The 72,089-nt window shown below is 46.9% G+C and overlaps 2 protein-coding genes across 2 annotated transcripts; both read left to right on the top strand.

The window, feature by feature from the left end:
- The first annotated feature begins 20,347 nt into the window (after positions 1–20,347).
- On the top strand, positions 20,348–21,352 carry LOC142570707 (uncharacterized). Its single transcript, XM_075679056.1, has one exon. The coding sequence runs from the start codon at positions 20,348–20,350 to the stop codon at positions 21,350–21,352; it is 1,005 nt and encodes a 334-aa protein (XP_075535171.1).
- Positions 21,353–39,581: 18,229 nt separating this feature from the next.
- LOC142571197 (uncharacterized) lies at positions 39,582–65,878 on the top strand. The gene is made up of 4 exons (XM_075679467.1): positions 39,582–40,017; positions 46,918–47,207; positions 49,842–49,961; positions 65,358–65,878. Exons 1-4 carry the CDS (start codon positions 39,681–39,683, stop codon positions 65,547–65,549), a joined length of 939 nt encoding a protein of 312 aa, XP_075535582.1. The 5' UTR covers positions 39,582–39,680; the 3' UTR covers positions 65,550–65,878.
- Positions 65,879–72,089: the final 6,211 nt, after the last annotated feature.

Below are 72,089 nucleotides of genomic sequence, written 5' to 3'. Positions count from 1 at the left end.
ATGTAATGTTCACCACTTAAGGTAACCCTGTTTAAGAAGCGGAACACGCTGGTATCTGCGACAAAAGGCATTAAAAAAATCTACATAAGAAAAAGCACTCCGTATACGGGACTTGAAAAAGAAAAAGAAGAAAACCTAAAAATTAATGCTAGCAAAAGAACGCTTGCCGCGGACAAGCCATGCTGTTGCCGGCGTGGGGAAGTCGCCGGCCCCTGTGTCGGCCGAACGCGGTCACGGCGATTTAACCAGCGGTCATGGCGCCGGTGTGGTGTCGACTGCCGACCGCCGGTAGGCGGTCGGCAAATGATGGGCTGGCCACGTGCAACAACCAAGCTCGGCCCGACCCAGATGGCCGAACTCTACTTCTTAACTGGCTATGGGCGTTGGCGCTATCTTCTGCCGAGCTCATTTTCTTGCTCGTGTTTTCCTATTCTCCTCTCCAATCTTAGTCTTTCTCTCTAGCCTTGTCATCTTTCCTGTCCTCTCTTAACTCCTCACTTCCGAGTTTCCCGGCGGCAAGGGTTAACCTTGTATGGTTAGCCAGTCTTGGTTATGCTGTATTTGGTTATAACAGCGATGTACGGCTGGCGTTGGCAGGGCTTCCCTTGCAAGAACTTTTGTCGCGTCCCCCTGTTGTGCTCCATGGTGGGTGATTGGCATCGCTGCCGAAGACCCCATCTGTGCTTATGGATAATGCTTTCCCTAAACTCCCTGACCGCCCTCAGAAACGAGGGCGCACCGAAGATGTCGTCCAATTTTTCGGACGCCAAGTCCAGAACATCCCCCGTTTCCATGTAATTCACTCTGAAAAGCCAGACAAACCAGTGCGAACCATTTCACCGTTCCTTGTTTCAATGTGTTTGACTGAAGTTTTTGGTCCAGGTCCAGGTCCAGGTTTTTGATCCAGGCGTCGAGGATGGCAAGCGGTGATCTCCTCTTGGAGTTCCGCGATCAGACGCAATATGCAAAACTGCCGAAACTAGTATCATTTGAGGAGGCCCAAGTAGTAACCCCGCACCACACTATAAACACCAACCGCGGCATTTTCTCGGACGATGACTTGCTGGAGCTCACTGAGGCTGAAATTTTGGAGGGCTTAAGTAAACAGAATGTTGTCAATGTCAAAATAATTAAGATGAGGCGGGATGGCAGAGAACTCCAAACCAAGCACCTGATAATCACCTTCGGTTCAAGTGTCCCGCCCGAGTCAATCAAGGCCGGGTACATCAAGCTCTGTGTTAGGACATACGTGCCAAATCCCTTCAGATGTTTCAAATGGCAGCGTTTCGGCCACAGTTCGCAGAGCTGCCGAGGCCTGTCAAACTCGTGCGAAATGAAATTATGAGATTTTACGTTCCAAACCACTTTCTGATTATGAAGCACGCCGTAGTGGAGGACTCCGGAAATTTTAACCACCTGAGGTTCTTTAACGTGTACCTAAATCAAAGTACACGGGTGTTTTTACATTTTGCCCCCATCGAAATGCAGCCGCCGTGGCCGAGATTCGATCCCGCGACCTCATGCTCAGCAGTCCAACACCACAGCCACTGAGCAACCACGGCAGGTAACTAGTGCGAAATGCAGTGCCCATGAACACACCTCTGAAGCTTGCGAGAACACTCTCCACTGCGAAAACTGTGATGGGAGCACGCCGCATACTCGCGGCCGTGCCCATCCTGGCAAGAAAGAAAGGAAATTGCAACAATTAAAGTAAAGAAAAACATAGGTTTCAAGGAGGCACGCAGGCAGTTATCCTACCTGCCCAAGAACAAGGGGCAGCTACACAACGGCTTCCGGCGGCTGTCCGGCCCACACGCAGTGAGCTTGTGTGCAGCGCCTCGCAATAGGCGATGGACACAACCACCAGCTAGACGGCGCCACCAGCGCCCAAGGATAATACCCCTTAAACTTCGTAAAGTAATGCCACGCTTTAAAGAATGCCGCCTCCTCCTCGCGCGCTTTGGCCGAGGCTGACGCCGCGTCGCTGTTGGCCTATTAGCATCACATGGGCCATGGAGGAAGGAAACTCAGGAGAAGCCCTGACGTCACTCTTTGTGAAGCTAAAGTGAAGCCGAAAGTTGGCGTTGCTCATGGCGTTGCTCCGCCTAACGGGCCAGCTCTCCTCTCTTGTTTAGATTTCTCGCGAAACCACGCCGCGCTGCGCGTAACCGGGCTGCTTGGACGCGCGCGCTCCGCAGCAATACTAAACAATCGCGATGTCTCATTGCATTACCGTTGCCGAAGTGATCTTAAAAGAAGTTCATAATGAACTTCGCAAATTGGGCCGTGAGGTCGAATCGGCTGCTTTTACCGGCTTTTCTGAAAATAAACAAGCCTTATAAGGCCAGCCAACTGAACTGTTCTCATCAACCGCAGGTACCGGCCGTTGCCCAGTTCCTGCGTGTTTTTTTTAAAGGCTACCTTTATCGCTGCCTCCTACCTGCTTTTCTCTGCTTGGGTCTCCTGGGGCTCTCAGACGGTTTTGCGAACTAGACGTCTGGAGATACGAAAAAAAATGTACGCATTCTCATTGCGCTGCAAGAAAGCACTGGAGACACGTATGACACACCGACCCATTTGCGATCAATTTGGAGTTTATGAGCACAAACACATTCTAGCTTGAGGAATCTTCGTGCTTTATTGAACAAGCTTTAGGTGACCGCGCATCACTGCGACAGCGCGCCGGCGAGGAGGCAGAATGTCATTTCTGACTCCGCGTTTAGATTTATTGACTGCGGCCTGAGGTGCCTTCTTATGCCACAGTAAGTGAAGCATCATGGAACCAAAGTTTTTCGATAGCCAGGCGCACGGTGCAGAACAGTACGCGCGTAGAACCGGCCTACATGCGACCATGGAACAGCCGTTTGATGTGTTCGCAGGAGTACGTTCTGTGGAGCCTTGCCGACTCTTGCAGCGCTAACCTTCACTTCCCTGCGTTTCTCGCGCGCACAGATAAGATACGTCTGCGGTAGGGAGGATTCGTCCCTTTAGTCAAAGCAGCCGCTTCTTTCCCATCTTCCAGGATGAAGCGTAGGCTGGCAGGCGCACGGTGCCGATGGCATAAAATACACATATTCTGCGCAACGCTCCATCAGCACATACATTGAGGTACACCTGTGCAGGTGTGCATCAACCTCGAACGCGCTCTGCTTAAAAGACTTCGTGCTGTCGCGAGTACTGCGAGAAGAAGCAACAGTTAAGCAACATGTGTTTAATATGCACAAAAGTAAGTTGTTACTGAACAGGAACTATGAATTCATAACGTACGTTCTACGTGCCGCAAATGCACCGTATGCGCTGTCAAAAGCAGGAATCACTGACCTGCAAGGCGTTCGTGGTACACATTCTTAAACGCATCGGTTTCGGCTTGCGATGGCACGTTAGCATGATTTCTCCATAGAGGGCAAGATTTTCCTACAATATTCCGTCGTCCGTTGCCATTGCCGTGGCGTGGTACATTGCGTACTGCTTTGCATGCGCGTTCATTTCACGAACTTCCTCATGTCCCACCTGGCCACAGTAACATCCGGGAGAGCACGGTACAGATAACGCAGCGCAACAAAATACGGAGACCAACGCAAACCTGCCCGCAAGGCGCCTTTGCCACGGTACGAAACTTACGGAGCAACGCGTGTGAGCGCACAAAACCAGAACAAAGCCGCCATTGTGGCCCGAAAGGCGTGGCCGCTACAGCAAAGAAATAAAAAAAAACAGCAAGAAAAAGGAGAACCTACTACGTCAGTTCCTTCACACTTTTCTCCCAGCGTGCGGAGGGGGTAAGGCCTCTTCTCAGTTTCCTTCCTCCATGGCATGGGCCCTCGCGCCGTGCATCAGCGCCATTTTTGCTCGAGAAGCGTCTACGGAGTGGCAAGGAGCGCACGTTGGCGCCGTTGCTACGCTCGAGCAGTGTAGACGGCGCAATGGTCGAGGAGGGAGCGTGAAAGAGAGGAGAAACGGGGAGGAGTGAAGGCGGAGGAGGAGAGTGTCGCTACTTCACAAAGTTTAAGGGGTTTTACGAAGGGGCTTGTAACTGCACGCCAGCGTTAGATGAATGCGCAATATTGTACAGGCATAAGATGAAGATACGCGTCTTATGGTAGAGGCATGGCATATCTATAATGGCGGAAGCGCATGCGTGAGTCAGCCTTCGATTACCTTACATAAGGAAGAGATTAAGTGCCTTAACAGTTGTCTCTCGCGTAGACCGGCACATGTACCCGACTGACACGTGGTGATACCATTCCTGAGCTTGCGCAGGTGAATTTTGTGTCTTTCTTTTTTCGCCTCAGTGCTCCCTTCAGTTGATAGTCAGCGTTCATGTTGTCCACTTCTCTACTCTTGTGTCCTGTCTGCACGCCTCACCGCTTTTTTGCATTATGAATCCTTACCAACTAGCTCAGATTTCTGTCGTTCTAAGCTTCATTTCTAGTACTCTGAGCTCTTTTCGATGTTCCCCTACTTATCTGCACAATCCTGCTTCGTTAGTCTCCTTAATTGCGATATGTATGTTCCGCGTTAGAACCATGTCGTGGTTTAGTCGTAATCGTGTCGTCCCATTGGAAGTTCAAATGATGTGCGGCTTCCTTCAACCATCAACTGGGCATGCCAGGAGGATTGGAGCTATACTTTCCGCTGAATCATGGCGCCAAGTTAGGTTCTATCAGGAGTGTCTAAAGGTCCGCTGCGTGGCCCTGGGAGATGGTCGCCATTGGAACCGCCCCTACGCCGATTGGAATAGGGTAGCCGTGCAGCACGTGGACTTCCTATGGAGGATGAAATTACCGGAGGTTCAACTAAGTAAGAGGAAACACCTTTCTAATAATAAACCGTCAAATAACGTACTTGGTTCTTGGAGACGCCATCGTAAGTGATACCCATAGAAAAACCCTAGCTTTAGGTCCTAAGCACTTTTTTAAGCCTAACGTAAAGCCCGTTGACGTTTTAAAGGGACACTAAAGGTATACCAGAAAGTCAAGTTAAAGTGGTAGAGCAATGTTCTAGAACGTCTAAGGCGTCAATATAATCGCGAACAGAGCTTTAGTAACCGAGAAATTGAGGTAAATGCATGACACGATTTGAGACCCCCCAGCGACATTCCGGTACTAGCCCGACGACGAAAGCACTCCTCATAATTTGTGTTACTAATACTCAACTACTCTTATTGAAAATATCATTTCATTCGATTATAAGACGGAAGAAAATGCTACTTGTCTACGTCTATTCGATTCTAAGAAAAAGTAACATTTTGACGTTACCCTTCTGTAGTATGGGTGGTAGAAAGGTTTCGTTTTCGCTCGACTCTGCCCGCTCGACTCTGCGCCGCGCACGCTTTGGAGTTTCAGTAGTTTCGTTATCGCGTCGTGCTGTGCGGGTTCTGCTGGCTCGCGAAACTTTCATTTCGAACAAGCAGTGAGAATGCCACGTCCTTGTGATGTCGTAATGGGAAGCCCTCGTTGCTTTCCCGCTCCGGAGAGCCGGTGTCGAGGCCGCCGTCGTAGTACGCAACGACGCCGGCAGCGCGAGCCCTCAGCAGCACGTCGCGCTCGTCAGTGCTCAAATCGCTGAAGTTGAGCCCAGCATCGCGAGCCAATCTGTCGTTGTCAGGGTCCATTGCGACGAGCGTCGAAGTTCGCGTCGTAGAATAAAGTGCCAGCTTATGGTCGCGCGTTTCTCCTTCCGCTAGCCACCATACTCCCGCTTTCGTTCTGCTGTCGGCTCTGTCTTGGCTCTGTTTCTGGCCGCGCGTTTGCGTTTTGCGCTGAAAAGCCGTAGCGCCGTCTGCGGACGCTGTTCTACTCACCGATGGCGCAACGTCACTATGATACCATGATGTCAGTACTCCTCGATGGGAGGGCGGGCGATTTGAACTGCGCTAGAGGTACGCGGGTGCTTCAGAACGCATTTTCTCTTAAAATAAGTCTCTCCTTGGCACGAAACAAGCGTTTCGAGGTTTCTGGGATGGTATTTCAACAGTCCACGCTCACTTAATAGTAACCTTTAGTGTCCCTTTAAGCATACCGCGCTGCATAACCAGGTTCGTCCCGGAAGAAGAACACTCGCGCTGTATTTCAGATTGCATTGCTAGCATTAAACAATCAAATTCTCATTTTAAGACGTCTGACCCTGTCCGACCGTTAGTTAATTACCTTGTGGAGCATAAACTTAGACCAGTAATATCTGACAAGGAAGGTTATTTCGTAATTATGCCAGATGACATGTTTTCAGAAAAAGCGATTTCAGCCATAGAAAAGAATTTACAGCCAGTAAAACTCAAGCCGTCGGCAGTAAAGCAACGTGCGGTTGACCTCCTGTCAAGACATAATCTTGATAGGGTTGTCTCTAATGTCAAGAAAGCGAAGTCCTTCACCTCAGAACTGTTTTTCTCGGCGGAGACCCATAAGCAAGAAATTCCTTTTCGTGCTATAGTGTCAAAGAAAGGGACGTGGGAGATCTGTGTAGCTAGTTACCTACGGAACTGTTTAGCTTCACTAGTTTTTTCAGACCCCTTTTGCTTGCGTAATTCTCGGGCACTAGTTCAGTATATGAGAGAGGAAAATCCTGGTTATAGTACAGCTTTTAGTATGGATAACGAAGACCTGTATTATTCCTTGCCGCATGACGGGTTCCTAAATCCGTAAATGAGTGCATTAAAGAACAAGCGCAAGAGTTGGCTTTTATTGACAGATTCGGTGTTTCCACGGGAGCTTTTCTAGAAATTCTTTTAATGTACTTGAAGTCGACATTGATTGGGTGGAGAGATGGCGTTTTTCTGCAGAAATCAGGCATTTGTATCGGCTCAAAGGTTGCCCCTATTCTTATCAATACTTACCTGACTAAGGTTGACAGCTGCTTAGAGAAAGCCTTAGGTGACAGCGTTATCAAGATATTTCGTTACGTTGATGATTACCTGATTTTTTGCAATAGGGAAGAATTCGATTCCGCTGCTACCTCAGTAAGTGAGCGATTTAAACTTTATGGAGGAGGATCAAAGTTTACCAAGGAATTTCCTCAGCGACGCGTAATTCAGTTTCTTGACATTTTCTTGGTCTTCGAAAAAAATCACGTTTGTTGACAGTACTCCCCAAGATCTTCGAAGCCGTTGCCAAACTTTCAATCCAAGCATTCCAAAGTAGCAAAAAACGGAATTGCCATGTCGTGCCTTAAGTCTTCTCTCACCAGATCTTGCATGCACAAAATGAGCGCCAGTTTTAATGCGCAGGTCCGGCGCCTATTAGAAGCAGGTTATCCTAGTGTAGCAGTGGCCACTGTGGCTGAGCGCCTAAAGAAGTCGGTTTCGAGGGGGCGGACGTGATTGCAGAAAACAGTAATGGCGAAAAAAGAGTAGTGGCTATTCCGTACATTCATTCAGGGTCGCACAGGCTTAAAAAAGTTGCAAGTAGATATGATGCTAATCTTGCTTTCTCTGCTCCCAATAAGCTAGGTAAGATATGCGCTGCCGTACAGAGGAAAAAAGAGCAGGTAAAAGGCAAAAAAAAAAAGAACAGATATATTTGCCCAGTGAAGCACAATAAGAACAACAGTTTTACTGACGGTCGTATAAGTGTGGTTTATAAAGTTCCCATTAGCTGTGGCCAGTTCTACGTAGGGCAAACGGGACGGTGTATCAATCAGAGGCTAATGGAGCATAAAAGGTCGTTAACCGGTGGATCGCCTTCTAATCTTTCCCTACATTGCCAAGATTGTAAATGCACGCCAGAGTTAGATGAATGCGCAATATTGTACAGACATAAGAATGAAGATACGCGTTTTATGGTAGAGGCGTGGCATATCTATAATTGTGGAAGCGCATGCGTGAGTCGGCCTTCGATTACTTTACATAAGGAAGAGATTAAGTGGCTTAACAGTTGTCTCTCGCGTAGACCGGCACATGTACCCGACTGAAACGTGGTGATACCATTCCTGAGCTTGCGCCGATGAGTTTTGTGTCTTCTTTCTTTTTTCTTCTCAGTGCTCCCTTCAGTTGATAGTCAGCGTTCATGTTGCCCACTTCTCTACTCTTGTGTCCTGTCTGCACGCCTCACCTCTTTTTTGCATTATGAATCCTTACCAACTAGCTCAACTTTCTGTCGTTCTTTACCAAGAAGCGGCGAGACTCTCGCGATCGCTCCAACAAAGAGAAAGCCTGCGTCACGGCGCCTGGAAAGGACCCGAGAGCTAATCTTCGTCTTTTAAACTCAAAACACAAAACATATTTATCATAATGGATAATGGATATCATATCATAATGGATCATAATAATAAGTGTTAGAGGACTTCTCTATAACCTTGATGATATTAGAGAACTACTCAACAAACACAATCCAAAGTTGCTGTTTGTTCATGAGACACATCTGAAACCTACAAACACTAACGTCCTTCGTAACTACACCATCTTTCGAAAAGACCGCGACGAGGTGAACGCCTCCAGGAGCGTAGCAATAGTTGCCCACAAGTCTGTAGCTTGTCAACACGTCGCCCTTCAGACGCCCCTTCAGGCAATGTCAGTTCGGGCAATTCTGTTTAATAAATTGGTTACTGTAGGTTGCATATGCATACCCCGAAATTATCATCTCGGGAAAAGCGATTTTTAAAACTTGATTGATCAGCTTCCAGACCCTTACATACTCATAGGCGATGTGACGCGAGAGGTCGTTTTATTTAAAATATTAAACTCCGGTGCCTGTCTCTTCAATAAGAAGGAGCCGACCAATTATAATATTCATTATAATTCATATTCATCAATAGACCTGTCGATTGGCTCTGATTCTGTTTTCCTTGACTTGCAATGACATGTAACCAAAAATTTTTATGGAAGTGACCACTTCCCTGTAATGTTAAATTTAGTACATCAACACGAATGCGCTCCACACGCCCCTTGGTGAAAACTAGCCTCCGCCGAATGGAATCATTTTGAAGGATACACTAACTCATCCCATCTTATTACCGATTTTAGCATATATGAAGCAGTAGCGTATTTTACTTGTTTTATAGTCGACGCAGCTGAAAAATTCATTCCACAACCACAAGGTCTCTCATGTAAAAGACGGGTTCTCTGGTGGAATGATCAGTGCAGAGTGGCACGAAATAAACAAAACAAAGCGTGGGGTTTGCTGCGTCGCTTCCCGACTGCAGAAAACCTCATAGAATTTAAAGTGGCAAAATCACAAGGAAGGCTCATGCGGAGACAGCAAGGACGGCTAGCTGGGAGAGGTTTATCTCGGGTATCACATCCTGCACTAAGAGTCTAAAGTATGGAATGGCCTAAGAAAGCTAAAGGGGCAGCAAATCCACCCATTGCCCTTAGTTGACGACCAAGGGAGCACGTTAAAGAACCCCAGGTGGTCCAGATTTCTGGAGTCCCCCACTACGACATGCCTCATAATCAGATCGTGGTTTTGGCACGGAAAACCGCCTAATTTATGGCCACGAGATTACCTTGAAAGACGAGGCCAACGCTCCGGGCGAACACTTCGGGCATGTATCAAGCTCCACACATTACACAAACCGATTCCTTAAATATAAACGAGTATCTGAACTTAAGTCACTGGATCGTAAATACCGTACGTTCGAATGAACCATACAACTATCCTTTTATAATTGCCGAACTTAAAACTACCTTGAGCGCATGTAGAAGCTCTGCAGCGGGAGCTGATAAAATCATGTATGACATGATTAAAAACCTTCACACCGACACACAGATGACATTTCTGGCACTTTTCAACTCTATCTGGTCTGCTGGATACCTTCCATCCTCATGGAAGGAAGCTATTGTTATTCCCGTCTTGAAGCTGGGTAAGGACCCTTCCTTGGCGGCAAGTTATCGCGCGATAGCTCTTACAAGTTGTCTGTGTAAGCTTTTTGAAAAAAAAATGATTAATCGTAGACTAATACATTTCCTTGAACTGAACAATATGCTTGATCTCTACTGGTGGCATCAGTGAAAGGCGGTCCACAACTGATCATCTTGTGCGCATTGAAGGAAATATCCGTGATGCATTTGTACATAAACAGTTTTCTTATCGATATTCCTCGATATATGGAGAAGGTGTATGATACAGCGCAGAGTTACCGGATCTTGCGTGATTTGTCGGGAGTGGGCATCCGTGCAAATATGTTAAACATACTAGAAAGCTATTAGTCCAATCGTACCTTCCGCGTGAAAATCGGCAACGTATTGCGGCAGACTTTTATACAAGAAACTGGTGTACCCCAAGGAGGCATGCTTAGCTGCGCGCTCTTTATCGTGAAGATGAACATGCTTCCTGGTTTCTTACCGCCAGCCATTTTTTATTTCGTCTACGTAGACAAAATGAAAATAGGTTTCAAATCCTGCAACCTTGCAGTGTGCGAGAGGCAAGAACAAGATGGCTTGAAAAAAAGTGTCCAAATGGGCAAACGAAAACGAATTTAATGTGAACCCCAACAAAAGTTCTTGTGTGCTATTAACAAGAAAGAAAGGGCTCATTGCAGATCCCAATATCGAAATTCATGGGAAACAAATATCTGTAAATAGAGAACATAAGTTCTTAGTGATTATACTTGACTCTAAACTAACTTTTATTCCACACATAAAATATCTCAAGTAGTATGGAAGATGGCTAAGGTGCTTCCGTTGCATAAGTTAGGTAGTAAGCAACATCTTTCTAACTATCGGCCAATATCTTTAACACCATATTCATGCAACATACTAGAGAATATAATATAGAAACACATTATGGAATTTCTTCAATCAAATAACATTCTCTCTAATGTATAGGATGGATTCAGACGCGGATTAGCACAATAACACAACTTGTCGAGTTCACCCTTGACAGCTTCTAACCTGGATAAGGGATTTCAAACTGATGCTATATTCATAGATTTTTACAAAGCTTTCGATACCGTAATTCAATCAAAACTACTGTCCAAACTAAATGCCATTCTCAACAACCCTCAATTAGTGAATTGGATACAGAGTTTTTTGTCTCACCGCTCTCAATTTGTAAGCTTTAACTCGGTCAATTCCTCGGTGGTGGATGTGCGACCCTCAAGGATCGGTCCTCGGTCCTCTTCTTTTCTTACTAAATATTAAGGATTTAACACGTTTATACCAAGTTTATACGAAGAATCAAATGAGTGATCATCCATCTGCAGAGAGCATACTTCAGCCCAGCATCTTTTCTGAAATTTTGCTCCCAATCATCAACATCCTTGTGCTAATACCGTTAACGATATGACATGCGCTACACTATTTCGTAATCGTCCCTCTGTAAGACAGCCTTTTTCACGGCATGTCAGGGAGCTTAGGGTTGAAATGGATGTCGAACTCCTCGAACAACGCCTAATGCCACCAGGTAAGCTGCTACCGCCTTAGGAGTGATAGCTGATAGAATGTGATATACATTTTCTACAAGTTACAAAGCAGGCTCCAGAGATTGAAATCCGAATGCATTTAGTAGAACTCCAGTAGAAACACTCCTGCACAAAGTTCTACACAGACGCTTCGAAGTCACATGCAGGGGTGTCCTATGCATCCGTCAGTCCATCTTTCTCGGAATCCGATGTACTACATCCGGAAACAAGTATCTTTACCGCTGTACAGCATATAAGCAAAGGAAAACTCCAAAAAGCAGTCATATATACAGACTCCCTAAGGTGGTGAAAGCCTTGATGTCACTCTGCAAGCACAGAAACCCAGTACTTATTGAGTTCTATTCCGTCCTGTGTAAAGCGTATATATCTAACCAGCATGTCATGACATGCTGGGTGCCTGGACATAGAGGCATCGAGGGTAACGTTCTGGAAGACCAGATGGCCACGTCAATTGCGTCGCATGCTGTTAATACTACCGCAGCAGTCCCTGTCATAGATCTGAAAACTTTCTTACGAAAGAAACTGGGAGACCACTGGCAACGCACGTGAGGCGCAGAAACAAATAATAAGCAACACGTGATAAAGCCACAGTTAGGTTTCTGGCCCTCCGCAGCAAAATCACGGCGAACAGATTTCCTATTCTGTAGTCTCAGAGTAGGACACACATTTGGCACCCATAATTTTCTACTTCTGGAAATGAACCTCCAACCTGTGGCAGATGTGGCGAGAGGCTGACCGCCATCCACGTCCTCCTGGACTGTCGGGAAGCCGAAGCTGAGAGGAAGAAAAATTTCCTCTGGCACACCGCTATTGCGTCCCTCTTCACACGGCTACCTCACACGGCTACCCCACATTCGTCTATTAGCCGTCTACAAGACGTCTTGGCAAGATCACCAAAACGTCTTGCCATTCATAGGATCGTGAGCCCACGAGATTGAGCAGATTTAGATTCATGACTTGCCGTACGAACGCCGATGCCAATTAACGTAGGCCAACCACAATTACTGGGTCAAATGGGTGGCGCCAATGAAAATCATGCGCAGAGTGGCGTGTTCTCATTTTCCTCCCGAGAATGCAACCATGAGCAGTGAGCCACGAAGATCGCAATATTTTAGTAGTGCCGACCAGCAGTCAGACGGTTCGAAGCGTGAGTGTAGGTCGACCGAATGTGCAGTACACAGACAAAATAAAACAGGTGTGTCACACGCAACCAGCACAAGTCGAAACGAAACACGTTGCCGTAACAGCAAGCCTGAGAACTGGCGCGAGCACAATGGGGTATTACATTAGATGCGGGAATATTTCTGAACGGCACTGCCGCGCCACCCAGATATTGATGAATAATAAACGTGCCAAACAAATTATTTCGGCTATGCGAATTTGCCTGATCGCGTACGTGATACTAAATGCGCGAATAGCGGGCCAGTGGAAGAAGTGCAAGCAAAGCAATTTTATGTCGCGAAATGACCGACATTGGTTGAGTCCTTGAAGTTTCGGGATCCGTACAGCACCCTCTGTGAAAAGCCTGTTATAAATAATTAACTCTCCCTAATGTCCCTCTATATACAGGGGTACTAACTCTCCCGTACGTATTCCACGAACCATGGATTTATTTTATATTATTTTATTTGTACATACTGCCGCTCGATCGGGCTATTGGAAGAGTGGGTTTGAAAGGCAGAGAAATCAAAATAGTAAGTAATACAGGCAATACGAACAATACAAACCAACTGAAACCAAAACTATTCAATGGCCGCCAAGAATAAGTTTAAAGGAAGAGAACGAGTAGGACCAGGCAAATATTTCCAGTACTCGATTACACGGCGAAATACACTGTATTTAAATGTGTCCGTACGGGCGAAATAAGGTGCGTTGTTTAGGTGAAGGTGACTTCTAGTATTAGATGGTTTTGCAGGAGTTAGGTAGTTATCTGAAGATATGCGGCAAAAAGAATTAATGAGAGCAGCATTCCGGGCAAGTTGGTACACAAAATATGGACATCAGCGCTCGCGCTCGCGCATCGTCCGTCTGCAAGATCGCTTTGCGAACACCTGCACGACGATGCCATATCATATCAAAAACTGCTGTACCATTTCATTTTTGGGTAGCTCATTGCACAGCCAACTATGTAAGAATTAGGCGTGCAAAGTAACACTGAAAAAATCTGTGTTGGGAATATTGCCACGTAGTAGTGACGGTAAATGAATAGTGCAGACTCAATCGCAACGATAGCGGCGAGCAATGTCGGCAATCGTCGAAAATCTCATGTGCGGGTCAAGCGCTGTTAGGAATGGCCTGCCGAGGTGCCAATATGCAAAGTTTCTCAGCCAGCTGCAGCAGCAGGGTTGGTGATTTCTAGGAAACGACCGTCCTTCTCCAGCCCCTTGGCGTCACGATGTCTGCTGCGGCGACCGACTGTGTAAGGAGGACAATGTGCCGCGTCAACACCTCTTCGTTGCCGGAATGCCGAGACGCGATCGACGAACCAGGCTTTGTTACTGAACTCGCCACCGCCGACCTGGTCTGCCGTGAGCGGGGGAGTTCCCGAGGGAAGGTGTTTGGTGGCACCTTCCCACGCGCCCTTCAAGACGTAAGCTCCGAGCTCTGCGTGCTCGTGAGCAGTGTGCTCGTGATCGTGCTCGTGAGCTGTGTGCTCGTCATTGTGCTCGTACGCTGTATGCTTCGTCTTGAGTGCTTCATTTGGGAGCCACGCTAGACTGTCGAATGTATATTTTCTTCTAATGTAAATATCTTTAAATAAACCCTGTACGCCTAGTTCTTCCCTACGACCTACAACCCCTACAGCGCGTCGGTTTGGATACATCAGTCGTCGAAAGTTAGAGCCTATTCGCTTGTGCCCGCGTGCCTTCCAAAAACTACTACGCAATTCGTGTCGCGTATGCAATCAGATCAACAAGTTTCGTCGACAACAGACAGAACCATCGATAATATTCGCGAAACTTCCGATACGTTCAGGCGCATCTGGCACCGAGCGATAACGTTTAACATTTTTTAACCGGTGAAATACGGTAACCGGATACAGATAAAGCATCCGTGGCAATATAATTATGCTTGTTGGTGCATGAAAGAAATGTGAAAAAGTGGGTTCTGAGAAAATCAGCAAAGAAGAATTGAAACACATGTAGCACTCACAAAAAAAACTAGAATAGCTAAAATGTGTGTAATTCGTATCTTGTTTCCCCTAATTCTTCATTCTGTCAAATCTAGCCCATGGAGCACCTCTATTATTCTAGGTTGTTTTGATGCATCAACAACGCATCCAGAGGCCTTCACATTGAGTGTATTGCTACAAAACATTTTCACAGTGCAAGGGCCATGTTCTATTGTAACTGGTTTCCACATGTCAAGTTTGTCTTTCTTTACATTAATGAAATGTCATACCGTCAGATAATACAAGTTTGAGAACTGGAGGGTTGTAATAGGGGTCTTTCGTTGCCCTTTGCCAAGTCGTACTATTGAAGCGCTTATTCGAATGTACGGGCGCAGCTCATTTGCATAGTATAAGAAATATATAAACAGCTTATTTTCACAATTTATACACTTCGTCACCACAAAAAAATGCAGTTTATTGTTTTCAGCCTGCTATGATGTTTTGACTGAGAAAGATATACTCAATTTGTTCTGCGAGGCACGCAATAATTGCTGTGGCATATTATTTTATTGCACAACACTGGATACAGTAGCCAGCCATTATTAAAGCTCAGCAGAAATTAATAGCACAAGGCATATGATCAGGCACATAGCATATTATTATTGCACTTTCTTAATGCATGCCCTTTTTTTAATTGCATAAAAGCTACTGCACTGAAATGGTATACTAGTACATACTTAAAAAGCACTATTTTATACTACGATAATAATCAATCATTCAAATGTTTATTGTAGTGCCCAGCAACAGCTAGAGAGCCTTTGTACTGGTGCACTTAACGAGCACTGTGAGATAAAATGTACAGAAAACATGAATTTAGTAGACAAATAAATGCAAGATAGAGAAACAAATAGGAAAGAAAGGAAACGAGGAAAAGTAAAAGGGAGTTAATCCTACGTGATTATCTACAGATACACAAAACACAGGAAATGAACTCTGAAGTATGTTTTGGAATCTAGTCTAATATAGCACAATCTTGCAACGGCCTTGTTGCAAGATTGTGCAGGCAATGAATGTGGAATGCTACCTGGTATACTGTTGCGGCACGAACAAATGCATATGATCAAGAAGCTTTAGAGAATGTATAATGTCATGGACCACCTTATACAGGGACAAAAGGTGTGATTAATTAAGTCTTGAATCTAAAGGTGCGAGTTGAAGTATATTTGAGAAGGCTCAACTGTGGTCGCCAGAATGGCAAAAGTGGGGCTTTAAGATAGACATCAATTTATTCTGGATGCGTTAAATGAGGTCAAAATTAGATTTGGTTGTTGCACCCCCTCCTACAGGGGCATACTCTAGGAGTTGGAGGCACACAGCTGAATTTCAGAAACACAACAGGTGAGTGGAAATCATGCAATATTCGGCATAGAATTCCAGCAGCGTGAAGGGCATGTTGTTTAATTATCTATTTGAAGAGAAGCTTAGCATTTTGTCGAAGTACACACCAAGATCTTTCATTTCATCGACCCTAAGGAGTGGAGCATCACGTAGGGTGTATCAAAATTTCGCATGGCGCGTTTTCTGCATATAACTTAATGCCATAGTGTTGGAAGCATTTAAGAGTACTTATTGTTTCTGCACCAGTTCGAGAGTGAAAAAATGTCTTTTTGGAAGTCGATGCAATGGTGAACACTGTTGACAGTCTCAAATAGTTTTAAGTTGTAGGCACACAAAGTCATGCTTTTCTTTTATTAAAATGCTCTTAGCACTAACAGAAAGCGACGAATCCAATATCGATTCAAACACTTGATGCACTGCAGAGGATAGATATAGGTCGGCACTTAGTAAGTGCACATCTAGCACCTCATCTGTGCATGGGCAATGTCCATGCTACCTTCCGTGTGCTAGAAAAGGTACTAGACTTTAGGGAACTATTGAGGACGCTTGTGAGGACAGGGAACAAGTATGCTTCCATACGTCTTAAGCTCTGCGGAAGAAATACCATCAACACCACAAGAAAGGGAAGGTTTAAGGCACTTCATACACTTGAAGGTTTTCATTGACTGATAGCGTACACACTGTGCCAGACTGAGAAGGAAGGTTACTTGAAGCATATTTCACACCCTATAGCAAACTGAAATGTTCCGCAAAGGCATCAGCAGTGTTCGAGACAACAGCGCTATTTTCATGAAGAAGACGTAGATCTTTGGCACTCTTTATATAAGAGTGAGAGCGCACAAAGCTCCAGAAATATTTTGAATTATGTGTCACGCTGGCTTCAACACAATCAATGTGGTCGTAGTGATAATAATAATAATAATAATAATAATAATAATAATAATAATAATAATAATAATAATAATAATAATAATAATAATAATAATAATAATTTAGTGGTAACTTGGCACTCTTGACTAAAAAAAGGCTGATGCCTGTATGTTAGAGCATCTGATAACCAGCCATCTAGAGCAGGAATTTGCAGGATGCAGAAGACACCTCCTTCCCCTCCACGTGCACACGCACACACTTGCTCAATAACACAGCACAGCACACGCACACATTCGACGGGTGCACAACACACAGGAGTGCCAATTCAGTCTGGCTCCAAGGAAGGAGAATCCAAATGGCCAAGGGGGGTGGAGAGAAAACTCTGTATTCCAGATATATTCATGAAGTTGTGGTGTCGGGCCATAGAGAGGTGCGATGAGGGCTCAGGCTGTGCTGACCACTTATTAAGACGAACTGAAGAAAGATTAGTGCTGTTCAGAGAACCGTCAAGTACCCTGCAGTATAGACTAGTGCAATGTTGCGCTGGTATTGCAGGGTGTGCTACTGGAGGGGTTTGAGGCAATTCTCCTGGGTTGGCATGAGCTTGCGACAACCAAAAAGACGGGAGTAGAGGGTGCGTGTTGTCCGGCGCTGAACAAGCTTAAGTTTGTTAGCGTCGCGAGTTTGGCACAGGAACTATACAGATGAGCAGTGCTCAAGTCGTTGTTGTATATCCTCCATTCTGGAGCCAAAGTCCCCCCCCCCCCTCAGAGGCGCCGGACATTTGATACACCCCCGCGCTGCGGGCCGCCGACGAGGTGGCAAAGAGGACTCAGTCTCAGAGGCGCCGGACACTTGATACCCCTCAAACTACGTGCCTTATTGACGGGCGCGATCTACGAAAAGCAACCGGCGGTGCGGTGGTGCCTTCCAAGTGTGAAGCGGGTTCTTGAACGTGCGTGGTGCAAGAATGCCTGTTTGGCCCGGTGTATTATGACTTTCTCCCTCTCTCTACTCTCTCCCTTTCCCATACCTTCTAGTGAAAAATAAAGGGCGTCTTCTTGATGCGCTCGAAGCGAACGAGCGTCTGTCGTTTTTCCATAAGTTCAAAGTTCTCCGTCTCTTATTCCACAACAATTTTTGGTGCCGAAACCCGGGAATAGGGACGTCAAAAGATGGACATCGACAGAATCAAGTGAAAAAGGGCCGTGGCGCGAACATCTACAACAAAGCTGCTCAACGAAGTATCCACCATGGATGGCAGCGCATCAATCGGTGAGCTGGAAGAAAAGATAAATCTTCTTACTCGTAAAGAAGACTCACTGAAAGAGCTAGATCGGGAGATAGAAAAAGGCGTTGAAGATGGAGCTTTCGAAGAGGAAATTGCATGCTCTTAAATGTACAGCGAAAGGATCAGCGTGGCGAAAACAAAGGTACAACGCATGCTACATGACTTTAGCAGCCCCATTGTTTCATCAGATCGCACACTAAACTCCTCAAAGAGAATCTAGCGCAAACGATTCGCAAATACGCCCAACCGTAAAGCTGCCAAAGCTCGAAATAAACAAATTCAACGGAGAGCTTCGAGAGTGGCAAGGGTTCTGGAGTCAGTTTGAGTCGACTATCAACGCTAACCAGAATCTCTCAAACCTAGACAAATTCAAATACCTCAACAGCTACTTGACAGGAAAGGCGGCGGCTGCGGTAGCAGGACTTGACTGGATGCCACTCTCTCGCTATAGAAGGAGAGGTTCGGCAGAAAGGAGGTTATTATAGAAGATCACATGCCACGGCTGCTTAACATCAAGCCAGCGCGTGACTCACGGAATCTCGGTCAACTGCGCAGCCTCGTCGACGAAGTAGAGACAGGTGCACGCAGGCTCACTTCTTTAGGCGTGAGTGTTGGCACTTATGGAACTTTGTTACTGACCGTAATAAAGAAAGCGGTGCCTGCTGACCTTCGTCTGGAATACCAACGAAAAAACGAGGCTACGAACGAGGGAAGTGAGCTGGAGGAGTTCCTGCGTTTTTTGAGAAAAGAGGTTGCGACGCGGGAGATCATACAGCGGGCAGAAGCTCCGAGAGGCAACAGTGCCGAATTGGTAAGGGAAAGGCGCAACAGCAACATTAAAGTGGCGAACATGCCTACTGCAGCGGCACTGCACACCACGATCAAGGACAGCACAGGATGTCTATTTGTAATTCGAACGGCCATGAGACCGGCAACTGCAATGCAAAGATGTCTGTGGCGGCTAAGAGAGAGGTGCTGAAGCGTGACAAAGGGTGCTTCCGGTGAACAACAAAAGGGCACGAGGCAAGAGAGTGCCGTAAAGCTAAGTGGGCTCAGGTGTGCGCATTGCAAGGGCAGACATTTAACGACAATGTGCGACCATGACTTTAGGAGACGCCGCAACACTGATGAAGGGGACGCATCTTCGTCACCGGTGATTGAGCAAACCACGTGTTGAAGTCCTCATTAGGCACGGGAGATGACTTGATGTGCACTGGAGAGCAGCAGCTTCTCCTACAGACAGCGCGAACATGGACAGAGGGTCCACATGAATGTACACTTGTCAGGCTTCTCCTGGATGGTGGCAGTCAGCGAACCTTCATCCATCGCACCCTATCCGAAAAGCTGCAGTGAAAAGGGCTGGGAGAAGAGGAGCTTAAAATATTTGCCTTTGGTGAGCAATCAGCCATAACACGCACAAAAGCGCGTCGAGTGGAGCTGTGGCTCACAAGCCAGTACGACGGAAAAGGGGTGCAAGTGGAAGCGCTGGAGGTTCCTTGCTTCTGTGCAGATATCATGGCTACTCCATCAAATTCTGTTCTACTTCAACTTTCAAGATTTCACTTCCAAGTCGCAGACGCCTCGCGGGGCGGCGAAAGTGAAAATATTGACCTTTTGATAGTGTTACGTTTCGCCTACAACGCGCGGTATAGCCGGCGCGGATGCAACGGACGCCGGGGCTTCGTTCAAAGCGGCGGACATTTTGGCCCGTTCAGCGCCGCCGATACGCCTCCCCGCTAAGCGCGTCCAGGCATGTTTCAATGCCACGTGTCTTCAAGTGTGCGTGTGTGTGTGTGTGTGTGCATGTTGGTGCCCACGCTTGTCAAAGCGCGGCAGCCGGGGAGAGGAGCTCCCCAAGTGTGAAGCGAGGAGGTCTGATCGGCGCCGGCCCGGCGGATGCGTCACTACACTCGTCCCAACGTGTCTCTCAGCCTGTCCGTGCCGCGCATCACGTGCGCCTCTGACGAGGCGTTCCTTCTTCCCCTCGACTCCGAGAGTATAAGAGCAGCTGCTCCCGGACGCCGAGAGAGGCTCCGATTTCTTCAGTTGAGTTACGTGCTCTCCCGTCTCTCCACTTCGGTCGCCCTCACCGCCCGCTCTTTTGCGATGCTAGAATAAACAAGTTGTTCTGTTACCAGTCGACTCATGCTTTGCCGGGACCTTCGGATGCTTCCAGTTGAGCCCCAGGCCGCCAGGCCAACGCTACCCTTGGGGCTTGCAACCCATTTGTAACAACGGGTGTCAGCGCTGAGATTCCAACAATAGGCGCTGATCATTACTGGGAAATTGTCACGGGATCCACTAAGCGTCTCAGCTCCAAATTGATGGCAGTGGAGACTGTATTCGGATGGACACTCCAGGGCCACGTCGGCACAAGGAAGTCAACAGGAGTCTGCTCCTCGGCTGCTGGCGTGATGCGGATAGGAGTGAGTGAACAAATTTACAAGAAAATATCAGCACAGCTAAAGTCTTTCTGGGAGCTCGAGCACATCGGTATGAAGGAACATGAGCCAGTTCGTCACGAGGACGCGGCCCTTCAGCACTATAAAAAAACCGTCAACTTTGAGAATGGCCGCTATAAGGTGTCGTTCCCTTGGAATTCGATGGTTTACGAGCTTGGCGACAACTACGAGTGCGCAGCAAGGCGTCTTAAAGCACAGACAAAGCACCTCTTGGAAGGAGATTCGCTGATTAGGGAATACGACGCCTGCATAAAAGACTACATAGAAAAGGGCTATGCAGAGCCAGCCAAGAAGGATTACGGCACGTCGGAAGGTCCGGTGTACTATATGCCACATCAAGCAGTTGTTTGTCGCGAAAGCCAGACGACAAAACTGAGGATAGTATTTGATGCATCATCATGTGCCAAAAATCGACTCTCACGGAACAATGTTTTGGAAAGTGGCCCAAACCTAAACCCAGAGCTCATTGATCTGCTGATCAATTTCCGCACTTACAACATTGCCATCGTTGCGGATATTGAAAAGGCCTTTCTCCAAATATCTCTATCAGAGGGCGATCGGAGCGCTGTGCAGTTCCTCTGGTACGCTATGACGCCAAAGAAAGGGGAAGAACTTACAGCTGTGGTGACCTATCGCAAGACTCCCGTGCCGTTCGGTGTCAGGTCGAGCCCATTTCTCTTGGCTGCCACGTTGCAGCACCATCTTGAAGGCCTGCCGGAACGGTATGCTGAAACTGCGGGTATTCTGCGCACGCATCTTTACGTGGATGACCTTGTAACTGGGGTTGACAGCCTTGACAAGGGTAAAGTCTTGTGCCAGGAATCCAAAGATATATTGTCTCAAGCAGGGATGCGGCTACACAAGTGAATGTCGAACGACCGCGATCTCGTCAACTTCTTGGAGAATGGCAATGTGGAGAGAACGAACGCTGATGCTGGACATGCTGCAGCTATAAAGGTATTGGGAGTAGGTCGGAATGCTCAGACTGACCACTTTGAATACAACCTAACTAGCCGACAACCTAGACGACAAAGCCTAGCCGACAACAAGAGATTTGTGCTGCAGGTCTCGGCAAGAATTTTAGACCCTTTTGGATTTATTGCTCCCACAACATTATGCGTAAAGGTAATGTTCCAGAAGTTGTGGGAGCTGGGAAGTGGTTGGGACGATCCCTTGCCTGAAACATTGCAGCCTGAGTGGGACTGCTGGTGTAGGGAGCTTCCATGCATTGAAGGGGTGTCTATTCCAAGACTGATAGCGGCAGACTTTAGAAACGATGATACGGAGAAAGTGGTGCATGTTTTCTGTGACGCAAGCCCGAAGGCCTATGGTACTTTCGCATATATCGTGACCAAGTCTCCGTTCGGACTAACAAATGTCAGCTTGGTCATGGCTAAATCAAGAGTGGCCCCTTTGAAACGCCTCTCGCTACCCCGATTGGAGCTGATGGGAGCCGTTATTGGCGCGCGACTATGCCACTACGTTGCCAAGGCGTTGGATCTGAAGAACGTTGCTACCATCATCTGGACTGACTCTACAGTAGCTATGTACTGGATCAAGGGAAACTCTGCCAGATGGAAGCCCTTCGTGGCAAATCGAGTCTCAGAGTTACAAGCGCTGACAGATCCCAGGGATTGGAGACACTGCCCAGGCTCCGACAACCCCGCTGACCTAATCACCCGCGGCATTCTCCCATCGGCCCTGCGGGAAAGCCAACTGTGGTGGAAAGGACCCCGTTGGCTTCAAAAGGATGACACGTGTTGGCCAACGATAAGTGAGCCGAGCTCGAAAGTTGGGGACTGCCAAATGGAAGAGCGAAAGGTGACGGTGATGCCCATAGTATCATCGTCATCCATGGCAATTTTCAACGTTGAGAATTATAGTTCATTCAGCAGAGTTGTGTGAGTAACCGCGTGGGTCCGCCGCTTTGTCGACAACTGCCACAACAAAGAAGGAAGGACGATCGGCCCATTACGAGCTGAAGAAGTAATCAGCGCCGAAAGATGCTGGTTGGCTAAAGCTCAAGAAGATGCGTTCAGCGACGACATTTCAAACCTGAAGAATCAAAGACCGCTGCACAAGAGATCTCCTGTTTTGCCTTTCAACCCGTACTTCGACAAAGAAGGCCTCATGCGAGTTGGTGGACGCTTGCAATTCAGTGATAACAACGAAGAGACTAAGCATCCCATCTTTCTCCCTGGCAATCACCCCCTCACGTCACTGCTCATACGGAAGGAACATTTGAGAATTCTGCGCACGGGCGAGCGCGATACTTTAGCACAGCTGCGAGAATCGTACTGGATTATCCGAGGACGTCAGGCTGTAAAGAAAATTATCAAGCAGTGCCTCGTCTGTCACAAGCAAAGTTGCCCTCCAGCTACGGAACCAGTAGCACCACTTCCAGCTGACAGAGTGACAAAGGGAAACCCGTTCGACATCGTTGGCGTCGATTTTGCAGGGCCATTGATTTGTCAACAGTCACGCGACAGCAAAATATGCTACATCGCTATTTTCACCTGTGCTGTGACACGTGCCGTCCACCTTGAGCTCGTCAGCGACCTGTCGGCTACAGCCTTGCTCTTGGCCTTTAAACGCTTTGTAGCACGCCGTGGAATTTGCTCGACGGTCTATTCGGACAACGCGCTCACATTCAAGCGTGCAGCCAGGGATCTAAAGGCAATGTTCATGCTGTTGCAAGTCGAAGAATTGCAGTCATACTTCCCCGGAAACCAGATCAGATGGAAGTTTATTGTTGAACGGGCAGCTTGGTGGGGTGGATTCTGGGAACGGATGGTGCGATCTGTGAAAGTAGCATTGCGAAAGGTGTTAGGTCGGAGCAGCTTGAGTTTCGAAGAACTGAACACCGTTCTTTATGAGATGGAGGCCGTGATCAACTCACGCCCTTTGACTTTCATATATGATGATGCTCAAGAGCCGGAACCACGGTCACCGGCTCACTTCCTTGTCGGAAGAAAGTTGATGACTCTTCCTCCACACCTGCTGCCGGACGAAATTCCTGGCGGTGGCATGCATCTCTCACGACGCTGGAAGTACCGGACTGCCATGGCCGATGGTCTCTGCAGACGGTGGCGGAAAGAGTACTCATTGGAGCTCAGATCGGCACATATGTGCCGACCAACGACTTGGAGTGATCTGAAGAAAGGCGCCTTGGTACTCCTGAGGGAAGACCGCTTGAAACACCACATGTGGAAGACCGCCAGAATTAAGGAAACATTTAAGGGTAGAGACGGCAGGGTGCGGTCCTGCAAACTGGTATTAACTGGGGGAACTGAGGTAAAGCGACCGATACAGCTGCTGTATCCATTGGAGATTATGGAGCAGTGAGCTCAATAATAGTTCGCTCATCCGGGGGAGGTTGTTATATATCCTCCATTCTAGAGCCAAAACACTGATGACACCTTTTCACCTTCCCCACAATGCACTCACACCATCAACACTTTCCATACTTTCCATAAACAAGAAGTGAGATAGAAAAATCAATTACATTTTCATTGACTCAGTACTTGCTGCTTCTGAAGCAGGCATCGAAGCAATCATGCTATACGCTGCTACATGCATAGGTCTTGCGTGATGCAGGTCCTGCTATGCACTGTACACGGGGCACACGTTGCAAACAGATTTATTTTTGCAGTGCTCAGGTATAAGGACACACTGACTCAAACATGACTGCGTTGTCACGTATGCTTCAGTGCGTCAGTGTTCTTGATTGCTACACGAGCGATTTATCCCCAACTTGCCCAAAAGACGGATGCACTTGAAAGAAGCGAGTGAAGGAGTACAGTGAACTTGTACTGAACTGAATTCACATGCCGAATAGAAGAGCGCAGTGTCAGCTGAAACGGGCGGCACGGCTGATTATGTAAGTACTTCCCATAGTTCGGCTACTAGTGCCTTTCGCTTTCGGAACTTATCTTTGCCACTGGAAACAGCGCAGAGCTTGCCCGTTCAACTTGAGTCACCCGACACCACACGAAACACGCCGCGGTTGACCAACCCAAGTTGCACACGGTTCATTCACCACATCACACGAAGTCAGGAGTGCCAAATTTTAAATCACTGCAGCAACAATCGGGCCTGAAAATTCATTTCCTTCGACAGAGTTTCTCAGCTGAGTTCGTTCACTCGCCAGTTACGAATTCGATGGACGCGCGAGGCCTACGCGCGACGTAAACATCGACGGTAGGTGAGTGCTGATTATCCAGACTTCGGAGCTCGTAAACATGTTTCCTTTCGTTTTGAGCACGACAAAATACACATACAACAAGCACAGGCGTTGCGACAATCGCGATTCGGTTGGCTGTTTTAGCAGACGATCGCATTGAGCCTGGTGGAACCCAGTGGGCAGGTTGGATTAGTCGGCGTTGTTCGTAGTGGCTTCGGATCCACGTCGCACTGCCACAACCCACGGTCGTCGGTCGGTGGTGTCGTTGTCGGCCTACTATTACAGCACTGTCTTTCAGGAACACTGTCGCGCGCGTCGTGCGTCCAAAGAACTCGGACGATCGTTGGTTCCGGCACCTTCGCATGGGCGGCCATCATAGGCGTAGCAGCCGGAGGCTACGCATCCTCCGATTGGTTGACGCCTGCGACGCGTCACAGCCTCTCATTGATGCACGCCGGCGCAGCTTCGCCTCGCGTCGGCCAACTTCTAGCATCGATACTAGACATAATCGCTGCGCGTAGTCACGCATCGCCGTGTTACCGTCCGACGCTTTTGATGCTTCGGCGCGTGCCGAAGCTTTCCGACGCGTGCCAGTGGTTGTGGCATAAGCCACAAAATGTGTCGCCGTCATAAGATACGTGATAGTCAAGTTCTGTGCGACCAGCCCGTGATAATTAATTTTTGCATTGGTATGAATTTTTTGGAACCTATTACGCTGTCAACAAATAAGGCGAACGTGGAAGAGGCATGCAAAGAAGGAGTTACCTGTACCATTGAGAACCTTATTACAAGTGTACTGGAATCATCTAAGTACACGTTTACATGAGCACAATAAGCGTACGGATTTCGACATGGAACTTGAGCGACTTCGAACGATTCGCAGAAGGGCCGAGAGACGATACAGGTTGTTGGATACGGAAGGCTTTCCTGGCATCACTCAAGTTCCCCGACCACATCCAATCGCCGTCGCATTCCAATTATGGTGCGCCGGGGCGCGTCTACCACGTTACCGGACACGTCAGACAGGTTGGCGACCCCCACCTCATGCGTCACACGTCGAGCTGTTCTCTCCCCCCTGCTTGACTCTTCCTGAAAGTGCAAGGGGAGGCTGGCATGGTGCGAGGTAGTTGATCATGGACCCGAACAAAGATGTTTTGCGGCTCTGGAAGGTCGTTCGAGAACAGCCCGTCTCCTCCAGCTGAGCGCTTCCAGGCGAGGAGGCGACGCCCGAGGCAAGTCAACCCTCGGACAATGGAGCCCTTGGAGCGTCCCCATTGGCCGAATGTGACGGCAGTGGCACAGGCGCCAACCATTGGAGGAAAATGATGACACCTGAGCTGGCTCGACGATTGGCCGAAAATGACGTGAACCCGAGAGACCGAAGGGGTTAAAAGTGAGAGACCGGGAGAAGAGTTCTTTATCATTCTTGCCACAGGCCGCAGCGTCTGATTTACTGCCGGCCGTCAATTACTTTATGACTGTTCATTACTTTATGTTATTACTGTAAATAATGTAAATAAACCATCAGTTCTCTAAATTCTTCTCAACGTCGGCCAACTCTAGCATTCAACAGCAAGATCTAATAACTGGTGGCATCGGTAAAGATGAACCTTCGTCCAAAGAAGTCCTGAAGAACTGGGAATAGCGAAGAAAGAGCTTTTGACCAAGGGGGTCCTGAGGAACCGGGAACAGCGGACCGATGGACTGGATGCCGTGGTGCTGCATCCGTGGGTGAGTGCGTGGTTTCTTACTTTTGATCCGCCAGACTTGAAATTTCGCGTGTTTATTTTGATGGTTCTAAGAATCGGTAATTTGTTGCATATTTTATGTTTGCACAAATTATTTAAGGAAAACAGTTCTAACCACTAGTCGGGGGCCGCTGCCATGGATCTTAGAAGGTTGACGAAGTCCGACCATTACCGTCCATTACTTTATGACTGTTCATTTCTTTATGTTATTATTGTAAGTAATGTAAATAAACCTTCAGTTCTTTAAATTCTTCTCAACGTCGGCCAACTCCCGCACTCAACGGCAAGGTCTAATAAGGTGCACCAAGTCAATTCATGACTTTAGAGTCACTCGACGTATACAGAATAAAATCTAACGCCGTATTGAGAGACTGGAGGAACAACGGTGGAAGAGGTCTGCGAATCACTTGATCCCCGCAAGCCACTGTCTATCATATGGAGGACGGTGCGCGGCCTTGGGTCGTCTCCACAGCAACGACGCCCATTTTGTGCGCTAGCACTCCATCAAGGCCACTCGCAGGTTGATATAGCCGAAGATTTCTGTGTGAAGATTGATGGCAGTCTGGTCACCATCAATAGCAAAATTCTGGGTGAGGTTCCTGCGACACGCTTCCCAGAATTGAATGTGTCCTTCTCACTTGAGGAATTGGACGCTGCTCTGGCCACATGCAGGCGCTCATCGTCGTCACGGCAAGACGGCATCACCTAGGCTGCTTTATGCCACCTAGGTGAAGATGGCTGAGGTTGACTTCTGGATTGTTACTACCGGTCATGGAATGACGGCGTCGTTCCAGAGCGGTGGAAGTCCAGTCCATTGATACCACTCCTGAAGCCTGGAAAGTCGCCACTTGACCTTGTCCTGCCGACCCATTGCGCTGTCCGGCTGCGTTGGGGAGGTCATCTAAAGAATGATTCTTACACGCCTGGAGTGGTATCTTGAGCGCCACAACGTATACCGCGACGCCATGGCTGGGCTTAGAAGAGGCCGTTCATCTATTGACATCGTCATCGACCTCTTGACGTCTATACAACAAGAAAAACACCGCAAGCGTATATCGGTTGAACTTTTCCTCGATGTGAAAAGCGCCTATGACAATTTAACGCATGAAGCCATTGTTGATCCCCTCGAAAATAAGGCAATTGGTGGACGCGTATTTCGGTGGATTCGGAGCGATCTGTTCAAAAGATCCCTCTTTGTACACAGTGCAGCTGGCCGAACCGCTGACCATTACACTTGCTGTGGCGTCCCACAGGGTGAGACTCTTAGTCCCACTTTATTCAACCTTGCAATCCTTGGACTTGCCGACGTTCTACCACATACAGTAAACCTTTCCATATATCCTGACGACATATTCATATGGGACTCGGCAGTTACACGTCTCCAGGTGCATGTACGGCTCCAAAAACCAGTGACCCTAACATCATCATACCTGCATGCTCAAGGCCTCGGCATTTCAACTGAGAAGTGCGCCTTAGTCGCTTTTACCCACAAGCCCATGACCTGGTACCCCATTTCTATAGACCACCAAACAATTTCATGCGCAAAATCTCACCGATTCCTAGGCGTTATTATCGACAGAGACCTTTCATGGAGCCCCCACATCTCATACTTGAAGAAGATGCTTACTTCTATCGCCCATATACTAAGGTTTCTTGCCGGTAAAACGTGGGCCACATCCGTGGCATCTATGCTTCAACTATATAGGACGCTCTTCCTAGTATTCTTTCGATATAGCACACCATACCAGTGCTGTATGGCTGTCGACCCGCTCCGGGCGCATGTTCGCCATATATCCAGAGTCCCTGACCACTATCTCGCTCGCTTGCCTGAGAAAAGACCCAAAACAGCGTTCTCCAGATCAGTTGCGGATAACCGGCACTCATTGTCGTTGAGGCACTCACCCGCAACAAGAACGCCGTCCCCGCTGTGGTGCTTGAAAAAGCCCCCTGTGTACCTTTGTGTTCTAGGAATAGCGAAGAAAGCTGGCCTGACCACCACGGCTTTCAAGCAGATCACATTGGAACTTGTGCATTGTTCATACGCTAACCGGATCCATGTTTACGCGGACGGTTCCGTCTCGGAAACTCGACGGGCGCCACTGTTATACGATCTCAATTAGTCGTCACCAAGTATACGTTGTTACACGTAATGACATCTACAGGTTCCGAACAAGCCGCTCTTAGCGCTGCTGTAGAATACATTGAAAAAGAACCGCCTAACAAATGTTCAATATTTTGTGATTCGAAAGCAGCCCTCCAGAGCTTGCGAGGTTTGCGAGCTTGCGTGCCCCAGTGTTTATCACTGGGTCAATCACCATGGCTTATTACACGAAACATTGGTAGACTGCTGGATCCTCGGTACGCAATTGCCACTTGCGCTCGCCTGCACGAGCCTGTTCTTGTGCCCGGGTTGCCGCATCGGCACGGCATAGATGAGCTCGTTTCCGGTTCTGCTCGCGGCATTGCTGATCGAAAGCAGCCTGCTCCTCAGGAGTACGTATGACGCGTTGCTTACCCATGTTGCAACCGTAGAGAAACTGTTGCGCACGCGCTCGGCTGCGACGGAGAACAACGACGTCACTGCTGGTGCAGTCAATCGCGAGCCTCTTTTTTTCGCGCATGTGCATTGGGTTGCGCTGGTGGAGTTTTTGGCGTACGGGAAACAGACGGATAGACGGGAAGACGGACGGATGAATCGGCTCTCTATATACAGCGCGGCTGAAAAAATGGTGAGGAAAAGACCTCTGTAATGCTGTCTTTACAGATTGCTTGTTCGCTCCATACACTACACACAGAATGTGCTTGCTTGCTAAGATCAACGGGTCGTTTACTGCTGCTTTAATGCATTAAAATAGCAGGAGCCTCATTATATTTTTCAGTGTCATATGCTTATATAGTTGGCGGCGGAGAAAGGTAAAACAAATGCTGACTTGTGCGTATTAATCTATACAGGAACGCATTGACAAGCATTCCAGTCACATGCGAAATAAAGGTGCCACTACAGCAGAATTCCGGCAGACTACAGCATATTACAGTAAACTCCAGTGTATTCCATCCCAACCAAAGGTTCCGGCTGAAACCCATACTGGCTGTGGGCCCAAGTTCTTTGCTATTTCGATCATTAAGTCTCTTTTTTCAGAGAATTCAAACTTGGCTGGTCATCGTACACGTGTTTGACCCTGATGGTGGCTGCACTGGTTGCATAAAACCTAATAAAGAGACCAGAGCTCTTCAATTAAACACATTGCATAGTAACCTTATGGTAAGCTTATAGGTTGAAGGTAGCTCCAGTCGAGGTGAAGCAGCACGATCCTCTTCACCATGGGAAGCTTTATTGCCAAGATAGAATGTTTATGCATGAACATTTTTGAGCCACTATACATTAAATCAAGAATTCAGCAAGTTGCAAGCAAAAGGTACAGTCATGAAAGAAAAACAGGCTGTTTCAGTACCATGAAGATCCAACAAAAGGGGAAATAAAAGATACAGCGTCCTTGAAAAAAAAATATTCTGCGCTAGAAGAAAACTAAGAGAACAGGCTCGCTTCATTCAGGAAGGGATATTCTACAATGGATCATATCCATGCCATCAATCAAGTAACCGAGAATCTGTAGAATACAATCAACCTCTCTATATCCTTTTATTGATAATGAAATGGCATTTGATTCAATAGACATACCGGCAGTCACAGAGCCATTACGTAATAAAGGAGTACAGGAGGCATCCGTGAATGCCTTGGAAAATATCTGCAATGATTCCACAAATACCTTGATTCTCAACAAGAAAAGTAAAAATATACCTATAACGAAAGGGGTCAGGCAAGGAGATAATCTCTCCAATGCTATTCACTGCATGCTTGGAAGACGTATTCAAGCTATTAAAGTGGGAAGGCATAGGATTTAGGGTTAACGGTGAAAATGTGAGAAACCTTCGGTTTGCAGAAGACATTGTCCTGTTCGACAATACTGGGGGCAAATTGCAACAGGTTATTGAGGACCCCAAAACGGAAAGCATAAGAATGGAGTTGAAGATCAATATGCAAAAGACAAAGATAATGCACAACACCCTGGTAATGGAACATGAGTTCAAGATCGCCAGTCCGTCTCCAGAGTCTATGAAGGAGTACGTTTACCTAGGTCAATTACTCACAGGGGATCCTGACCCTGAGATGGAAATCTACGGAAGAAAAAGGGGTTAGAGTGCATGCGGCAGATATTGCCAGACACTGACTGGAAACTTACTGTAAAACACGTTGCGGGGCTAGTTGGGGCATAGCTTTCAAAAGATGAAGCGCCAACATTGACAGCGCACTAAGAAGGAAAAAGAAACTTACCACCATCATTAAAAGAAAGGTGTACAAACAATACACTCTACCGGCGCTAACATACGGGGCAGAAACTTAGAGGTTGACAAAGTTCGAGAACAAATTAAGGACGGCGCAAAGAGCGATGGAACGAAGAATGTTAGGAGTAACGTTAAGCGACAGGAAGATAGCGCTGTGTATGAGAGAGAAAATAGGGATACCCGATATTCTAATTGACACTAAGAGAAAAAAGAATTTGAGGAAGATTAAGCTTCGCCTTTAAGAGTGGAACGCGATAGCATTCGAAGATTCCTGACTGCCATCTCACGCTTCCTGGCAACTGCAGCTTATGTAACTGTAATGGTTACCGGGAAATGCTGTCGGCGAACGCTATGCACGAAGGCGAGCTTTCTAGTAGAAACGCGGCCTCTTGCGTGGGCGATGATGCGGCGGAGGCGAGCGCCATCTAAAAAAGCTGCAAGGAACCGGGCGCACCGCTCTGTGGTCTCCGAGATTTGCACGCACCGGCGCGCAAATCTCGGACGCCGTGGCCGGTCAATGTATGGTAGAAACGCTGGAAAGTTGTTTGTGTTTGAGTTTTCGGGTAAGAGAATTGTGTTTTCTCCGTATACTCAAATTGCAATCCGATGCTGTAATATCTGCAAGTTGTGTGTAAGTCGTTCTTAACGATTGTTCAGACGTTTTTTGCTTTGATAAAGTCTATTAGTCAAGTAACTTCTTCGCCTTAGACGGAGGGCCTGCGTGGTCGAGTATGCGCGCTTGGATTTGCAGAGTTCGGAATGATTTTTGCTATAACAACGGTTAGTGCTGGACGCCGACGCCGCATTTTCTACGATACGGGGCCCTTAACGCTTTCGCGTTAAAATGGGGATGGGCAGGCCATATAATGCGCAGGATAGATAACAGATGGAGCATTAGAGTTACAGAACGGGTGTCAAGAGAAGGAAAGCGCAGTTGCGGATGGCAAAAAAGTAGAGGGGGGGGGTTATGAAATTAGGAAATTCGCAGACGCAAGTTGGAATCAGTTGGCACAGGACAGGGGTAATTGAAGATCGTCGGGAGAGGCCCCCACGTTAAGTGGACATAAAGTACGCTGACGTTGGTGATGATGATGAACTTAACTTGGGAGCGGGCCAACTGCAAATTTCGACGTTGGCTAAGTTAAATGTGGGAATGTGCCAACATGAAATTTCAGGTGTCTACATCAATTTGGGATGGCGCAACTTGAAATATGGGGTGGGTGAACTTAATTGTGAGAGTGGGCCAGCCTAAGTTTGGACATGGGCCAAGTTGAAAAATGGGGGTGGGCCAGGCTGAAATTTGGGGCTGGCCCATCTGAAATTTAATGGGGGTGGGCAAACTAAAATTTACGAGTGGGCCAACTCGAAACTTAGTGGTGAGCCGACTCAAATTTGGGGATGGCGAAATTAAAGTTTGATTGTGGGCCAGCTCAAATTTAGGGGTGGGGCAACTTGAGTTGCGAGGTGCACCTACTTGAAATTTGGGATTGGCACTATACTGAAGCGTGAGGTTGGATCAACTTGAAATTTGGCGGTGGACGTACGTAATTTGGGTGTGGGCCAATTCGAGATTTCGGGTGGCCTAATGTCCAATTGAACGCTGCTCAGCGTCCTTCGACTTATGAACACCTCGTGGGCAAGCGAGCGTGCTGAGACGCTTGGTGTGCTTTCATTGGGCCTCACCGAAGCGCAGTCTGAACGCAGGCGAGAGTGCAGGGAACTAGAAGCAATTCAGCGCAACGAGCGGCAGGGGCCGCGCCTTGCGGCGCGTGTCACCCGCAGTGGCACCCGAAGCGGTGGAGCTGCCGTCAACCACTCTTGAAGGCGATCGGTCTGGGCACGCTCGACCATTGCATTTCAGCGGTGTGATTCGGTTGCGGCTTTTTGCTATGCGGCTACTTGCATCAATGAGTGCAAAGCAACTTCTCAACCACTGCTACGCTCCAGGGTACGCCCGAAATAACAGTGCGAAGAAGCTGTCGCTATCCAAGGCGCCTGCAGACCCGGAACGGAAGTGCACGTGGGAGAGAAACCTAGATAGAGCTGGCAAGCCGCTAATAACAGACTGCATGGTATGTTAACTGATGTGAAAAGTGAAATGATGAAGGAGGTTTGCTTTACCCCTCGGTGGAACTGTTCCGTTTTATCGCAAAGCTTGAAGACATTTTCATAAATTGCTTTAGCGCACAAAAAGTTCATCGGGAAAGTGTAATGAACACCCTGCACATGATTCAGTGTGCCGCTCCCTTGAAGGTGGGATACAGAGCTCATGCAGAGAGCCTGACTCCTCGCATAGTCAGCTTTTATGTCACCGTACGGCTACGCTTTTTATCAGAGGTTTGAACAAAGCACATATTCTGTCAAAATGAAAGGCAGCCCAGCACCTGAAGCTAAGCAGACTGACTAAGCTCAATTTCTACACTGCTTGTTAATGTTAAGTGCATTAAAGCTCTGAGGATTATTCTTGTGCTATTGCAGAGCGCCTGCAATAAAATTGTATGGGACAGAGAAAGCAGTTTCGAAGTTCCTTCTTTCTTTCTGCTCGTCATATTCCGTCTTCTGTAGCACGTGCTTTAAAATGAAGTGCTTTCTCGTGTAAACATTAAATCCGCCTTAATCGGCCGCATTTCTGTGCATGTGCACCCTAGCAGATACTGTAAACAAGGTGTCTTTTGCGATCGCGAACATCATGCGAATGTTTGATCCCGCGAATAAGTATTGCTTCGTAAAATTTAGTACTGGCAAATTCTTCCGGTATTGCCATCTAGCCCACGGTGATCTAGCCCGAGTTGGTGACTAAGCGTGAAAAATAAAAAAAATTGCAGCGCATCGACTGTACTTTGTCTGCTACTGGTTTCGCTTGTAAGACACGCCCGGAATCATACGGTCAGCTCAAACACCTCTGCGCACATAAAGTACCCAAAAAATAATTGCAAACCCAAGCTGAATTGCGTTAAAACAGCAGCTGTACATAACCAAACACGCTTTCTATTTTTGTGTGCCACGTACGCTGCAGAGGCGAACCAGGGCAAAGCCACCTAGAAAGATATGTAAGGCCACCACATCACCTCCTCTCCCCTGTCAATACGTCACGAGAGTCTGATGGTAGCGGTGGATGAGGGAGCGCTGCGTTTCTAGAACGCGGCGCGTGTTCTGAAAACAAATTTTCTCCGTGGCTGCAACGCTAGAGCGGCAACGCGTGGAGCATTTGCTTGGTGGCTTTGGTGGGGCATGCTGCACCGTAAACGCGATTGCTTTTCTTCGATTGTGCGTGGTTCGTCGTACACGGAAGTGCAACGATGCCTGGCTGTTGTTGCGCACCCAACTGCAAGTCCAATTATGACGGAGGACAAAGTGTCCGAGTGCACAAGTTCCCATCTGACCGAGCCACTCGGGAAGCATGGACGAGAGCAGTTCCTCGGAAGGACTTCTCGCCAACGAAGTACACAGTGGTAAGTATTTCTTCCCTCTATTGTTATTCTGGGTTTCCAGACGAATAGGTTCCGTCAGCATAGTGCGCAATGCATTCGTGCACGCGTGCACAATAGATGGGTCTCTGCACCTGTCGACGCACTTGTAAATTCAACATTTTCGTCGAGCTTCATACCTGTAACGGCTTGCTTATTTTTTATTTCAGCTCTGTGAAAAGCATTTCTTGCCATCGGATTACTTGAAGACGACATCTTACACGGACGTCAAGACAGGAAAAGTGGTCGAAGTTGCCATGAAAAACATCCGTCTGAAGAAAACTGCAGTTCTGAGCTTGTTTCCCAATTGCCCTGTCTATTTATCGCGTCCGCAAGTGTGCGTTCGAGAAGCGCCGGCTGCCAAAAGAGCGCGCTTGGAAGCCACACATTTGCAAAAAGCAACAATGCTTTCTCAGCAAACCCAAGCAGAAGAGGACGCCAAAAATCTGGTTGGTAGCTTTGCGGACTTGCTGATGGCCTTGCCAAGCTTTCAGTGTTCGAACTTCTGGACAGTTTTGAACAAGGGCTCCAAGGTTTTCTTTTTGGACTTGTCACTTCAATCTGCTCCTGCAGTCCGTACTTCGGTGATCGTGTCCACAGACCTGCGCGTCGAAGTATTTTTTGGTGAAACGGGTGTGAGGAAGTGTGGTGATGTTTTAGTTCCTGAAAAGCTGTGCGACTTGAGAGATTTGAAAAGTGTGTTACACATGATCGAACAGACACATAAGAATATCAGTACTGAGCGTTCTGAAAGGCCCGTCATCTACTGACATTGTTTTCGACATTGCTAGAGGAAGTAAGTGGAAAACATTTCGCATGCGAGTTGCAAGAATAGCATTTGGAAGTGCTTAAATTCTTGAAGAGTCAAGTTGATCTTGTTTTGAATGATGCTGGCCGATATCCCCCCGATTTATTGGTTTTTGCTAGCCTTTTGTTCACAATTTCACCTCATGCATATAGATTCCTGAGAAGTTCGATGAAGCTTAAGATGCCGCATCCTGATACGATAAGAAGACTGTGTTCATCGTACGATGTACGCCCTGAAACGGAGCAGCAAGAATGTAGCTTTCTTTCCTATGCAAAGCGTATTGTAAGCACATATAAAGAGCATGAAAAGACTGTAACGTTAATGATTGATGAGATTCACCTTCAATCATTTTTTGATTACAAGACTGGGTTGGTTACTGGTGCTGCGGTAAATTCATCGACTGCAGCAAAAACTGCCCACGTATTTATGATACAGAGCCTGCTTTCTTCAAACAAGGATGTTGTACACATCCTTCCTGTGGCACAAATCGATGCTAAGGCGCTGCACGACTTCCTTCAGAAGATTGTTCTTGATCTAGAGGCATCTGGTTTTATAATAATCGCAGTGATCTCGGACAATAACTCCATAAACAGAAAAGCCATGTCCTACTTGGCTAAGCCTGCAAGTGTCAGCATTGTTTACCAGCATCCTGCTGACCCATCACAACCCCTGTTTTTTGTGGTGGACCCAGTTCACATACTAAAGTGTATAAGAAATAACTGGCTGAATCAAAGAAACATTGGCAAATGCATGTACTTTCCTGAACCGAAGAGTGATGAGGCTGAACCAAAGATACTTACAGCATCTTTCAAGGTATTATGCCAGCTGCACGAAGCTGAAAAGCATGAGCTCTTGAAGCTAGCACCAACGCTCACTTTGAAGGCACTGAACCCCTCAAACATGGAACGGCAGAACGTTAAACTGGCCTTAAAGATTTTTAACTCATCTACTGTTGCTGCTCTCAGTGTTGCAACGTTCCAGCATGCAGAGGAAACCTCTCAATATGTCGACACCAATTTGACTTGGTGGAACATTGTTAACGTCAATACGCCAAGAAAAGGACAGCGGTTGCGAGATCAATTGCAAGGTCCAATAGTTTCATCGTCATGTCCTCAACTAGAATTCTTAGAGAGAATAGTTCAATGGCTTGATCACTGGAGAAGCCTCGAACATGACAATGGCCGCTTGACACGTGAAACGCACATAGCTTTCAGCCACACTACCCATGCCTTGCACGAACTTGCCATATACTGTCTCAAAGAGCTTCATTTCGAGTATGTTCTTTTGGGCAAATTTCAAACTGATAGCTTAGAGGATCGCTTTGGAAAGTACCGGCAATTGTCTGGTGCCAATTACCACGTGTCTATAAGGCAGATATATGAATCTGAAAACAAATTGCGTTTGCAGAAGGTTCTGGACCTGCCAGATTTGGACATTCTACTACCACCGAGCGCGAACACGTTGGAGACAAGTGTACATTCAGGAAACGGCCAGTTTCAAGTCACTGTGACCGACTCCGACATTGAGAAAAAAACGTCAAGGCTACCGGCACTAACCTATGTTGCCGGCTATTGTGCCATGCAGCTCTAAAAAAGCTGACATGCGCATCTTGCAGTGAAAGCCTTGTGATGCAAGACGTCGATCTAGATGACCCTGAGAATGCATTAATCACGAAAATGACAAGGGGTGGCCTGAAGTTTCCACGAGCAGTTGTAGTTAATGCTGTACTCTTTACTGAAATTATATTGGACAAGCTCAGGACACCAGAATATGCCGTACGATTTTTCAGCCTTCCTAGGCAGAAAGATACTCTTGTCGGCCTTGTGTTCGCTACCCTTCATGACTTTGAGGATGTCGATGTGTGTGAATTCGGTCATCCTGCACAGGAGGTAATGGGGCATGTTGTAAGTGCTGCAGCGAATACACTGCTGAACAACTTGTGCCGCACAGAAAACGACAAATTGCGCAACGCCAAGAACGACCGAAAATTGCAGACCTTTAAGGCCTGAGATGTTTCTCATTATTTATTTTTTATTCATGAAGCTCTGTTTTGTTGAACATCTACGTATGTTTGTGTTGACAGAACCTTTGTAAAAAGAAACCTGTGGCGTAGCTAGGACTTATTTGCCTACATTATCAAAATTTAAACCCTGCATTTTGGCCAATTCAAATGTTATTTGAGTGTGTTGTGCTACCTGTTTATGATTCGAACTCTCCATGCTACCGCAATCCATTAATTGCATATTTTTCTTTAGGACTGAGAGTAGGCCTCTCGTTTTTTACTTACTTTTCACCATTATCTCAGTATTTTATGAAGACCAATAAGGCCTGCAAACAAGGCGGGTGGAAATAAAATAACCACAAGAAATGGTACAACAAAAACGGAAGCTTATTCTATTTGAGAATTAGTTGTGCGTGACCCTATAATGATAAAATTTTCACAATAAAATTAACCTCGATATTCGTGTGTCTAGCGAGGACTGCTTTACGCAATGCAAGAGTGAGAATGATAATTGTATATGGAATATTTAAAATGTTTGTTTCTGAATGCAGTTCTTAACATTTGTGGATAAAGTATGTTCTGTGTCTTCAATATGCAGTTTTCCTATTTCTTTCGTTCCGTCTAAAGTTGAGTGACTAAGCAGCATGCAGTTTGCTTGTCTTAGTCCCGACGAAACATCACAAGCACAATAAGGCAGGTCGTGTTGCGATACACGCAAAAACAAAAATGTTGCCAATCAAGTAATCTAAAGAAGGTATGAAAGAATGCTGCTTTCTATGGTGGTGCTGACTGCGGTGAACCAGCGGCTCCTCATTATTTTTTGCGTTAGCTATACGTGTCTTGTTTTGGAAACGAAGCATCTGAATTTATAGGTTGCTGTCACTTTAAGGACAGCACTAATTTTCTCATGCCATAGTATCCGCGACGCGCAAAGAGACCCACTGCAAGCGCAACGAACCTAGGCGCGGAGACGCCGACGGCGTCGACTGTCCGGCCCATCCGACTAGCGTGACGTCACACCGGCGTGCGGAGGCCTTACATTGTTTTCTACGTGGCTTTGACCAGGGCGAGCTTTCAAGAGCGGTCGATTGCAGCGCCGCCGCTGCAGGTGCGCCACCGCGCGCGTCAGCGGAGAGGCGCGGTCGTGCCATTGGAAAGTATTCTAGTGCACTGTAGCGAGAGCTTGCGTGGAAAAGGAACGCGCGTATAACGCAGGCTTGTGAGAGCGACGGCCAGGGTGACATGGCGTCGCAGGCGATGCACTTTGCCCTCACACAACGCCTGACCCGCTACTGCGGTAGTTGGCGTTTCCTTTCGTCGACCGCCCTGCTCTGTCGTGGCGCACCCGTGTCCGGCCTTCCGGATTGGTTGGCAAGATTGCATTGGAGGGACCGGACGCGGCCAGAAAATCTGACTATTGTCTACTAAAGCCTAAGCATTCTTTGCCACCGGAAATGACATATGTAGACGCTCCTAAGCTAAAGAAACTGAGTAGGCAAAACTAAGCAACAACGAAGCGACAGCAGCGTCAAACAATGCTAATGTATTAGTAATTATGTGTTTGAAATCACGTAATTTCTGTAGATTTTTTAGGCAGGTACACGACGTCACCCAAGAATGATTATTTTTCTGAGCATTGATGACTGTTTCCCAACGTGGAAGTGCAGAAGGAAATCAGGACATGAACGGGCCAGTGGTGGCGGAGGTTCCCCCTTCACCATTCCCTCCTTCCTCAGACGGAGGCCAGTCCTTGCTTTCTACCCGCCATGGTTGCTTAGTGGCTATGGCGTTGGGCTGCTAAGCACGAGGTCGCGGGATAAAATCCCGTTCTCGGGGGCCGCATTTCGATGGGGGCGAAATGCGAAAACTCCCGTATACTTAGATTTAGGTGCACGTTAAAGACCCCTAGCTGGTCAAAATTGCCGGAGTCCGCCACTACGGCGTGCCTCATAATCAGATCGTGGTTTTGGCACGTAAAACACTATAAAAATGACCTTGCTTTCTGGTGGCGTCTTCGGCAATCCGGACGGCCCAGAGAAACCTCCCTCGTGATGTCACCACAAGCACGTTTAAAGGGGTCGAGCGTTCGTTGTTCGCTGCAGTGTTTACATAAAGGAGTGTTTATATAAGGGTTCACCCAAATGCGCACCTTTGCAAATAGAAATCGAATTCCGGAACGCGGTAGGGGGTGGGAGGGAGGGGGGGGCGGGCTCGTTAACGTAATTTGTACTTTGAATCGTGGACGCGTAAGACCGCAATTTATCTCCGAATAAATCGTTCATAGCGTCCATGCAACGTGTCCATTTACGTACATGCAGCACGGTACCCATCACAACGAATATCACTATTAATATAATTGTCTGCAGTAGCGCCAGCGTTCAGACAATTTCCCGTACGCCCCAAAACGTCGATTTTGTTAGTTCTGTCCTTTTCCACATCTTGACTAGGACTTGCATCAGTTTCGTTTTCAGCCTCCTATAGCTAGCAGGTGCCATCGGGCATGCTTAGAAGAAGACGACGAGGAGGAGTCAAGGTGAAACCAGATTTGCCTCGTCCTAATCGACCGAAGGGTGGAGGCGTATATTCCAGTGCCGAGGTTGAAAAAACACAGCCAGGCGGCGCAGCCAACGCTGACGTACAACCATGGAAGGGGAGGCCGCCGTGCCAACTCCCATGCCCCTGGCCGGCGCCGCTGACACTGCGGGATACCCGCAAGGTAATGCGCGCAAGGCCGAGAGCAAAGCCAGTGCAGCCAAGACCAAGTATTTAGCGACGGCAGGACAAGCGGCTTCAACTTCAGCTTCAGCTCCAAGGATATCGATTCCAAAGGATCTGGTGGGCGCCGTGACGCCTGGCGTTGTAGCCACAGATGCTGCTTTGCCGGGACCGTCGAATTCCAAGGCCAGCAGAACGTTACGAAGCGACGCTGGCATGGTTTCTCTCGCGGCATATGGACCGGGGCCATCTGGACCGCCGGCCTGTACGTAAAGCAAATGCTTCCTCTAAGTGCAACTTTCACGAGGCTAGCGATCAAGCGAAAATCTTACTAATGCCGACTTTCTCAGCAGGAAACACTAGTTAATGTCACCAGTTTATCTTCGATAAAGTATATGTACGCGAGTCAAACTCATCGACACGTCTTCTCTAGTTTTACAGTTAGTCAGGCGGATGCGAAGACAGGAGTAGGGCGTTGGATGAATAAAGAAGCATGTGGATTTGGATTTTCTGATCTATTATACTTACAATCTTATTCTCAGATTCCTATCCATCTGTGTGCACCTAGAATCAGTCATCCTTCATTGACGGTGCCTGTCACTACAGTGCTAATACTATACAAACCAAAACAATATGCAACCTCAGTGTTCATTGAAATCAGCAGCCAGCAAAACATCCCGCCGCTTTCGCGCATTAGTTCAAGAAGTACCTAATTCGTGAATACAACAGAGTACCTCCTCAGTACTCATTAATTACATTGCTTTTTGTTTCATTTTACAACTTTCTTGGTTACATTTTCCTACCCGCCATGGTGACTGATATTGGTGTTGTGCTGCTAAGCACGAGGTCGCGGGAGCGAATCGCGGCCGTGGTGGCCGTATTTCGAGGGAGACGAAATTCAAGGACGCCAATGTTCCTTGTATTGGGGGCACGCTAAAGATCCCCTGGGGGTCAAAAATTAATCATGAGTGCCCCACTACGGCGTGCCTCTTACTGTAAAGCGTGGTTTTGACACGTAAAACAATGAATCCATTGATTCATGCATATTTTCCTAAATCATTACTGGTTGAACGCATTCGTTAGTCGATACAGGATGCGTTTGGGCGGGGTTGTAATCCAATCTTTCGGTAGACCAGTGCACATTAGGAAGGAGGAAGGCAAAAGAAGTACGGGCAAAGTTCGGACTTCAAAAAGTATTTTATTACATAGTGACGCATATATGCAAATGAGCATTTCATGCGCAAACATGCAATGAATCAGCTGCCTCTACAAAACCACCGATGTAAGCACATCGACGACGACAAGCCAGAAAAAATGGGCAGTGCCCGCGTGCTCCAGCTCGGTCATGAAAACACAGATGCCCACGCTTTTAAATCTGACTAGCATTACTTGCCTACTTTAGGCATCTTGAATCTATCTATCTATCTATCTATCTATCTATCTATCTATCTATCTATCTATCTATCTATCTATCTATCTATCTATCTATCTATCTATCTATCTATCTATCTATCTATCTATCTATCTATCTATCTATCTATCTATCTATCTATCTATCTATCTATCTATCTATCTATCTATCTATCTATCTATCTATCAAGATTAATTTATTTCTCTAAGAGAAAAAGGCCGGGGACAAAAAGCTGCCTTGAAGCAGCTTGACGGGGTCCGGGGCCCATTTACAAGATGGCAGCAGTGAAGGGAAGAAAGTACAATTTGACATACATCATGAATCAAGGAAACATACATAATGCAGAATTTCAATTAAGCTTAATGTAATACAATGTAAAAATTCAAATATACAATGCACTGAGAAGTAACAAAAACGCAGAATACAGCGGTATAGCAGAAACAGAAGGAGTAAAACGTAATTGCATTTCAACACTACGATATAATATATCAAGTTCAAACAATACATAGCAGCATTTCTTTTTATACAATGGAAAAAAAAACACTATTAGCCTAATTTGGGTTTGAACCCACCACATGCTCAAAAAATTGCTGAACAATTGTTTTTCTGTTTAGGTTAATATTTTCTGTGTACCATTTGTTTGTGTTAAGGGTGTTCGGAACCATGAAATGCAACATTCGGGAGCCATACGTCGTGCGAAGTCGGGGTAGATGCCCTTTCTCTTTGCGTCTGGTGCTTGTATGAGTGTGCGTTTGTGTCACCGATGAGAGTTGGATTATGAACTTAGCCCGAGGCAAGCTGAAGTTATTCAAAGCGCGAAGAATGGTAAATGACACTAGATGATGAATGGGAGATATTCCATGTTTAATAAACAGTGGTCTGGTGTGAGCTAGGTAATCTGAGCCAGAAACCATGCGCATAGCTTTTTTTTTTTTTTGCAGAAGTAGTAGTTGGTTTAGATGCACGCGAGCCGCAGTTCCCCACACAATATGGCAGTAGCTTACTTGAGAGTGAAATAATGAATGATATATTAATTTTTTAACTTTCACGGGAAACAAGTCGCGACCTCGTGAAAGAGCTCCTACAGATTTCGACAAGCTTAAAGAAAGCGGCTCCACAGCCACCGTAGTCCTCCATAAAGCAAGCAACAAAATCCCAATAAAGAAAGGCGTCAGGCAGGGAGATACGATATCTCCAATGCTATTCACAGCGTGTTTACAGGAGGTATTCAGAGACCTGGATTGGGAAGAATTGGGGATAAAAGTTAATGGAGAATACCTTAGTAACTTGCGATTCGCTGATGATATTGCCTTGCTTAGTAACTCAGGGGACCAATTGCAATGCATGCTCACTGACCTGGAGAGGCAAAGCAGAAGAGTGGGTCTAAAAATTAATATGCAGAAAACTAAAGTAATCCTTAACAGTCTCGGGAGAGAACAGCAATTTACAATAGGCAGCGAGGCACTGGAAGTCGTAAGGGAATACATCTACTTAGGGCAGGTAGTGACGGCGGATCCGGATCATGAGACGGAAATAATCAGAAGAATAAGAATGGGCTGGAGTGCGTTTGGCAGGCATTCCCAAATCATGAACAGCAGGTTGCCGTTATCCCTCAAGAGAAAAGTATATAATAGCTGTGTCTTACCAGTACTCACCTACGGGGCAGAAACCTGGAGGCTTACGAAAAGGGTTCTACTCAAATTGAGGACGACACAACGAGCTATGGAAAGAAGAATGATAGGTGTAACGTTAAGGGATAAGAAAAGAGCAGATTGGGTGAGGGAACAAACGCGAGTTAATGACATCTTAGTTGAAATCAAGAAAAAGAAATGGGCATGGGCAGGACATGTAATGAGGAGGAAAGATAACCGATGGTCATTAAGGGTTACGGACTGGATCCCAAGGGAAGGGAAGCGTAGCAGGGGGCGGCAGAAAGTCAGGTGGGCGGATGAGATTAAGAAGTTTGCAGGGACGGCATGGCCACAATTAGTACATGACCGGGGTTGTTGGAGACGTATGGGAGAGGCCTTTGCCCTGCAGTGGGCGTAACCAGGCTGATGATGATGATGATGATGATGATGAAAGAAAGATGACGGAAGTGATCAGCCCATTTAAGACGTTCGTCAAATATTACGCCAAGAGATTTATATTTACTTACGATTTCAATAGCGTAGTCTCCAATAAGCAGTGGGATTGATATGGTTAGTTTCCGATTTATCGAACGAAAAATAACCGCCTTTATTTTATTATGATTAATCTTTAAACTGTTTACATGTGATCACTTATGGAGGCTTTCCAATATGACGTTCGCTTCAAAGAGGAGTTCATTCGATGAGTTGCCAGATAAAAATAAACTAGTGTCGTCGGCATATATTATAAATTCAGCCTTCTTGGAAATATGGACGAGATCGTTTATATATACGTTAAAGAGGAACGGACCTAAGATACTGCCCTGCGGTACTCCGCATCTTATATACTCAAAACTGGAGCTACAACCATCAACACATACGGATTGCTGCCGTTTTTCAAGGTATGACTTTATCAACGTAAGCGGATTGCATATTATACCGTATGCATAAAGTTTATCTAAAAGAATGTTATGATTAATGCAGTCAAATGCTTTGCTGAAATCGACAAAAATGCCCAATGTTCGAAGTTTATTTTCAATGTTTTGGAAAATTAGTTCTTTTTGTTTAAGTAGCGCAGATTCCATACATAAGCCTTGTCTAAAACCAAAGTGGGAATCTGTAAAAAGGCGATTATCATTAAAGTAAGTTTCCAAACGCTTAAGCAAAATTTTTTCTAGTGGTTTCGAGAAAATTGGCAGAAATCGATATTGGTCGATAGTTGCCCATGTCTTGTGTCGTCCCAGATTTATGGATAACAATCACTTTGGCTAGTTTTAGTCTGTCTGGGAAGGCAGATGAAGATATCCATAGGTTAAATATATACGATAAGTGAGGTGCAAGAAGGTCAGCTACAAATTTTATTGTTTTTACTGACAGACCCGCTGCGTCAAGGCTGGAGCTATTCTTTAAGGCCATTAGTGTAGCAAAAACTTCGAATGGGTGCGTAGGGTGGAGAAAAAAGGAGTCACGTGTCTGTACAGAAATTAGGCAGGTAGCATCTTTGTTGTAGTCTGTTTTAGGGAGTCCAATAAAATGTTTGTTAAAGCTATCCGCTAGTTCAGTACCCATTAAGGTTACACCGTTCATTGTAAGACCTCCTATAGAATTGGAGGGCTTGGACATGTTAAGGACTGCGTTTATTGTTTTCCAAACTAATTTTGCATCACAGCGGCCGTCTTTCTCAAATATATTCGTATAATATTCCTTACGCGCCTTACGCAACTCGCTGTTTAATTTATTTCTGAACTGTTTGAAGGCAGTCAGATCGGCCAAATCTCGGCTGGATAAATTTTTTTATCTATCTATCTATCTATCTATCTATCTATCTATCTATCTATCTATCTATCTATCTATCTATCTATCTATCTATCTATCTATCTATCTATCTATCTATCTATCTATCTATCTATCTATCTATCTATCTATCTATCTATCTATCTATCTATCTATCTATCTATCTATCTATGTTTCTCAAGCCGAACCAGTGACTCAAGTTGTCTACAAGCTCCAGCCACCTGGTATGTGATGCCTTGATGCCGTCGAGGTCGTTCCATCGCTGTCATTTCAGTTCGCCATCCTACTATTGTCATGGCTTCGTCGTCATGCCGTCAGCGTCATTCATCTATCGTCATGCGATTCCAGAGCTGCCATCTCCTTCACGCTGTATTCGGACCACACTCATTATTTCAGAGACGTAAACTAAATGTCACCATCCTACTGTCGTCTTGCAGTCGAAATGCTGCCTTCGGACCAACATCAACATTTAAGAAATATCATTTTGTTGTCGTCATGCCGTGGTCGTCATGGTGCCTTCATCGACATTGCTCCTAATTCGTCACTCTACCGTATTTATATCGTCGTCATTCAACCATTATGCCACGTTGTAATGCCATCGCCATCATTGCGTCGTCGTCATTCAGTCATCGTCATCCCATTGTCGTCATACCGACACGGCCATCTTGTCGTCGTCACGCCATTGTCGTCCTACTGTTATCGGCATTCCATCGTCGTCGCACTGTTGTATCATAGTTATAATTTGCAAACCATATTCAATTGTCATACCGCCACTGTCATACCCCATTCGTCGTTTCATCGTCGTCATTCTTCGTCATTTCATCGCAATCGTGCTGTCGCCATTGAATTGCGATTATGCAGGCTTTGTGGTGCTGTTGTGCTGAATGCATCGTCGTCACACATTCGTTGTCATGCATTCGTGGTCGTTCTGTCATTCTCATTCCAGCTTCGTCATCTGAATCTCGTCTTCGTCGCGCTGTAGTTGTCATACAGCCTTTTCACACGCTAGTCACGTTAGTTTCCTCATGCTGTCGTCGTTACGCTGTTGTCGATATATCAACGTCATGATTTCAGACTCGTCATCCAATTGTCATGTCATCTCGTCATAGTACCTTAGTGATTCCATCGATGAAGGTGGTTATTCCATCATCGTCACTGCGTCGTCGTCGCAGAGTCGTCAGCATGCTGTCTGGCTACAGCAACCCTGCCGAGTGAGAAGCGTAGCAAAGTGGGCCGATCGCGGAGAGTGTGTGATGTAAACAGTTGAAGCAATGTAGATGTCAGAATAGGCACTACAGATTCTAAATAAAGGTGCCTTCCGTAATACGGAATATCGCTAGATTGCTTGATCGCGTTAGCGTCTACACCATAGACAGGTTCTGGCGAAATTCGTCGTACAACGCCGCTATTAGGGTTCCTGTCCTTCATTTTTTTATTTTGACGCATATATATGGCGTCACAGAAGGGAGCAGGCGTAATATAAAATCACACATCTTAGTACATAAGGCAAATAGATGGTGCAGTAATGGTAGACTAACAGAAATTTCACACTAAATGCAAGAGCTACCACAGAACCATAAGAAATGTAAAAACATCTGATAAACTAAACAAGGCAACACAAACGTAATTATATGTTTAGAAAAATAAAATAATGCAATATAATTTTCAACTATCACTTTAAACAAATACGATTCCCAAATTTAGACAATGGAAGTGGGTATGGTGGTCCATGCAGGTCAGTAGAGTGAACTAATGAAAGAACTTATATGTTCTGCACAATGAACATGAACTTCATTGCTATGATCTGTACGCCAAGATATCTAGGATTGCCCTGGGAAGATGTTACGTCTGAGATCACGGACTAATAGTAGACTACGAGAATTTTCACACTAAAAAGCAAAAACTACCGTACAACCATAAGAAATGTATTTTGTGAAAAAGATACAAACTCGCAATTTTTTCGATAACTAAAATCAAAGGATGCCTAAGAGAGACCTTTTGGTAACGTTGCCGCCTCCATTCTACATTTATGGGGATTGCTCTGGGAACACAAAGAAAATACATAAATAAAAACGATAATCCATAAAACATGAACTTCTGACCTTTGTGGTCACGTAATGTGGAATAACGGGAACGAAGAGCTCGGTAGCACTGGCGCTGCCAACGCCTATTGCAAAATTTACATCAGTTTAGGGCAGGTTCCCCAACCTCTTCTCTCTGTAGGCGACATTCATTTGGACTACTCAAAGCCTATGTAGTGTACAACATTCTCGGGATGTGATGCTTTTGTCTGTGACCCCCCTTGAAACCTGATCCCGCAATTGTTTTGCAGCTGAGCCGACTCCGAAGGACCCCGTGACAGCGTTTGGGATCCCAGCCGGCTTCAGTGGCCCGGCAGGCGAAGTGCGTGGCGCAGGTCCGTCGCCGCAGCCGTCGCGTGAAAAACTGGGTTCCGGTAGGATGCCTAGCGTGCGGTTCGACACGGTGATGGCGATGTACGAAGGCGCGGACATAGCCAGTATAACTACCGGCGGCGCCAGCGTCGCCAGCTCTCAGCACCCGCCGAAAAAGCGCAGCCGCATCAAGAGGCCTCCCGAGCTGCCCTTCCTCCGACTGCCAAAGGTTCGCCACACAATGCGGCAGAGAGAAGCTTCGTGAACGTACAGATGATATTCGTAATGTATGCGAAGCGTTCGCAGTATGGGAGGCACAAAGTTCACGAACCGCCGGCCCGTTCATCAGGAGAGGTCAGGAAAAAGTTCACGAAGCGTTCTGTAATCGGGAGAATTTTACAACGAAACTTCGGAAAGCGCACGCGGTTAACGACGGACATATAAACTTAGGGAAGCACCCTACGTTTGTCGAGGCACTGAAGGTTGTCAAGGTGGCCACTGCCCTAGGAAGACTTGTAATGAAAGTTTGTGAAGCGCCGGCTTGTCGCGAAATTTATGAAGAATCTTCACGATGTACTTAGTGTTGAGATAGCAATTACAGGTTTGCGATGCGCCCACTATTATAAAACAAATTAGACTGAAAGTTCGCAAACCTTTAAATGGTACTCAGTGTGGCTCCTCGAAACGAAATCTGGGTGGTTGCTAAAAGTGTCCCTGGGATCGGGTTCAGAAATATTGCTTTTCTCAAGTACTAGTTCTACCAACTGAACTAGGAGGCCTAAAATGAATAGTGAGCTGAAAATGAATATTCCTGGCAACGTGTGCCTCTTATTATTCCTCGCAGAAGCTATTATCAGTTATAGAGTGACAATTATGAACCAGTACAATTTTAATATATAACATATATCAGCTGCGCCCACTGGTTGCATTTTTCTTCGAATACATCCCTTAGTCCTTCGCAGAAGACTATGGGCGCTAGGACGTAAAACTATTCCAAACTTTTCTATTGCAATTCTGCAATCAGTCCTCCGCGATTGGTCAAAAACTTGTTGCACCACCCCACCTCACCTGTCTGTCACGCGACGTCATGAAAACCGTGATAGCTCCCCATCTGATGTGATGCGTACACACTGATGATGCATGATTTGACCGAACAAAAGAAAAATGGTTATTTCTAATTCCACGCCTTTTCGCCATGAGCCCTCGGCTATTGGTCAGAAGTTTTCGGGCTGCATCCACTTTACCTGCCCCTCACACGACGTCACAAAACCGCAAGAACTCACCGCGTCAAAGTGATTTGAACGCGTTAAAGATGCATTATTATGCCGAACAAAACTGAATTTTTTTTGAATAGCCGCAGGCTGCCCCGTTCCGAGAGGAATAAAAGATGGCTGCCGCCGGAGAGCAATGGTTTATTTGACTAAATAAAACGTTTTCGAGCACTTTCGGCGCGTTTAGGACCTAGCTCAGCCAACGTTCATTTGCCTTGGATCCTTTTTGGGGGCATTCTTAACCTTCCGTTGCATTCCGCCGCGATTTTCGACCAGCCACCACAAGCTAATAAGGGAAAGCGAACCGATCGCACACGCCGGCACGCCTCCTCTTCATCCGGTCATCGATTTTCAGTGCAGTGGCTCGGCCCCATCGAATCCCTCTCCACTTGAGCGTGCTCCTCGCCTCTTGTGAGCCAATTAGACAGGACAAGCCGCTCACTGTAGGCAATGTTATTCGTTTTTCAAGCAAACAAAAGTGACCTCCTCTGAACGAGGAGAGCATTTGAGTGCTCTGTTCAGACAACCTGCGGTTCACCGCCCGTCGCTTGCATCGGCAGTTACGTAAATTTGACGTCAGGAGATTGCAATAAAAAGATATCGAAATAGTTTTACGTTATAGATCCCTATGTGTGCCTTACTTGGTATCGCGTAAACTGACGCGGGCACGTTCTCTATACCACGTTATCCTCAAACTGCATTAGTCGTGAATATTGTGTGCTTTCCGTTCGTTAACGCTGCGCTCCCATTACTTTCAGATGAGGAATTACAAGCGGGTATACGGGAGGAGGGCGGGAGATGGAAATTTTGCTCGTGCGGCTATATTGCACGACATAGCGGCCCTTACAGAGTTCTATATAGGAAGTTCACGCATGATAGATATTGTTTTGGAAAAATATGGGCTCCAGAGGTGCACAGACTTTCTGAGAGTGAGTGATTCAAGCGTAAATTGCCGGCCATGCCAACCCGGCGCCTATGTTAGCGAATTTGCAAGCAACAGAAAGGTTGTCGAGTGGCGCATCCGGGGTTGGTGGCCACAGCGTGCTCTCAGACGCCTAAAACGCACGAAAGACGCTTGTACTTTTTCATATAATGTATCTGCATTCCACTGTGTAGGCATGACAAGCGCATTGCGACAGCCCAAGTGGCGAAGTATTTTAGCGTTGTCAATCTGGAGCCGCCAGCCGCACTTCACTGACAGCCGTGGGGCATCTTGTGGACGTGGAATCCATAAGCCAGTGAAATGAGAACAGACGAAAAAACGCGCTGTTTTAGGTACAGCCAATCGAAAAAGCTACGGACTGCGAAATATGACGAAATGGTAAATTTCCGAGCTGCTCGTGACCGTAGCCAGTAAAACGGTTTAACACCGTGATCGGCGCGTATAGTTCAGCAGAGGCTGGAAAGTCGAATGCAAGGCTGCGTTACGAGGCGGCGGAGGTATTCATATTTTTAGATCATGCTATCCCGAAACTTTTGAGTTTTACTGTCCTTAGACTGCTTCGCTGTTTTTAGAAACGGCTTTCACTTTGCAAATGCTGTAAATTTTATTTTTTGAGTACGGTCAGAGAGTCGTATGCTGTTTCTTTCAGTTTTCGCTGGCCCCGCTGCGCATCATCGGGCTTCTGCGACCGCGGGCGTCACATCCACGCAAGCAACCGACTCTGAGGGAGCTGCTCCAGGAAGCTCAGGTCAAGGAGCAGAACCGACTGGTGAGTGCACTCTCTTCGCGACATGTTAAGCGCGATGTGGATAAATGATGGCATTCCTGAGTTACTGAACATCGCGCTCCGTGCATCGCGCTTAGAAAATGTGCTCTCTGTAGGGCTTTCAAGGAGGGACTAAAAGTGAGACGGAAGGGCTCTCAATGAAAAATGTTATTCTTTAGCAACTTTAGATCACTCTTTCACACTCTGGAGCTAACGTATGCGTGCTCTTCCTCATCACTCATCGCTTCAAGCTCGAGATGATGTCATTTACCTACTATGGCCTTTGTTAAATCAGTTTTCTTTTGCGGCCAAGGCGATTATATAAAGCTTTTTGAGTGGCACTCCCTGCAGCCGCCTGCGGGATTGAGTGAAACCGCGGTGGCCATATTGCTAGAAACAAAAGCGGGCACGTCTCCATGATCTGCGTCCGGGGAGTACGCGCAGGATTCAGCTACACTTGTAGTTCCTCAATGAAAGCTTGAGAAGCAACATCTTTAAGATGTATATCAGTTCACAATTGGGTGTCGCTGTTAATCGGACAAAAAAAATTCTGCATCCGCCTGTGGCCGAAAGTTTCGAGAAAAGCGACCGCCGGGACGCTTCGTCAATCACGCTTCTTCGCTGTGGTAAATTACGAACCGTCCCTGATGGGATGTGACTGCATAATAGTCACCACTCGTTACCCACTGGTTGGCGAGAAACATATTCAGCCACCTTTTGTAAAGATCTAAACGTCATGCATCAGAACCTTCTGACTATACGGCGTGCCCACCGACTTCATTTATTGCTTTTCGTGTATCTATCCTGAGTGCTTATTAGATGGCTGTGTATATGGGGAGCAGCTACACTCTGTATTTTTATCAGCTCCCACTAGTTGCAGAAAGGGGCTCACGCCATTAGATAGCTTAGACTATTCGCGATACTCTATTCAGAGCTCTTTAATATTAATACAAAATTGCATAGCTGGTTGTCGCAAGGAAGGCACTGCAAATCATGCATTTACCATCCTGAAACATTTAAATTTAATACCGTATTCAGTGATTGCGACATCATATTTAACTGTGGATTTTCAATTGTAATTTATGTGCATATAAATAAATTGATGGCCCTCACCCATCGCGTCGACGACATTTGTTAAAGTAACATAAGCATTTCGCGGACCCTGTTGGAAGTATTCAACCAACATTAACATATGTAACCAATGCTACAGAAACATAGCAACAGCAGAAAACACTTTTGAGTAACGCGTGAACATTTAAAAATGTATTTTGGTTCACTACAAGCTCAGTTTGGAGCTTACGTTCTCTGTCCATAGATTTTTATCATAGTATAGCAACCGTCCGTCACTTCGCTGTCCCCGCCAGGGAGGGGGGGGGGCGGTCATTGCCCCCTGCTTGACCTGAAGCAGCTGCCAGACTGGGGCGCCAGCACTGCCACTGGGCAAACCTGCTTTCGCTTGTGAATAAAGCCAGTTGACGCTCCGTTCTCAAGCTGCCAAAATGTGTGTTCCTCGTATCCGCTAAACCGAGCTCCCCACAACAGCACAAGCCTGGAAAGCTCTGTTACCGCTAATGACAATGCGCTCGATTCGATTTCTGAGTGATGTGGTGTATCCGAAATATTATGACATTCTGCAATCTTTGTAATAGGAGCTGAGCACAACCGTTCTTCTGTTCAAGTTATAATACAACAATGGGCGAGTTGGTACGAATTTTTAATAAACAGGAAGCCAGTGAGACATCGAGACGCCTACACTAGGGAAGAGGAAGACTGCATTTCAATTTCGATTCTGCTCATTTACCAGTTAGCTCTGGCTGGATGAGCGCTGCACTTTCCTTCTTTTATTCGTAAATCTAGCGTTCGTCTTTCTTGTACACGCGTCTCACTCGTTTCCATATTATATACACAGGCATTGCGCTATCATCATCATCATCATCATCATCATCATCATCATCATCATCATAAGTTCACTGTGGGACGAAGGCCTCCGCCTGCGATCTCCAATTACCCCTGTCCTGCGCCAAGGGATTGTAACTTGCGCCTGCGAATTTCTTAATTTCATCACCCCGCCTAGTATTCTACCGTACTCGACTGCGTTTCCGTTCTCTTGGCATCCATTGTGTAACCCTATTGGTCCACCGGTACAAACCAAATAGAGAAGGTTGTGGACAATTCCCACCGCCCCTCATAAGCTGAGCCAGCTGCGCTACTCAACACCGGCGCAATGATGTGCCAGCGACTACTTCTCGTGCATATTTTATACGTGAACTTGCGAACACCTTGCTGACCGTTCCCAACTGAAGCAAATGTACGCATAACATCCGGCCGCGAACAAACAAGGAGAGCTTGTCACACGCGGAAGGTTATACCAGCGGCGTCTGCTTTACGTGATTGGTGCAGCCAGGACCCGACAAGGCACTGTAGAGCGCTCCGACAGAATGCCACAATAATTTAGCAAATTAGAGGGTAGTAAATGGGATATAATAGGGCTCAGTGAGGTTACGAGGACAAAAGAAGCATATACAGTGCTAAAAAGGGGGCACGTCCTGTGCTACCGGGGCTTAGGGGAGAGACGAGAACTAGGAGTCGGATTCCTGATTAATAAGGATATAGCTGGTAACATACAGGAATTCTATAGCATTAACGAGCGGGTGGCAGGTCTTGTTGTGAAACTTAATAAGAGGTACAAATTGAAGGTAGTACAAGTCTATGCCCCTACATGCAGTCATGATGACCAGGAAGTCGAAAGCTTTTATGAAGACGTGGAATCGGCGATGGGTAAAGTCAAAACAAACTACACCATACTTATGGGCGACTTCAATGCCAGGGTAGGCAAGAAGCAGGCTGGAGGCAAGTCAGGGGGGGGGGGGATATCGCATAGGCTCTGGGAATAGCCGGGGAAAGTTATTAGTAGAGTTTGCAGAACAGAATAATAGGCGGATAATGAATACCTTCTTCCGCAAACGGGTTAGCCGAAAGTGGACGTGGAAGAGCCCAAATGGCGAGACTAGAAATGCAATAGACTTCATACTGTGCGCTAACTCTGGCATCATACAAGATGTGGACGTGCTCGGCAAGGTGCGCTGCAGTGACCATAGGATGGCAAGAACTCGAATTAGCGTAGACTTGAGGAGGGAATGGAAGTAACTGGTACATAAGAAGCCGATCGATGAGTTAGTGGTGAGAGGGAAAATAGAGGAATTCGGGATCAAGCTACAGAACAGGTATTGAGCCTTAACTCAGGAAGAGGACCTTAGTGTTGAAGCAATGAACGACAATCTTATGGGCATCATTAAGGAGTGTGCAATACAAGTCGGCGGTAACTCCGTTAGACAGGATGCCAGTAAGCTATCGCAGGAGACGTAAGATCTGATCAAGAAACGCCAATGTATGAAAGCCCCTAGCCCTACAGCTAGAATAGAACTTGCAGAACTTTCGAAGTTAATCAACAAGCGTAAGACAGCTGACATAAGGAACTATAACATGGATAGAATTGAACATGCTCTCAGGAACGGAGGAAGCCTAAAAGCAATATAGAAGAAACTAGGAATAGGCAAGAATCAGATGTATGCGTTAAGAGACAAAGCCGGTAATACCTTACTAATATGGATGAGGTAGTTCAAGTGGCTGAGGAGTTCTATAGAAATTTATACAGTACCAGTAGCACCCACGATGATAATGTGAGATAGAATAGTCTAGAAGAATTTGAAATCCCACAAGTAACGCCCGAAGAAGTAAAGAACGCCTTGGGAGCTACGCAAAGGGGGAAGGCAGCTGGGGAGGATCAGGTAAGAGCAGATTTGTTGAAGGATATTGGGAACATCCTATATACACAATGCCTCATGACCTCGAGCGTACCGGAATCTTGGAAGAGCGCTAACATAATCCTAATCCATAAGAAAGGGGACGACAAAGACTTGAAAAATTATAGACTGATCAGCTGACTGTCCGTTGCCTACAAGTATTTACTAAGGTAATCGCAAATAGAATCAGGAACACCTTAGACTTCTGTCAACCAAAGGACCAGGCAGGATTCCGTATAGGCTACTCAACAATAGATCATATTCACACTATTGATCAAGTGATAGAGAAATGTGCGGAATATAACCAACCCTTATATATAGCTTTCATTGATTACGAAAGAGCGTTTGATTCAGTTGAAACCTCAGCAGTCATGGAGGCATTACGGAATCAGGGTGTAGACAAGCCGTATGTAAAAATACTCAAATATATCTTTAGCTGCTCCACAGCCACCGTAGTCCTCCATAAAGAAAGGAACAAAATCCCAATAAAGAAAGGCGTCAGGCAGGGAGATACGATCTCTCCAATGCTATTCACAGCGTGTTTACAGGAGGTATTCAGAGACCTGCATTGGGAAGAATTGGGGATAAGAGTTAATGGAGAATACCTTAGTAAGTTGAGATTCGCTGATGATATTGCCTTGTTTAGTAACTCAGGGGACCAACTGCAATGCATGCTCACCGACCTGGAGAGGCAAAGCCGAAAGTTGGGTCTAAAAATTAATCTGCAGAAAACTAAAGTAATGTTTAACAGTCTCGGAAGAGAACAGCAGTTTACGATAGGTAGCGAGGCACTGGAAGTGGTAAGGGAATACATCTACTTAGGACAGGTAGTGACTGCGGATCCGGATCATGAGACTGAAATAATCAGAAGAATAAGAATGAGCTGGGGTGCGTGAACAGCAGGTTGCCACTATCCCTCAAGAGAAAAGTGTATAACAGCCGTGTCTTACCAGTATTCACGTATGGGGCAGAAACCTGGAGGCTTACGAAAAATGTTCTGCTTAAATTGAGGACGACTCAACGACCTATGGAAAGAAGAATGATGGGTGTAACGTTAAGGGACAAGAAAAGAGCAGATTGGGTGAGGGAACAAACGCGGGTTAATGACATGTTAGTTGAAATCAAGACAAAGAAGTGGGGGGGGGGGCATGGGAAGGACATGTAATAAGGAGGGAAGATAACCGATGGCCATTAAGGGTTACGGACTGGATTCCAAGGGAAGGGAAGCGTAGCAGGGCGCGGCAGAAAGTTAGGTGGGCGGATGACATTAAGAAGTTTGCAGGGACAACATGGCCACAATTAGTACATGGCCGGGGTAGTTGGAGAAGTATGGGAGAGGCCTTTCTCCTGCAGTTGGCGTAACCAAGCTGAAGATGATGATGAGTCTACACAGTCAATGAGCACGATGAACGACCTCCACGCTATGCTACGGCATCCACGCAGACTCGGGCTTTTTGCCTCTAGCAAGATGACGGCGGCCGACCCCTGGAGAGCCACCTCTACTCTAGAAGTCGAGGTATATAACCTCCTTGGTGGCCACGCGATACTGTGGCGCCATCTAGCGTTCACACGGGCACATGACCGCTGTTGCATCGCAAGAATCGTTCGCGCCTATGCTTTCAGTTGCGCATTTTCACTTGCTTTTCTTGCATGTTTGCAATATGACATACAAGATGCTTCAGACAAGATGCAAAGACAAGACAAGTGTGAACACTAAATATAGCTTGTTAGCGCAAAAAAAGGGCAAATGTGCGCCCGTTTTCTTTTTCTTCCGTATTGACACAGAGAGTCATCCTGAACGATTTTGGCTATTTGCCTCTCTCGTCAGCAACGTCCATATACTAGATGGCAAATCAGGCATAAAAAACGGCAAGAAGTGATCTGTATTCTAAACGCTATGCTGTTTCATGGAACATTATAGTATTCTCGGAAGTGCTTTAACTGCACAACTAAACCGGACAAAACGTTTTGAACTTTTATGCTTGGAATAGCATTGTTGCCACACAAGAACGATGCGTTCATAGGCACTCGGACTAAACATAAATATGGGATGTGCACGCAATTGGTTGCATGGAATGGAAGCGCCTGCCTCCTGTATGTACACTAATTGTTTATGCGACGAAATAAAAGATCACATTATTTCGTTGACTGAGTATATACCTCATGTTAGTGAATGAAGCCACAGAACGACCGAGAGCGCACACTTCATTTGGGTCATGCAGCATTAATGTTTTGTCTAGTGCGAGGAAACAAGAGGAAACAGAAGGCGATCCCTAAAGGTCATTGATTTGCCGGCCTGAGTAAATATAAAGAGCAAATATGAATCCCTGATTTTTGAGTGTGTTCGTAAAAGACTAGGTGATCTTCAAATCGGCCACAAGGTTCTCGTCGTAAATTTTTAGAGTACGAGTGCTACCGGAAAAATCCTCGCTTCGTTGAGAGGTTCCTCCGGCAATCTGAATCAAGTAGCCTACATGTAGCTGCACACACGCGCTGCGTATGGCGCCATATATTGCCCAGAAAGATACCCAAAACACGTCCCGGTTAACTCGTTGTGAGGTTTTGCGTTCATATCGCTTATATATTGCCTGTTTCATTTGGGCAATACGCGCGTCTACATCGACGAAGACGAACTGGTCCCAGGTATCGAGCAGTTGGCTTAACTGACCATCACTGCAGTTCTTTAGTAAATGTACATTGCAAATAGCCTTGAGGGGTTAATCCCTCCTTGACGTAACGATTTAGTGTATCTTGGCGGCCCCACCATCCAGCTTTCCACAATGGCTCTCGGTGACGACTTCACGACTGCATCTACACCTGCGGCTCCAACAACAATGTACGTCATGGTTGTCAATACCGCAATCGTTGAATATTCTTAGCCAAGATAATGTTGACGTTGACGACTCGCTCAGCATGTATGAGCATGTTAGCCATAACAAAGCTGGGATCCTACCCTAATGCTAGCAAATGTGATACTCTACTTGGGCGGAACACCAAGTGTCTGGTTCGGGACACACGAGGAGAAGCTGTCTAGCTGGAATTCCTTTGAGGGGAAGCTCAGCGACCTGTTTAGAAACCCGACCGGGCGCCAGCTGGCTGCAAGGGGCTGCTATCATTCATTTCATTTCATTTCATTTTATTTGTGCCCATTTACAAGCAAATGGAGGGGGCCAAGGTAAAAGCTGCTTATTGGCGGCTTGAGTGGTCCCTGGCCCCCTTTACATATTGGCAGACCGGTGGCAAAGAACACTTTCAGAAATGAAAAAAAGAAAGAACAGTGGGTTACATCAAATAAATTACATTTCTTTGAATGAATACATATGGTTTTACGGAACCATGGTGATTTAAATGGTAGTTTTCACCAGACAGATGAGCTCCGATGGTGTCAAGGCATGGATGTCAATGCCGGTTTCTAGGTAAGAATTTAGTAGCCGTGGCAAGGTATTTGCGACCATTTGATGGCCGTAATTTGTCCTAGAAAAGGGTATGAGCCATTTTTCATGGCTGCGCGTCTCATATGTGGGTGTATTCTCTTTTAAGTTTGCTATATTTGTAATTAAGTTGGTTCTGTTTTTTACCTGAAAGTAGTAGGTGCGTAGGAGGGTTTGTTTGTAGATATGATGACTTTTTGTTATGTTGTACTTGGTAAAAAGACTCTAAGTGTGCGAGTTGTATGGCGCATTTGCGATAGCGCGTATTATCTTTTTTTGCATCAATAGTATATTAGAGTGATTGGAAGCTGATGTCGTGCCCTATACAAGATGGCAATAATTTACATGCGAGGCAAACAGTGCATTATAAATGATCAATTTAGCTGACGTTGGTAAAAGGTAGCGATTTCGATGTAGTATACCTGTTATGCGGCTGAGTTATTGGAGTACAAAATCCACGTGAGCGTCCCATTGCAATGTGTCGGTGAAATATACGCCAAGTACTTTTACCGTGTGAACAACCTCTATTTTCTCAGAGTTGTAAAATATGTTGTGGGTCAATGGAGTGCATGTACCTCTTGTTTTAAAGATGACTGCTTGTGTTTTATTCGAGTTTACTTTTAAAAAGTTGTCCTGGCTCCATTTTGAGAGATGGGTTAATAGGTTGTTCGCTGCACCAATGAGGCCTGTAAAAGAGTTGTTTGATAAAAAAAAACTCTCGTATCATCTGCGCAGTTTATGAATTTTGCTTCTCGGTGGATAAGAACTATGTCGTTTATGTAGATGTTAAACAAAAATGGGCTAAGGATACTTCCCTGAGGGACACCTGTTTGTATTTTTCGTGTAGATGATATGCTAGTGTTTATAGCCACTAGCAGTGCAGTCTTCCACTCAATCGTATGTCTTGTACATACAAGACATGCTCACTTTTTATCGGAAAGTTGACAATAAAATGACTGAGGTTTACAAACATAGGCCACGTCCTCAAAAGGATCGCGGACGACTCGTGCAACTTGTTGACCTACCACGTTTCCACCATCGATATTACTGTCTAGGAATGCCGCCGCTTCGAGCCGGATAAAAGCCACCGCGTCAATCCACACTTCTCCAGTGTCTATAACACGGCTGCGACATCATCCTGTGCCAACTTTACCGGTGCACTTCCCTTCAATGAGAATGGGACGCGTATTGTTCGCGGCGAGCTCGAGGCTGCAAGTTCCGCCCCATTCCATCCATGTCCGCTTGACTACGCCAGTGACCAATCAGCACCGTCGATCTCGGTCTTTCAGGCAGTTGTACAGCGAGAATTTGCCAACCTCGGTTTTCCTGCTGCCTGCTCTGTCTCCAGAACTGACGTCAGACCACTGCCTACAGCTGCGCCTCGCAGCGACCTTTATTCTCTCAGATTCCGTATCCCTACTGAGCGGAGAACTTTGGACGACAAGCCAATCTGCTGCCGTTGCCGCCTTATTCGCCATGTAGCTCGCCACTGTCGCACCTCCTGGACGTCCCCATATTTGAGCTACTTTTCCCCCTCTCCGCTTCCATATGCCGATCCTCGCCGCTACTCGTCTCGTCGTATATCTCCTACCTCTGACGTTTCTGTTAATGACACTCGGCTCGCTCGCTCGCCGTCACCTCAGCGCCGTCGCTCCGCCGCGCCTCTGCCACGCCACTAATCGTCGGCCACCAATTGTGGAGCCTCTCGGACGGAAAACTAGACCTGCTGCTCCTGGGGTAGTGCTGGATTATTTTCACTGTGCCGAAATCCTCCTTTGACGCTTCGAACGAACCAAAACTTACGTTACGTTCACGTCGACGGCGCCCCTTTGACGGCGTTAATGGATACTGGAGCAAGATATCCATAATGAGTGCTAACTTCCGTCGTTGACTAAAGAAGGTTCTCACGCCTGCTACTACACGAGCAATAGACGTCGCCGATGGTAGAACTGCCGCCTTCACTGGAATGTGTACTGTCTGCATAAGCATCGCCAGCTGCCACGTTCCAGTTCTCCTTAGAGTACTGACCAGTCGTCCCCATGACCTCATCTTCAGACTAAACTTTCTTACGGCGCATTCCGCTCTGATCGACTAGTCTGCCGGTACCGCTTGCCTCGGACTCCCTCTTCTTCCGCATATTCATACCGAACTGCCGAACGACTAGAGTACGATCGCCTTCCTCCGCCTGCAGCATAAAGTCTTGACTTGCGCCAATTTGCTTTCATCTTGCCCTGTTCCTAATGGTAATTACGTCATCGCCCCTGTTCCTGATGTCATTCTGATGCACAATATCACTGTGCCCCACTCCGTCGTAACCGTTGCTGAAAACTCGAAGTGCCTTTCCGTCATCAATTTTGGCCTGACAGTGGAAGTTCTACCCTGTGGCATATCTGTTGCCACGCTGCGTGCTATAGCGGATAAGCACGTCACGACTTTTCCAGTGGACGTCTGCTCCGATTCTTCACCGTGTCCACAGCATAAAATTTGCCTAGATGCAACATTTAGTACCATCATTGTTGCGACCTATTGCCTGAACAAGTAGGAGTTCTATGCCGCCTCTGGTTTCCAACTGCTCCATCTCCGACCTCAACAATCGACAATTGGGTCAGACTTCATTTGTTAAGCATCACATAAATACTGCCCTTATCGAGCTTCTGCTTGCAAGATGAAGTGAATAAGATGCTTGCCAAAGGCATTGTTGAACTCTTGTTGAGCCCTTGGCCGTTGCCCGTTGTGCCTGTCAAACAGTTTGCACTAGTGGTAGAAGGCTGGAGTCGACAGCGGAGCTTGGGACCACCTAGCTCTTACTTGGCTTGCCTAAGCTGTTTTTAGGTTTTGCGTGGTTATGCTAGATTTTGCTAAGTTGCTGGTAGGCTTGGTTAAATCATTAATAGCTTTTGCGAAGGTATGGTAGGCTTGGCTAAATTGTTTCTAGGTTTTGCGTGGTTATGCTAGGTTTTGCTAAGTTCTTATCTCGGCGGGCTTGACGCTGAATGTTTTCGAGCAGTCGCAGTCGGGGATTGCTGCCACGGCAGCGTCGAGCGTTCAGGCGCGGACTCTCGCGTTCCCTGGACTGAGACTCGAGATCCTCGACTCGTCGTCGCCTCATCTCAGCCAGAGATTCGGCGCAGTATTCCGGATTAGCTCGGCGGCGACGCATCCCTTCTCGCTTGGCAGTAAGGCGCTCTTCCTGGTAAGCCGCTTCTTCTTCGGGCGTCCGTACTTTCTTCGGTCTTCCCACGGAAGCATCACGTACGCACGGAACAAAGGAGCCGAGAGGTGTGTCGTCGCGCCGGCTGTTCTGAGCTTTTACACGCCTGTGACGTCACGACTGGCCCTAAACGCGTGGGTTGAGAGGAGGTTACGCGGCTCCGAGCTTTCCCATGTGGTCTCTAGGCAACGCGAGGCGGCGCAAAGCTGGGCTGAGCTTTCTGATAACGCTCTGCGGCAGAACTGAAGCTTAAATAGCTCCGCTGTTAAAAAGAAAGGTGGCACGTGGCATATGGTGTGTAGATTATCGTCATCTGAACCGGATTACCAAAAAGGGCGTCTGTCCTTTGCCTCGCATTGATGACGCCCTCGAATGTATCCACGGCGCCAACTACTTTTCATCAATAGACCCTCGGTCTGGTTATTGGCAAATTTCTGTGGATGGAAAGGACTAAGAGAAGACCGCGTTCGTCACCCCTATATGGTTGACGGCGACGCCCAAGGGCTCGACGAGAGTTCAACAATGCCTTTGGCAAACATCTTATTCACTTCATCTTGGAAGCAGAAACTCGATAAGGGCAGTATTTATATGATGTTTAAGAACTGAAGTATGACCTAATTGTCGATTGCTGAGGTCGGAGATGGTGCAGCAGGAAACCAGAGGCAGTATAGAACTGCTGCTGATGGTCTATATCAATTCAAAGTTACTTAATTCGATGTCTGCAACTGCCCAACAACATTGGAACGTAGGATTGACTCTTTGCTTCAATGGTTCAAATGCCTCTGCTACCTAGACAACGTTTTCGCATTTTCCCCTATATTGGAAACACACCTTGAGCACTTATCAACTATTCTTCAAGTATTTCGTAAGGCTGGGCTGCAAATGAATTCATCGGTGTCCGGCGGATTACAGTGCTGGGCCACCTCGTCGGCCCTTCTGGTATTCGACCAGACCCGGAGGAAATTCATGCTATCACTTAATTTCCTGTACCTAAGCCTGTAAAATGCGTGCCAGGTTTTGAGGCTTATGTTCCTACTTCCGATGGTTCGTAAAAGTTTCGCAGCGATCGCCCGTTTACTTAGTGATCTTTTGAAGAAGGCTGGGCCGTTTACGTGGGGCCAGGTTCAAGCTGCCGCTTTTGCTCACCTCCCCACCATTCTCACCGCACCACCTATACTGGCCCATTTTGACCCGTTTTCTTCTACAGAGGTCCGTACCGATGCCAGTGGTCACGGGATTAGAGCCGTATCAGCCCAACGCTAACTGTGTTATCACCTACGATAACCGCCTTTTCAAAGCAACGGAGCGCAACTATTCGACTACAGAACGTGAATGCTTGGCTCTCATGTGGGCGGTTTCCATGTCGGGCAGCCTAGATGATGACGCAGGCTGTTTATCACGTTATCTAGCGGATGAACCACCCGCCGGCTCGGCGTTTTCTCCTTTTCTAATCTGCTCTAGGTAGCCGAGGAGCAACGCCGAGATGGCAGCTTGCGCGCCATCGCTGATCGCTTGGAATCCCTGTCTTCCGGTCACCTGTTTGTTCTCGGAGATGGTGTATTATATCGCCACAACGTTCGCTCCGACGGTCCTGCCCTGCTCCTCGCCATTCCTACGCACCTCTGGCCAGCTGTTCCTTATTAATTTCACGGCTTACCAACCACCGGTGACCTTGGCATCTCCCGCACTCACGACCGGATTCGCCAGCGCTTCTTTTGGCGAGGCCTTCCCCGCTCCGTCCGGAAATACGTTGCGGCGTGTGAGGAATGCCAGCGCCAAAAAAAAAAAAAACACACACACACACACCCCATCCACGCTCCCTGCCGTGTGCCTTCAACCTCTCGACGCCCCGTTGGAGCCGCTGTTTCGCGTTGGCGTAGACTTACTTGGTCCTTTCCCCTTGTGAACGTCTGGCAACAAGTGTGTCACTGTGGCGACCGATTACGCCACGCGCTGCGCAATCACTAGAGCGATCCCAACAAGCTGCGCCACAGATGTCGCCGGTTTTTTTTACACGACGTTATTTTACAACGTGGAGCTCCACACCAACAGCTCACTGACCATGGCCGGACATTCAAAAGTCATTGCCGACATGCTGCAGTCCTCAACCAAGCACAAGCGGACTACGTCTTATCATAAACAAATGGTCTCACGGAGTGTCTGAATCGTACCCTGACAGACGTACTTGCAAAGTACGTCTTGTCCGACAATTACGGATTGGGACCTTGCTCTACTTTTTGTCACATTCGCATATAATTCCTCGCGCCATGACAGGGCCGGCTATTCCCAGTTCTTTCTGTTGTTCGGCCGACAACCAGCATTGCCACTGCACTCATCCTTTCCATCCGCCGCAGCGGAGGCGCACTTCACGCCATCGCCTGGGCAGCTCAAGCACGCACTATTGCCCGCACTCTCCTCCTGACCTCCTAAGAAAACCAATGGTGTTCATAGAATCACCAACACAGAGACGTGCAGTTTTCCCCTCAATCTCTGGCACTGCTGTGGTCCCCGACCCGTCATGTTGGGCCGTCAGAAAACCTGTCTCGGTACACAGTGCCACACCGATCGCTGCGTGCAGTGACTCCAGTGACATTAGAAATTGCCCCAGTCAATGCCAGTGCCTCATTTGCCCCGTATTCCACTGATGTTGTGCATGTCGCTCGCCTGAAACCCTCTCTCCTGTTAACACCGATCTTTTGACGCACCGCGACGGTGCCTCTGCCGCTGGAGAAAACGCTACATGCGTATTGCTTCTTCCTTTTGGACAATGGGTGCGGGCGCCTCGAGAAACTGCTCCTGGGTCTCGAGTTCAACTGGCCAGCGCTACTGTTATTTCGTAAATATACATTGTAAATAGCCTTCATTGTTTAAGCCCTCGTTCGCGTAACAATATTACCGGAACGCAAGCTGCTTTAGACAAGGCGCTTCCTGAACAAGTGCAGGCGCTGGTCATGACTTGCTAGCGCAAGCAAAGTGGATATACGCTCTTTTCGATTGTCTTTGCAAATCGCTATACAAGCTCACCTTCGCAACTGGCACATTTTTGAGGATTTGCTTCATGAAGCCATGAATCTTGAGAAACATACGTGCGCTATACGGCGAACTCAACTCCAACGAAGCAGGAGCACACGTATAGCAGGTGGGGTTAGCGAGGCACAGTTGTTGACAGTTTTTTCGCCTGAGTATCTCATACGTGCGTCACCATACAGTGACCAACTGGGTGTCTCGGAAGAACTTTTACAACCCGCCCGGCAGGAAGTTGCGGCATTAGTCAGCACCAAAGCAACTTCCATTGGTTGGCTTGCGTTAGGTACCATAACGTTCAGGTTAGAGTGTTCATCTTGAACGTACGCTGTGAATCGTTGGATCGCAAGTCGGGCACATCCATTTTGATAAACGAGCATCATGGGCTTTTATTTCCTGATATGATAACTGCAGTTAGAATTAAAGCACAAATAACTCGGATTGCGATGAAAACGTAGTTGATAGCTCCGATAGTTCTTCAGTCGAGGACCCCATTTTCCAACAGTGAATTTCAATTCCGATTCTTACTTTTTTATTGCCACACACTCTTAAAACGGTTGCACCCTCTGGGGTGTATATTTGTCCCACAACGATAATCGTCATCTGCCTTGCTCGCGTTTCCTTTCTTGAAAACTCGGCGCTCGCTACTTTCCTGTCGAGAATGCTGCGTCACACTGATAACGCGCATGCTGTTCGTGACTGGGAAGTACCAGGCTCGCAGCGTTAAAGAAAGGAAACGAGGGCAAGACAGATCACGATTATCGTTGTGGGACAAGATAAGCCCCAAAGGGTGTAAATATTTCTAAGAGTGTAGCAATTATATGGACACTACAGGCGCGCTTTTACCGTTGCCTTCGGCGTCGCCATGATACTCCGCATAAAGTCCAAGGGTGATAAGGCCGTCGCCGCGCGTCGAATGTTGTATGGGCGAGCGAAAGCACACGAGGGAAGCCGACAATCGAGGTTCAATCTGGCGAAGGAGAAAGCGGGCAGCCAACTTGCAGTCTTCCGTCGGGGAAAGGCCATGGGAGGTAAGGGGGGCGGTGTTGTGCTCCGGTCGCAACTGCGGATTTTGCAACTGGGCGCGAGCGGAACTGAAGATCGCGGCTTAATCTCGTGCGCCATATGTGGAGGAAAGCGGAGAGGCGGCGCGGGAGGAAAGGGGGGGGGGGCGGCTTCGACTCCGCAAACAAGCGCCTACTTTTCACGTCCGCGTGGGGTCGCGTGCGCCGTATCTTGATCCGCAGGCGGCTCCTATCTTTGCGCGCGCTGTGCTCTAGCTGCTTTTGCGTTGAAGCGATAGACGGCACACAGGTCACTGGGGCTGCCCCGCTAGCCCACACCAGCGGTTTGACGGCGAGTGTCCGCGCTCATCGAATGTGATGCGTTCATGTTTGCTTTTCGCGCGCTGATACCATGCTAGTTAGTTGAGTTAGTAAGCGCATGTTTCCAAGTTCATCTTTGATTCGTATAGCTGTCTGCCAATTCGCTATCACAACCGATGCTTCGCCTTTCGTGTAAAACTGCGACGTTTTATCATATTTCGCGTAGAGTGGGTAATCCTTCCAATAGCGGCTAAATCACTGAATAAGTCCGGAAATGCAGAAAAATGGTCGACATCGTTACGAAAGGCAACATGCGCAGTACAATAGCTTATACAATGCCAAGACACGTGTGAAATGTAGCTGGTGGCTTGCTGAAAATAGGCTCGGGAGAAATTTTTCCCTACACTGTTGATGAACACAAAACGCACCACCGTCCAAAGATGGCAAGCGAAACGCAAAAGTCCATGAACCACAATTCCTTCGTCACGTGTTTGTTCTCTTCTACTTTAGCGCACCATGCTATATGACAATTTCAACATGCCAGCTTTGAGAAACTTCCCATTGATTACCAACAACTGAAATTTGTTTTTGTGTGGCGCACACAGAACCTGGACACCAAGGAGCGCGAGCGGCAGCTGACTCTGGTGGTGGTCGTGCTGATCCTGTTTCTCTACTATCTGGGAATGACGGCGTCCGCCTACTACTTCGAGTTGACTGACATCACGCCGGCAACGCCCGGTGGACGCCGCCCGCCGATCGATCTCCTGCGCAGTACAGTGAACGGGTCCATCGATTGAGAGAGAGTCTTCGGCCACCTAGCGATGAGCTGCTGACCTGGACCGTATCACTCAAAATTTGCCGTGATTTAAATGAAGGGCCGTACTTGTGCCCGACGTGAGAGGGCGCCAAAATGCCGTAATTTTAATGGTGAATATTATGAGTGGTTCTCAACTGCAAAATGAAGACGCAGAGCTGACTAGAACAGGCGCTAAGTTCCGATAAAGTTTTCTTACAGCAAGGCAGTACGATTATATGCATGGGAACTGCAACGTGTCGTTTTTGTGTTCTCTTCCGCTGTCTCCGTCTTTATTTGCGGTCGATATGATACGTGCCTTACCCTGGTCCAGCCCAGCTCACAAAACTCTGGGTGCCCATGCACCTCGTATAAGGTGAACACTCCTTACCGTCCAGTATACCGTACGAAAAATTTTTACGTAGGGTAAAGTGCGCGCATGCGTACTAAAAGCGCTACTGCTAAATCTTGCTGTTATCTCTTCACGCAGGCGCTACCCTGCGGCAAAAGCAGACAGCTCCGAAAAGCTCACAGCTCGCAAGAATAGACGCCGTGTCATTACGGAACGGGCAGCAGTAACCACGGCTGCGCGCGCAGAAAAAAGAAAGAAAGAAAGAAAAACCATGTAAAGGGATATTTTGAGTACGAGCAGTTCGTTTGCATTTCCAAATCAGAGAAATTTACAAAGCCCCCAGTTTGCATTTTTCTCAACTTTTAATCGAATAAAAGACTACGCCAGCAGCCGTTGGGATTATGTCGAGTGGGCCCTGCAGTAATTATGATCAAGCGTAGTTGTAGGGAAACAATAATTCAGAACTTCAATGACCTTACCACTGCTGAGCGCGGGTGTTTTTTGACAGGTTATGTGCGTGACATTTTTTGCAGTAATGTGGAAAGTTGGGCTAGTTGGTGAGTAAGCATCATATCTTGCTTTTGAAGCAGTGCACTGATACGGACACAGTGAAGACACACAAGAAAATACGACACTCGCAACTATTTTATTTCAGAACACATACTCCATATACCTGCGCACCCTCAGGCGTCAAAGAAAATCAAGGCAAGATTAAAGGCAACTTTCAAATATCATTTGCGCGCGCACAATCGGGCGTGAAAGATATGGCACCTGTCTATCATGGCACCGTCGTATCTGATTATGAGGCACACCGTAGTGGAGGACTTCGGAAATTTCGACCACCTGGGGTTCTTTAACGTGCACCTAAATCTAAGTACACGGGTGTTTTCGCATTTCGCCCCCATCGAAATGCTGCCACCGTGGCCGGGATTCGATACCGCGACCTCGTGCTCAGCAGCCCAACACCATAGCCACTGAGCAACCACGGCAGGTCTGTCTATCATGGTGTGCAATCCTACCGTATTTGTTGCAGCCCTAACAAACATTTTTATTACACAATTTTTTCCTTTTTTTCTTTTAGTGTACTTCCAAAAAGGCAACCTCACCATGGCTCAGATGTACAGATGGCTGACTGATACAACCCTCTTCCCTCTTGTGAATGTGAAAGGCTTCGATTATTTCCCTGGTTAGCTGATCCTTATGGTGCGATAAAACTGTAGTATCATTGTAAAACGGCCAGCACCCATGTTGTGAGCAGTGCTCCTTAATGTGGGAATGAGTGTTTCCCCCCAGTGACCTTTCGTGCTCCAAAAGTCTTGTGTTTACACACCGACCCGTTTGGCCAATGTATACTTTTCCACACGATATGGGCAAACAATAGACAACGTACGACCTGCACTTGACAAGCTTTTTTTTATGCTTAACCGTGCATTTACGACCATTTACTTTTATTTTTGTTGAAATTCCACGATCCAGTCCAGCACATATTTTTCCGAGTTTGTTTGGTGCTGAAAAAATTACTCGTAGGCCATATCTGCCACTTACGTTTCTTAAATTATGGGCAATTTTGTGTGCATATGGTATAGACACAATTTTTTTGCTGTCAATCTCTTTTCTGTTGAGCTCTATCTGATAGCCATTGCGCACGTAACGAATCAACTTATAGGCTGATGTACACAGTGAATGTTTTTCATATCCTGGATTCTTTACTATGATAACTTGTTGGCTGAAAGTTTCTTTTATTTTTTTCCGGGCAACACTTAGTTAAGGCCGCCCTCAAGCACGAGAAAGCTATGCCGCTTTTTACGACTTTTGAATGTCCCGAATTGTAGCTAAGCAAGGGTTTTTCTGATCGTGGATTGTATGACCAGCAAACTTGGTCCGGTGTGGTAGTTAACGCCAAATCTAAAAACTGTGGCTTGACATTCTTTGGCAACTCAACAGTGAAAGTCAGTCGTTGGCTGTTGTCCTTGAACACGTTTAAGACCTGATTCACTCTTATGTCCAAAACACCATGTTTGACTATAGCCAAAAAAATCGTTCACAATACAGAACACTTTTACCACAAGGCCTTTAAGGTTTGCATCAATCGCTTTGTCAATGCTACTTAAAAAAATCGGGCTAAGTACCGGACCTACTTTCGAGCCTGCACATATTCCAGACTTTTGTCTCCACATAACATTATTCCAAAGTACAAAGGTGGACTCAAGGTAAGAGGTTAATAGTTCAAGAAAGGTATTAACTGATACACCACATTTGCTGAAAAATTCCATCTCGTCGTTGTCTTCCGTTATACAATGCATAACACTCGATAATCAAGGACCATGCGGAATATTGTAATACAGATCCTGTACATATATGCTGAAGAATTCACATCTTCCAGGGTTGGACGTGCTTAACTACGTTACTAACATTTTAGAGTTTGGTAAAACGAACGGATCGGTAACTATCAAGCCATTAAGGTTGTTTTGAAGAAATGAAGAAACAACCAACTGCCACAAGTCCCTTTCTGATACTGTGGCTCTGAACGGAATGCCAACCTTATGTGTTTTTGCCACGAAAAACAATTCGAGGTGTAGGTTGCACGAGCGCTTAACTGCTGAAGCAAGTCGCTCAAAATTGTTGCTTGCCACTAATGAGACTGCTTTATCCGTCACCTTTCTGGCTTTTACGTCGACACGGACGAAGTTCTCTTTGACTGCTGTTATCGCCTTCTCTTCGGAGAGACCTTCAGGCACGGCTACAAAACAACCTTCCTTATCAGAAGTCAGAAACCGTAAATCGTTCTTCACGCCAAAGTTGGCTTGAAGAACGTTGTCTGTCTGCAGAAAATTCAGTGACTTGAGGCCTGACATAGTGGCTTTCGCGAACCTTGTTCAACGTGCCACTTCCGTTGTCCGCGGCTACTGTGGGGTTAATAAACGGACTCTGATGGCACAAACTAGTTTACGAGGAAGGGGGCTACTTCCATGACTGTTTTTTTACTACGTTCTCTTTGGTGCTTACTTTTCCCGGGTCGTCGGAAACTGTCTCGTTGTGGCAGACGTGCCACTCGCTACTATGATTTCTTTGCAAGTGGCGGGTTCTGGGAAAATTTCATTTCTAAAACTGGGCGAATGTGGACAGCTAGACGTTGACGCCTGTTCAATGCACCCACATGTTTGTTGACTGCATCTGGGCTGGTCGGAGGCTTTGCGTGCTTTATACCTCCTCGGTGTGCGCCCAAACGATTCAGCACTGTTTTCCTTTGTCTCGTGCTCATATTCATGGCAGTCGAAGTGCGTTTGTCATGCGCAACCAGCAAATGCTCCAGCGAACCCACCAACTTCTCGAGCCCCGCTTCCATAGTAATTTTGCGTCACCCGCGCTCTTAGGTGCATTATGCAGGTGCTGTGCAAGAAGTCTTGCGCGCATCGTATCAACGGAAGCTTTAGGATAGAAACACAGCGCTTAGCTTTAGAAGGCAATCCTAAGCACTTGACCGTTGCAGTGGCTGAGGTTTTCCTGCGCAAGGTAAAGGAAGTGCGCGTGACTGATGAGGGGTATGGAAATGAATAGTCTCATCGAAAGATGGTGGCTGTCATTCCATGCCTTGGTACGTCATCAGATCGTCTCAAGAAGACTGGGCAAAACGCAGGCGTGGAAGTCCGTCATGTCAGCGCCTGACAAATTGAACAAGTTGTGTAGGATGAAGTCAGTTTGAGGTTAGGGAGTTGACCTTGCTGTTGTTTTGTGACCCAGTTTAGGCGACTACAGCAAAGCGCGGAACGAGTGCACACGCTGCTGTATCAGTCAATAACCGGAAACTAAGCACACAGGTAAGTTCCACGAAGAGGGGACGGAGTCGCCATCTGTTGGAAACGCCTCGCTTGCGTAGTATGACGGATAACGCAGCGCGCTCCTCATAGCTGTCGGCGCTCAATAAAAACAGCACGCGGGAGCCCTCCTGGACCTCTCTGTAAGTAATCTCGAAAAGACAGAAGTTTATACTGTCAAAATAATAATCTTGGACAAACAGAAACCACAGAATCGTTTACAGACACCATGTCTTTACCTAATAGGTACAGTGAATGCCCACTGCTCGCGGTCGCTGCGATGGAGTTCTTGCGTGAAAGGTAGCCACTTGCTGGGAACAAACTATGTGAAATATGGTCTTGTACTGGACTGTCTGTGTAACGAAACGGAGCATAGCAGAATGAAGCCTTAGTGCAGCGATCGCACAGGTTCATAGCGACCGACTGCGTGTCTGCATGCATGCATGTCCGCGCACAATGTTTCGCTTTCGCTGCGAGCACGTTTTCGCACCGTGCCGTGAGCTTCGGGCCGCATCAGGTGAGCATTTGACCGTACACAAGCAACCAATGTTGCGGAGACGCTATCAGAGCTGTTCAAAAATAATTCCGTTATACCTATAGGGACTTCGACGCCTACAGCGACTTTTGATATGCTGTCGGGACGACCCAATCTTTCTTTTTTCTTCGTCTCAATTCTCGGACTTTTTAATATCATTTGTCAAGTAGCATCGCACTGTATGTTTATCGGTATTCTCAGTGAGCAATTTCCCGCTGCTTATTTTTCTTAATCTAGTACATTCAATGTTCGGTGCTAACGCAAACCGGAGCACATTCCATGTCTTTTCTTTAATGTGCTTCTTAATGTTCCCTTTCCATTCCAGTGGGCTTGCCAGTCTCTAGCATCAACAAGTTCATAGATCAAATTCATGACATTAGCCAAGCAACGCGCGCGCTCTAGCGTCTCAGTGCGCGCTTTCTGATACTCGCTGAACATCACCGCCCTGACGCCGTAGCAGAAATATTCCTCGCGGAAGTGCTTGCTGCACAACCGACTTGTAGCCGGTGGCTCCTTTTCGGTTTTACCTTTCAAGATCCAAGCTTCACGAAGCTTCTTGTTCTGCGGGCTTGGCTTCGCCGCGTACGTCCGGCACTGCGGCACTGCGGCACTGATCGGTAGCCTAACCACGTTGGACGCCTTCAGAGGTAGCCACTACCTATTGTAGTGCTTTCAAGTGTTGTCAAGCAGACACCCGAAGCGGGTAAACACCTTATTTAATCAAAAGCGCAGCGCAGGTGGGACTTGGGACTTTCGTTTTCAGCTTGCTTTGGGGCTTCCGAAGCAGCCGACACGGCCGCTGTGTTCACGTGATCCCTCATATCACGTCACGCCGATGACAGCGCCAGCTTTTCCAGTGGTGGAGCTCACCCCCCCCCCCCCCCCCCCCAATATATATATTCTTGCACTTGAACAAACTTTGTGTGGCCTGAAGAATTGTTCACTGAAGTGACGATGTAATAAGGGAATTTGCAAGACCTCATAGTAGCAGACAGTTCAATTTCACAGCCTGAGTCCTCTCCCACCATCAGGAATCTGGAGTCTCTCGATGGTGTAATCTTCCTTCGGTAATTGTCGTATACTACGCTATCACTTTCCGGTGAAACTGTAGCTTCTGTCCTTTTTTTCTTTTTCTGTGAGTCCGAGTATCAGCGCTCCTGCGCTTATACTCTTACTCATTTCGGAATGAACCCGGCTTGGCCTCATTTCTGTTACTGAGTGAATTGTACACGGTGCCCCCACTATCATGCACCAAGACTTCTAAAAAGAGCAGTTACGTTCGTGGAAGAAAACCTATAGTGCATATTGTTTACAGTGCAGTGGAGCAGGCGCCAGTAAATAATTCGTTCCTGAAATTTTATCCAATTCCATTTAATTATCTAATTTGAGAAGTACCATCCGAATTATCAAAGTGTCAATGAGGCATCTGTAGGCACCCTGAGGCACCCCCTAATGACATCTAACAGCTGTGTTTTCAGCGACGTACTCATTGCGTGCAATTTTTTCCGACTGGCAAACAAACATCAAGAAATATGAAAAATAGTATGTGACTGCGATCCCAAAGCACCATAAAGCAGCGCCCTCAAATGGGCTGGCGAAAGTACCTACATTGTCTGTCACAAACCTGAAAGTACAGCGCATCACCTTGATAATGGTACGTAAGGAGCACCAACAGCAGGTTTCGCAGCTATCCCTTCCTCTAATTTCTACGTCAGACTTATTATCCGTCTCTCAAGGCCTACTGATCACACTGATAACAAAAGCCCCTCGATATCGTGGCCGAACTGCCGCCCTGACCACGCACGAAACGCGAACAACAATGCAGTAGGCATAGCATGTTTG

This window comes from Dermacentor variabilis, chromosome 2 (assembly GCF_050947875.1).
Source record: "Dermacentor variabilis isolate Ectoservices chromosome 2, ASM5094787v1, whole genome shotgun sequence".
NCBI lineage: Eukaryota > Metazoa > Arthropoda > Arachnida > Ixodida > Ixodidae > Dermacentor > Dermacentor variabilis.
Note: the sequence above shows the minus strand (reverse complement) of the source record. Positions and strands in the feature narration are given on the sequence as shown.

Excerpts from the sequence above, each read along its gene's own strand:
- LOC142570707 (XM_075679056.1), top strand. The coding sequence starts at position 20,348 with ATGGCAGTGGAGACTGTATTCGGATGGACACTCCAGGGCCACGTCGGC.
- LOC142571197 (XM_075679467.1), top strand. The coding sequence starts at position 39,681 with ATGGAAGGGGAGGCCGCCGTGCCAACTCCCATGCCCCTGGCCGGCGCC. Across the intron at positions 40,018-46,917 it reads GCCATCTGGACCGCCGGCCT|CTGAGCCGACTCCGAAGGAC; the intron begins GTACGTAAAGCA and ends ATTGTTTTGCAG. Across the intron at positions 49,962-65,357 it reads TCAAGGAGCAGAACCGACTG|AACCTGGACACCAAGGAGCG; the intron begins GTGAGTGCACTC and ends TGGCGCACACAG.